General features: G+C 49.1%; 1 protein-coding gene and 1 long non-coding RNA gene across 6 annotated transcripts; one reads left to right on the top strand and one right to left on the bottom strand.

Annotated features, from left to right (window-relative positions):
- Positions 1-1,871: 1,871 nt before the first annotated feature.
- LOC147351855 (uncharacterized) lies at positions 1,872-5,949 on the top strand. Its single transcript, XR_015146908.1, has 3 exons — positions 1,872-1,948; positions 2,171-2,247; positions 3,412-5,949. It is a non-coding gene; the product is annotated as an uncharacterized LOC147351855 (long non-coding RNA).
- A 23,680-nt stretch (positions 5,950-29,629) lies between these two features.
- Positions 29,630-36,145, bottom strand: TMEM92 (transmembrane protein 92). 5 transcript variants are annotated; one of them, XM_086355503.1, is made up of 6 exons: positions 35,947-36,145; positions 34,287-34,485; positions 31,645-31,667; positions 30,820-30,909; positions 30,472-30,658; positions 29,630-30,225 (listed from the first exon to the last, which is right to left on the bottom strand). In XM_086355503.1, the coding sequence occupies exons 1-6, from the start codon at positions 36,048-36,050 to the stop codon at positions 30,112-30,114; spliced, it is 717 nt and encodes a 238-aa protein (XP_086211629.1). In that variant the 5' UTR covers positions 36,051-36,145; the 3' UTR covers positions 29,630-30,111. The 5 variants fall into 5 exon arrangements, with proteins under 5 accessions (XP_086211629.1, XP_086211632.1, XP_086211633.1 ...); XM_086355506.1 differs by having other exon boundaries at positions 34,287-35,610; positions 35,947-36,060; XM_086355507.1 differs by having other exon boundaries at positions 30,472-30,577; positions 34,287-35,610; positions 35,947-36,060.
- Positions 36,146-58,363: the final 22,218 nt, after the last annotated feature.

The raw sequence follows: 58,363 nt of genomic DNA, 5'->3' as shown, positions 1-58,363 counted from the left end.
CCATTTGTCTTCAGTCTACATTCCAAGGCCCCTTCCTCCAGGCAGGCAGCAGGACTCCTGCTGCAGAGGAGGGCAGCCTCGCTCCCTCTCTTTGTCAGCATGCCTATGCCCCTCACAGCCTGCATTGGCACCTTGTCCTTCTGGGGGATGGTCTCCTGCCAGCTGTCACCAGCCCAAGCCACATCAACCTTCCTCACACCTAACATTTTGTTCTAAGAGCCCCATTTCAGTGTTTCCCCAGCCTTGTCCATACATGGCTTGCCAGCCTCCCTGCAAGCCGTTTGGGCCCACACAGTTCTGCTGCTACTAAAATAGCTCTCTTCCAGCAACGCAATGGGGCAGAGAATGTACTTTTATGAGAAAGATCTGCACAGCTACTTCCCTGTATCCCTACGAAACTCTTCCTTTCTGGAATCAAAGTCCTTGATCTCAGGCTCCTCCCCGAGGTACCAGGCATTGAGGTCGCAGTATTGCCTCACATGTGCCCACCTCTGGACCATGGACACTTTTCCTCCATCGTGGTCTGGGAGACTACAAGGCATCCTGGCTCCTCTCATGGGCTCTAGAGTCAGACCATCTGGGTCCTGATCCTGGGACTCCCCAGGTGGAGCTGAATAACCTTGGACAAACTCCAGAACGTCTCTGAGACTCCAGTTCTTATCCTTAAAGTGAGGATGAAACGCACCTACCACCTAAGATTGTAAGGAACATGCAATCACAAGGCCTGGCTCCTGCCGACAACTGGGAGTCAGAGTATAGTCTTTATATTCTGACTTGTCCCTGAAGAGAGTGAGAGACTCCCCTCCCAATGTCACCCTGCTGGGCTGAGGGCTGGGCAAGGCTGAGCTGTACCTGGTGCTGAACTGTTCCAGTTCACAGGCATCTTTCTAAAGGCTGCCCCTTCTCACAGCCAAGGACAGGTCAGCCAGCTGGGGAACCAAGGACTCGACAAGGGCTTCACCGGATGCTGCTGTGTCGTGTGCGTGGTTTGCCCTTCATTCTTGTGGCAGAAGCAGAGAAGCACAGCAGGACCAGAGCTGTGCGGTCTTGTCCTCTATGGAAGCTGAGATCCCCAAGAACATGGCCATACATCTGGGTCAGTAATGCCCTCTTCCTGCTACATCAGTGGATTTTGGACGAGGGAGCAGTGATTGCAGAGGATTTAATGAATGCCACTTCAACATACCCCACCTTGGGCTCTTCACAGATACTGTTCCCTGTATCTGAACCCTCTTCCAGGCACATTTTCACATGTACTGTGCACCCAGATGTACACACACACACACACACACACATACACACACAGAGCCTGCACCTAATCAACTACTACTCCCTCCCTTAATTCTTACTTAAAATGTCACTTCCCCAGGGCCTAACGTAGCATCTGGCTAATGGCAGGTCTGACCTGCTTTCCCTTGATGTGGGTTGGGTGTTAATACTGTTTTGATCCATTAGAGGAGTTGTGAGAATCGTGAGGAAAATGGTAGGGCATGAATGCCAGGCCCAGGACACGCCTGACGCCCCCCTCAGCCACCATATACCTGACTCCACTCACGTGCTTAGCTTCCGTAGCCAGTTTCCATCAGTGTCATCAGCTCCTGTTCCTCCTAGTCTGAATTCCTCAGATTTGGGCCCTTGCTCAGGCACCTGCTCTTACAAAATTCTGGAAGTTTGGTGCATTAGATGACAGAAAAATCCCTGAAAAAGAGACTGACTGATTTGACCACATTAAACTGTAAAACTTCTGAAGGTTAAAGAAACAATAGGCAAAGTTAAAGGCAATCACAACCTGGGAGAAATATCTGTCACTAGTATAAGGCATAAAAGATAACAGATATAAAAGTTCAGCCAATATTTATTGAGGGCTGGCCATTTTCTGGGCACTGGGGAATGGAGTGGCAGCTTGGTCAGTGGCCTGTGTGTGCACTGCACTCTTGCGAGTGTGGTGGTAAGTGGGCCTGGATGGAAGGCGGGTCAGAGGGAACCACATCTGGGGAGAATACCAGGTGGGACAAAGCTTGGCACACAGGAGGAGCTGGGAGAGGGATGGTGGGGCTGGACCACAGACAGCAAGGAGACAAGGCCGGGAGGCGAGGGTGGGGATGTCCGTAGGGCCAGACTACCTGGGCCTTGTAGACCTGTCCTTAATTTTTTTATACTTTATTCTAAGAGCCACAGGAAACTATGGATGGATTTTAAGTAGGGGCCGCAAGGTTGGATTTGCCTTTTCCAAGCTCACTCTAGCTGGTAAGTGGAAGAACGGTTGAGAAGGGGGTAAAGACAGATGTGGGGGGAACTGACAGGACACATGGCTGTCATATGTGGTCAGGAGAGGGACAGTGAGGGCTCAGGGTGGGAGCGGATACAGTCTGAGGGTGACTGTGTCTAACTGCAGCTGGACGTCGATGCCCTGGAAGCCCAAGAGCCAGCATCATCCCTCCAAGCCACTCCCAGACCCTGGCCATCAGAGACACCCTGACATAATCAATATTTGTTGTTTTCAGCTGTTAAGTTTGGGGTAATTTTTAATGCAGCAACGGATAACTAATACACCTATGACTATTGTTTTACTCCATTTTTTCATTTTGCAAATATTCCTTGAGCAGGCACTCTTTCAAAAGAGAAATCATACTGAAGAATCTGAAGCAAAAAGCAAAGATAGTATTTAGAATACAATCTGATTTTTGTAAAAATGTGTATGTGTGTAATGGTAGATGTTTAGAAGGATATTTATACACCACAATGTTTATTTCTTTCCATTTAAAATTTTCCTATATTATCTGAATTTCATTACAGGAGTATGTAAAACCTTTATAAGTAGGGAAAAACCATGTGATTTCCATTTAGGGATATAAAAGCATCTTAATATACCCTCTTAGGAGAGTTGTAAGGCGATGTGTTCAAAGTCATGCTCTGACATACACGCAAGTTGGCTATAGGATCTGTTAAAATGCTGAGCTTGATTCAGTAGGTTTCTATTGGTGCCTGAGATCCTACATTTTTCTATCAAGCTCCAGGTGATACAGAGGCAGCTGGCCCAAGGACTGTATACCCTGAGCAGCCAGACGCTAAAGTAACCCTGGATGTAGAGTTCAGGGCTCAGGGTTCAAATCCTGACTCTGCCCCAAGTTTTAGTTCAGCCTTGGGAAAAACACATCTGGCCTGGTCTTTGTTTTCTCTTTTGAGGAAGCAGGTGGACTAGATCTGTCATTGTTAGGACTCCCTCCCTTAACACTGAGCCCTCTCTGGGTGATGAAATTGGCCTCGAGACTAGCTTTTCAAGCAACAGCATACCACTCTTCACCGGAGATGCACTGCTGGTGTCTGGAGTACACCACCAGGAAGGGTCCCTACTGTTGCCCTCTCCGAGCCTCTGTCCCTTCGTGTCCCTACAGTCCCTCTTTCTTCCAGGTGATGGCAGCAGAGGACAAGGAGTCCCAGAGGGCAGCGGCCGGCAACGGAGGGAGTCAAGTGGACATTTGCCCTCGTCCTCTCGGTTACAAGGAGAACTGTGCCAGTTCTAATTCACGTGTTTTATTTGTTTAAGGTTAGGCTCCAGCTTTTTTTTTTTCCCAGGAAGATATAAAGCATTATTCTAAGTGGAAGAATTCAGGATTAAAAATAGAAGCCCGGCAGAAATCTTACCTGGCACCTGATCTGCACGTCCTTGAAGACCTGCAGAGGAGAGTGTGGACACGTGCTGAGCCGGCCTGAAAGTCAGGCTGGGGCTGGGGGCAGGGGGTTTAATTTTGCATTCTGGCCTCATAATTGTGGGGGTTATCACCCCATTTTACATATGTGGAAGCAGAGTCAGTGAAGTCAGCGTGGGGACCACTGTCCCTCAGCTTATCAAGTGGCAGAACTGAGACCCTTCTCATACAACCCTGTGTGCCCCTTGTGTGTGCATGCTAAGTCACTTCAGTTGTGTCCAACTCTTTGCGACCCCATGGACCATAGCCCACCAGCCTCCTCTGCCCAAGGGATTCTCCAGGCAAGAATACTGGAGTGGGTTGCCATGCCCTGCTCCAGGGGATCTTCCCAATCCAAGGATCGAACCCACATCTCTTGCATCTCCTGCACTGGCAGGGGGATTCTTTACTACTAGCGCGACCTGGGAAGCCCATGCATCTCTTGGGTGACACAATTTTCATTTTCTGGCCCCTTTTCATTTTCTTCCCCCATTTACAGATAGAAGGGTTTGTTTGTTTCCTTGAGGTTAAACCCATCAGAATGTAGTAAAGTGACCTGGGATGACAACGGGCCATGTTGCCTGGGACAGCTGGCCCAGACCCTATGTCACAGATGATGCGTGTGCTAAACCGCATCAAAGGTGAAGGTAGTAGCAAAACTTTGAATTCACTGAGATTGAGAAGCTAGTTCAGTCTTTGCTTTCTTCTCTCTCTCTCTCTTTTTTTTTGGCCTTGCTGTGCAGCATACTTTGGCCACCTGATGTGAAGAGCCGACTCATTTGAAAAGACCCTGATGCTGGGAAAAATTGAGGGCAGGAGGAGAAGGGGATGACAGAGGATGAGATGGTTGGATGGCATCACCGACTTGACGGACATGGGTTTGGGTGAAGTCCGGGAGTTGGTGGTGGACAGGGAGGCCTGGCGTGCTGCGATTCATGGGGTCGCAAAGAGTCGGACACGACTGAGCGACTGAACTGGACTGTGCAGCACACGAGATCTTAGCTCCCCAACCAGGGATCAAACTCGTGCTTCTTGCATTGGGAGTGCAGAGTTCGAACCACTGAACTGCCCGGGAATTCCAGAGTCCTTTTGTTTTTTGACGATTCCCTCCACGCAGGCACCCTGGCCTCGTCAATGTTCCTCCAACACCCAGACCTGCTCCTACCTCGGGGCTTTGGCACCTCTTGTTCCCTCTCCTTAGGTATTTCCTTAATATCAACAAAGCTCACTTCATTGCCTCCTTCAAGTCTTTGCTCAAATAACTCTTCAGGCAGCCACCCTGGCCTCCCGAGTTACAGCTGTATCCAATCTGCCCCCACACCCTTCTCCCTCACCTTGTCTTATTTTTTCCACAGCACTCGTCACTCTCTAGCACGCTATATAATTGGTTATGCCTTATGCTATTTATTTATATGCCTACTACTCTGCTCATTTTTGTTATATGTCTATGGAATTCTCTAGGCCAGAATACTGGAGTGGGTAGCCTTTCCCTTCTCTAGGGTATCTTTCCAACCCAGGGATCGAATCCAGGTCTCCCACATTGCAGGCAGATCCTTTACCAGCTGAGCCACAAGGGAAGCCCTTTATGTTGAGTAATAATTTTCAGTTGAATGTTGAATGAGTTTCCCTGATAGCTATATGTCCAACACATGCTGATCTATGAGGGAACTATTACCCAACGGACAGGTAACTAATATGTGAAATTCATACATGGACATACATGTGATGTACGAGGGGCGTGTGACCCACCATGTCAGGCACGAGACCAAAACGTGACAGAACCTTGAAGGGAACTTGTAATGAACAAATAGACACATGTCAACCAAGCAACAAGAGGTAAAAGACGTGCGATGGCAATGTGAGGGCACAGGCTGAGCGAACTGAAGGGCAGGTGACCGAGCGGGTAGTACAGGAACATGGAAGAGGAGGCTTTTCACAACCCCATACAAATACCACTGCCTGGAACTCTCAGGCCTTCTTCGTTACAAGGCAGAGGTCTCTGCATAAACAGGTGCTCCTTGAAAGCAAACAACTTTTGCTTTCCCTACAAAAAGCAGAATTCCTTCCAGAAATATCCTTGTGCCTGGACTCTCCCCAGAGTTCAGAGATACCTTTTGATTTTTCGTCCTGACCCCCTTTGGCAATCTGGTGAATTCTATGAACCCTCTTCTCAGAATAATGCACAAATGAGCCTTAAATGTATGACATAAAAGACATTGGAATGAAGGACACAAATTGTATTAAAGTGCAATAACTAAAACTGTGATAAAATATGTACTTTTCAATAAAAATACTAAATAATAATAGTCTAATAATGATTCCAATCTTAGTCTTCTGAGTATAAATGATATTTCAAGATACCTGCAATGACTGTAAGGTGATATACAATATCTGACTCTATACTGCTGGTTACCATGGCTTGCTGCCGACGTTCATAATAAAGGAAATGCCAGATTTCAGTTAGAGGTTTGTGAAAATCAAGATGTAACCCTTTTCCCATTTCAGTTCACAGGCTTCCCGAATTCTGTCCAGGAAACTACTGGGGGTCCACAGACCTCACGTTTCAAACCTGCCTTCCAGCCACACTACAGAACTGAACAGTCTATCGTGGCTATAGGAATTCAGCTTTAAGACTCTTTTCCATAAAGGAGGTAAAGTGTACAAAAAAACTGAGTGAAGAAGAACAGCAGAGCATCAGGGCTTGATTTTGGTTGACCTGGAAGGAGTGACAAAGAGAAGATCTCCATCACCAGCCGGGGGTTTTGCCACCTGCTCAAGTGGGGTATGGACACTGCTCACTGCAGGAGGCCAGAGCCAAGTGGGGTGTCCTACCCTTCACGGCCGGGACTGGAAGGGCTCCCAATAGGAGGCAGAGCTGGAGTGACTCCATGAGCCTTGTGGGTCTATCCCAGGCATCCTGGTGGAGCGGGCACCAAATAAGAGCTGAAAAGGAGGAGAAGGCCCGATGAGGAATGTAATCAGTAGCCAGCATGCAGGCTGCATCCAGGGCCTCTGAGGAGCCTGGTGGGAACAGATAGCTTGTTGCCACTGAGAAGTTCTGAAGGACTGCTAAGAACCCTTGAAATTCAACCCATCAGATTCTCACAGCTTATTCTTGGGATTCTAAAGGCTCCCCAGAGCGTTCTTCTGTGACTGAGGCTCTGACTACCCCTGGAGTCCTGAGGCTTCCCAGACAAAGGAGAGTTAACGAATGGATCCATTTCCATTTTAGATATGAGGGGTAGATACACGGAAAACAGATTTGATGATAGTACACTCTGGATTTTCTAGGGTAGTTCTTATCTCAAAGATTCTGTTCCGTTATCAGAATACATGTCCCAGTTTGGGGTATGGGAAGTAGAGTGACCATACACAGGGAGCAGGTTGACATTTTGGAGGCGGGGGACATTTTTTTGCTATTTAGAAACTTTTGCTAAAAGTACAGGGTTTCTGAACTGCATCTGGTGGTCCAGAATCGGGCAGAGTTGACTTATAGAAATGACCTTACTCTGAATTAGAAAAGCACCTTGATGAACATGTTTGTTCATGGAAGATGAGACCTCCAAGGAATGGAATGTCCTGGATAAATGGAGTTAAAATGATTTTCAGAGGGGCTGCAGGTTGGAGTTTGGGAACACAAGGAGAGGAAAAGAGGCCCAGCCTCAGGCAGGGCCCAGGGAAATAACAGGTGCGGTATTCCTGAGGTGGGAGGGCTACACGACTGAGGTCAGGATGATTAGCACACATCGTGTACAAGAGTGAGATGTGACCCCCTGGGCAGGTTCTGCAGAGGGTGGGGCTGGGGCCTGCCTAGAAATTGCCTTTTGTCCTGGGAAGCCACTGATGTACCATTTGACTCTGGGAGACTCAGAGGGTACCAGATGACAATGTGAAGAGCCAGCTCATTAGAAAAGACCCTGATGCTGGGAAAGATTGAAGGCAAGAGGAGAAGGGAACGACAGAGGATGAGATGGTTGGATAGTATCACCGACTTAATGGACACGAGTTTGAGCAAATTCCAGGAGATGGTGAAGGACAGTGAAGCCTGGTATGCTGCAATCCATGGGCTCACAAAGAGTCAGACATGACTGAACAACGACAAGTAACTCTAAGGGTTTCTCAACAAACAGCTTGTTCCCTGCAGCCACTTCTTCCTGAATAATTGCTACTTCTTTCCCTATATGACTGACTCATGGATTATAAAACCTGCTTTCAGTGCAGCAGGTCACTGGGTTCTAATTAATACTGTGGTTCAAGAGCCAAGTTCTTGCTTGGCTACAGACACCATCTTGCTACCCATTTCCATCCAGGCTATTGAGTCATCTGTTTAGCAGTGACCATTCTGTTACCCACATAAATCACATGGCCCAGGAGAACCCCAAACTCCCACAGACCTGCCAAAGCCCATTACCCTTCTCTGTTATCCCAAACCTCCAGGGAAATCCACATACACACAACATTGTCAGAGGTGCTTGGGATGTGGGAAGCAGGAATGAGGGCTGTGACTAGTGTGGGGTGAGAGAACAAGAAGAAATTGTCAACTTCAGGACCTAAAGGAGCTGGCAGGGGGTTGTGCAACTCAACAGAAAGAGCATCTGGGCCTCTCCCTTCAAACCATCCCATTTTATATTAAAGGTAAGGGTGACTTCAAAAGGCTGGAAGGCTTGGCGAACCCATGGGTGGCCAACACTTGGGTGGGTACCTGATCTCCCTTTAGCCTTGGCTAGGAGGAGATCTATTAGCTAGGCTGAATCTGAATCCTGCATGAGTATTCTGCAAAGAGGTGAAGACTCCCTTTTACCCTGTCTTCCCTGTGTGCGAGTTCAGCACAAATAGTGTACTGTTCCTTTAGCTTTCACCTGTAACAAGTCTGACTTTGTTCTTCTCATTCTCAATTTCCTGTGCCAACCCCCAGGTCCCAGGTCTCCAGTTATGTTTTCATGGTCTATTTTTATCTTTTCCTCTCTGTTTTGTGGATAGGAAGAGGTTTGGATATATTTCCCTCCAACTGAGGCCACTAGGAATCTCCCCTGGGTGTTGGAAATGCCACACGGCACCACCACTGCAGCTGCTGTGTAGACACACATGGGAGCTACAGCTGGAAGACCTGAAGTTTAATTCCAGCCTAGCCACGCACTAACCTCTTAGACTTAGGGAAGTCGTAGGTTTTTGTTTTTGTTTTTTTTTTCAGAATTTGTTTCTTCATCTGTAAAGTGAGGGAGTTGGTCTAGCAGGCTACTCTGGGTTCTCTGGGTTGCACATGACAATAAACCAGCTCATACTAGCTTGAACAAAATGTGAGATGTATAGCTATTGGTTGCCAAAGAAGGTAGAGTAGACAGGCAATGGGAAGGCAGCTGGACCTCAGGAACAAATGGAGTCAGGCATCTGATGGCCCTCAGTACTCTGTCTCTTGTCTCCATTTTCCTCTGAGTATTGACCTCTTTTTCACTCAACCAGCTTTTGTAACAGTGAAGAATAAACCTGATTCCAAGTTGGATCTACTCCTTTGGTCCTAACCTTTGTGCTCCGTTGCCTGGGCTTACTCATGCTGGCTGTGTACCTTTTTAAAAGAATGCTGCCTAGAGCCTGAAATGCGCATGAGAGCCCATTCTCAAGGCTTTGACCTTTAAAGGCATAACACTTTCCCATTCATATAGAGGTTAAAAAATTGCAGACAGGAAATAACAATTGTCTTGGTGGTGGTTTATAGAAACAATTGTGATCAGACCTATGTAAACAGCTGCAAGAACAAAGGATTCAGGCACGTAGAAGTCTGCAACCGGCTTCCCTTTAAGTATAAAAGAAGGCTGAATTCTAACTTGGGTAAGAAAGTTCTTTGGGATACTAGTCTACCACTTTCTTGGTCTGCTGGCTTTCCTAATAAAATCCGGATTCCTTGCCCCAACAACTCATCTCTCAATTTATTGACCTGTCCTGTGATGACTAGTATGAGCTTGAACTTGGTCAACAGTTTCTTCACATAGTGACTAACATGGGTCCCAGCGGCTCTAGATTCTCCATCTAACAGCTTTTTTAACTGAACAATCTAGAGATTATAGACAGACTCCCTGAGTCCAAATCCAAAATTCTCATGGAAGGGCTCTCATAGGCCTAAATTGGATCAGTGCCCACCCCTGAACCAGTCAAATGTGGCCAAAGAGGCAGACCGCTGTGAAATACGGCTGCTCCCCAGTCCCACAGTCATTACAGGAGGAGCAGTTTTCTTAGAAACAGTTCCAAGAAAATCTAGGGGACGAAGTATATGGGGAAAATGTGTAGTATAACAAGTTTGGAGTTTAATTGTTAATCGAAGTTCTGCTATTGCCCTGTCAAAATACAAAATAGTCTTCTTGAACTTCTAATCAAAGTTCTTAACATCCTTTGTTCTGAAAAAATGTTGGCAGGAAACTAAAGCAAGTTTTGAATAAATTATTGGTCAAATCTCAGCTAACACAATTGAACATTCTCAACTGGATATTATTAAAATATAATCCTGCTGATAGGATTCTAGGAAGACGATGGAGCAGGAATTAAAAGGAAGGTATCTCCTCACTTAGACAATAATTGCACTGGCAGAATCTGTCTGATATAACTATTTTGGAGCTCTGGAATCTATTAATGGCTTGCTACTTCCAAGGGAAGGCTCAGACAGTAAATTACAGTTAATTTCAGTCAATTTCACCTATTAGCACAGTAGCAGGTGCCCATCCCTCATCCTCAGCCAGGTGGCAGGCAGCTGTGTCCACGTTCCTGGAGCAGTGTGCAAATAGCTTGCAGGAACCGGCGTGGGCCTAAAGGGCCCTGTCTACCAAAAACCAGGAATTTGCGCTTTAACTGCTGATTTCTGCTTCTGACCTTAGAGGTATAAAGATGAGGCCAGCCATTGTTGTTTCTCTCCTTCCTCCCCTCCTGCTAGCCCAAAATCTATCAAAACTAAATCTTGAAGAAACAGAACATCTGAATAGATCCATGACTAGTAAGGGGATTGAATCAATAATCAAAAATCTTCCAACAAAGAAAGCCATGGTCCTTGTGGCTTCACTGGTGAATTCTACCAAATATTTTAAGAAAACCAATACCAATCCTTCTCAAAATTTTCAAAAAAACTGAAGAAAAGGGTAAACTTTCTGTGCTTAAATGACTATTCTATGAAGCCAGAATTACTTGATACCAAAGCCAGACCAAAAAGCCTACAAGAAAACTATAGACCAATATCCTTTTATGGACACTGATGCAAAAATTCTCAACAAAATACTAACAAACCTAACTGAGTGGTATATTACATAAGTTATACATTTTGATCAAGTGGGATTTATTCCTGAAAGCAAGGACACTTCACATATGCAAAGTGATCAATGTAATACACTACACTTGTTGAATGAAAGGAAAAAACAATCATCTTTATTGATACAGAAAAAGAATTTGACAAAAGTCAACACTGTTTCACCATAAAAACACTCATCAAACAAGAGAAGGTAACCACCTCAACATAATGAAAAGCTATATATTAAAAACCCACAGGGAACATCATATTCAATGGCATAAGACTAAAAGCTTCTCCTCTAAGATCAGGAACAAGGCAAGAATGCCTGCTTTTGTCCCTTCTATTCAACATGGTATTGGAAGTTCTAACCAGAGCAATTAGGCAAGAAAAAGAAATAAAAATCACCTGAACTGGAAAGGGAAGAATTAAAATCATCTCTGTTCACAAACGACATGATGTTATATGATTTTTGCTTGTTTGTTAAGTCTCTAAATCATGTCCAACTCTTTGCAACCCCATGGAATGCAGCACGCCAGGCTTCCTTGTCCTTCACAATCTCCCAGACTTTTCTCAAACTCATGTCCATGGAGTTGGTGATGCCATCCAACCATCTCATCCTCTGTCTCTCCCTTCTTCTCCTGCCTTCAATCTTTCCCAGCATGAGAGTCATTTCTAATGAGTTGGTGGCCAAAGTACTGGAGCTTCAGCTTCACCACTAGTCCTTCCAATGAATACTCAGGGTTGATTTCCTTTAGGATTAACTGGTTTGATCTCCTTGCTGTCCAGGGACTCTCAAGAGTCTTTTCCAGCATCACAGTTCAAAAGCACCAAATCTTTGGCTCTCAGACTTCTGTGTGGTCCAATTCTCACATCCGTACATGACTACTGGAAAGACCATAGCTTTGACTATATGGACCATATTTGGCAAGGTGATGTCTCTGCTTTCTTTTTAATAAACTGTCTAGATTTGTCATAGTTTTTCTTCCTTCCAAGGAGCAAGCATCTTTTAATTTTGTGGCTGTAGTCACTGTTCGCAGTGATTTTGTAGCCCAAGAAATTAAAATCTGCTACTGTTTCCACTTTTTCCCCATCTATTTGCCATGAAGTGATGGGACTGGATGCCATGATCTTAGTGTTTTGAATGTTGAGTTTTAAGCCAGCTTTTTTCACTCTCTTCTTTCACCTTCATCAAGAGGCTCTTTAGTTACTGTTTGCTTTCTGTTTGACACCATTAGGGTGGTGTCATTTGCATATCTGAGGTTATTGATATTTTTCCCGACAATCTCGATTCCAGCTTGAGCTTCATCCACCCCAGCATTTTGCATGACATACTCTGCATAGAAATTAACTAAGCAGAATGACAATATATGGCTTTGATGTACTCCTTTCCCAATTTTGAACCAGTTTGTTTTTTGATGTCTGGTTCTAACTGCTACTCCTTAACCTGCATACAGGTTTCTCAGGAGGCAGGTAAGGTGGTCTGGTATTTCTATCTCTTTAAGAATTTTCCATAGTTTGTTGTGATCCACACAGTCAAAGGCTTTAGCGTAGTCAATGAAGCAGAAGTAGATGTTTTTCTGGAATTCCCTTGCTTTTTCTATGATCCAAAAGATGTTGGCAATTTGTTCTCTGGTTCTTCTGCCTTTGCTAAATCTAGCTTGTTCATCTGGAAGTTCTTGGTTCACGAACTGTTGAAGCCTAGCTTGAAGGATCTTGAGCATTATCTTGCTAGCATGTTTAATGAATGCAACTCTACAGCAATTGGAACATCTTTAGCATTGCCTTTCTTTGGGATTGGAATGAAAACTGACATTTTTCAGTCTTGTGGCAATTGCTGAGTTTTCCAAATTTGCTGATTTGATTTATATGTGGAGAACCCCAAATATTCCATCAAAAAAAACCAGTAAAATTAATAAATGAATTTGTTGTTGAAAACAGTGAAAGTCGTTCAGTCACCAGGCTCCTCTGTCTATGGAATTCTCCAGGCAAGCATACTGGACTGGGTAACCATTCCCTTCTCCAGGGGATCTTCTTGACCTAGGGATCAAACCCAGGTCTCCTGCACTGCAGGTGAATTCCTTACTGTCTGAGCCACCAGGGAAAGGCCCATCAGAGTCTGGAGCAGAGAAAGATATTGTAAGAGCCAAGCAAGGAGAATGGGGCAGCTCATGCTCAAAAGACCCAAATTCCCTGATGGTTTTGGGGGAAAAGTTTTTATAGGCAAAATTTAGGGAGAGGTCTGCAGGGTGTGACCTTCCTCTGATCGGTTGGTGGTGAGGTAACAGAGTGGTGTTCCAGAAATCTTCCTTCTGTTTCCAGCCAGTCTGGGGTCCATGTGCTTATACTCTAAACTTATTATCCCCACCTGGGTGGGGGCCTCAGGTCCTAAAGAAGAGCTCGGAGATATGTATCAGATTGTTATGTACATTTCTTGACAGGAAGCTGGGGCCCTGCCACACTGCTGCACTACTGAGTCTCTCTGCTTTCCCTCACTCCTCTAATTAGTAACTGGATATACCATTTGGAACTTCAAAGGAACTCAGGGATGGTCTATAAGATTGAATTCTTCTTCCCCTGAATAAGAAATGGTGTGTGTTGGGGTCTCCAGGAGCAGACAGAAAGGCTTTTGTACCTGGGAGAGCACCATAGGGTCCTGCTCGGTTTCAAACTCAAAGTAGCAAAGTAGCAGGATACAAAGTCAGCACACGAAAATAAGCTGCATTTCTACATACCAACAATGAAAAAAATGAAATCATAAAAATAATCCCACTTACAATAATACCAAAAATATTAAAATACTTAGGAGTTAACCAAAGAGGTGAAAGAGATGTATAATGAAAACTACAAAACATTGCTGAGAGAAATTAAAGAAAATAAGTGGAAACACATGTCATGAAGATTTAATAAAATTAAGATGTCAGTCCTACCCAGAGCAAGCTATAGATTCAATGTAATCCCTTTCAAAACCCCAAAGATTTTTTTTTTCAGAAAAGAAAAACCCATCCTAAGAGATTTACACGGAATCTCAAGAGTCTCCAAATAACCAAACAGTCTTGAAAAACAAAAGTAAAGCTGGAGGACTTGCACTTCCTGGTTTCAAAACTTACTACAAAGCTACAGAGATCAAAGCAGTGTGACACTGGCATAAAAACAGATATATGGAATAGAATAGAGAGTCCAGAAATATACCCTCCCATATATGATCAAATGATTTTTGACAAGGGAATTCAGGCCCTTCAATGGAGGAAAGGGCAATCTTTTAATAAACGGTGCTGAGAAAACTGGATATTTACATACCAAACAGTGAAGTTTGACCCTTACCTAACATCATGTACAAAAATGAACTCAAAATGGATCAAAGACCTAAATGTAAGACCTAAAAATATTTTTTTTAAAGCCATAGGAAAAAACCTTTACAATGTTAAATATGGTAATGATTTCTTGGATATAACACTAAAGATACAGATAACGAAAGAAAAAATAGGCACGCTGGACTTCATGAAACAAAAACTTTATGCATCAAAAGACAACAGCAATAGAGTAATAAGGCAACCCACTGAATGGGAGAAAATATTTTACAATCATGTATCTGATAAGGGATTAATATTCAGAATATATATTATGGGACTCCTAAAGGTGAACAACAAAAAAGCAAAAAAACTTTCTTTTAAATGAGCAAAGGCCTTAAATACATGTTTCTCCAAAGGAGATGTATAAATAAACAGTAAGTGTGTGAAAAGATGCTCAGCATCACTCATCATTAAGAAAATGGAAATCAAAACTCCTGAGAAGTATTAGCTTACTCCCATTACAACAGCTACTATCAAAAAATCAGAAAGTAATTGTTGGTACGGATACATGCTTGGTCACTCAGTCGTGTTCAACTCTTTGCGACGCTTTGGACTGTAGCCCTCCAGGCTTCTCTGTCCATGGGATTTTCAGGCAAGAATACTGGAGTGGCTTGTCATTTCCTTCTCCAGGTGAGGATATGGAGACACTGAAACTCTAGTACACTGTTGGTAGAAATGTCCAGTGGTGGAGCTGCTGTGGAAAACAGTACAGCAGTTCCTTAAAAAACTAAAAACAGCATTGCCATCCGACTCAGCAATTCCACTTGTGGGTATACACCCAAAAGAACTGAAAGTAACGTGTTGAAGACACCATGTGTACACCCATACTCATAGCAGCGTTATTCATGATAGCTAAAATGTGGCAGCAATTCATGTGTCTATAAACAGATGAATGGATAAACAAAATGTGGTATGTACAGATGATGGAATATTACCCACCTTAAAAAGGAAAGAAAATCTGACATATGCTGCAACATGGACGAAACTTGAGGATGCTATGTTAAGTGATATAAGCCAGATCCAAAAGACAAATATTACAGATTCCACTTCTATGAGGTACTTACAAGAGTCAAAATCATAGCAACAGAAAGTGGAATAGTGGTTGCCAGGGGCTAGGGGGAAGGGAGAGAGAATGGAGAGTTATTATTTAATGACAGTTTTATAAGATGAAAGGAGTTCTGGAGATGGGTGGTGGCGATGGTTCCACAAAATCATGAATGAATTTGATACCACTGAGCTGTTCACTTAAAAATGGCTAGGATGGTAAATTCTATGTTGTGTTTTATTTTACCACAACAAAAAAATTGAAAATAAGTTGGAAAAACAAACCAAGACAGCAACAAAACCAACCAAGTGCATAAGCAAGCTGGGTAGAATATCAGAGGTGGAAAACCAAGATTTACTTAGAAAATTCCCTGGTTGTCCAGTGGTTAGGACTCTAGGACTTGATGCTTTCACTGTCCTGGCCCATGTTTTAATTCAGAAGTCAGCAAACTAAGCTTTATGAGCCAAATCCCGCCAGTTGAGTTTTTGTAAATAAATTTTGAAAGTGAAAGTCGCTCAGTTGTATCCAACTCTTTGTGATCCCATGGACTATACAGGTCATGCTCCAGGCCAGGATACTGGAGTGGGTAGCCTTTTCCTTCTCCAGGGCATCTTCCCAACTCAGGGATCAAACCCACCAGGTCTCCTGGATTGCAGGCAGATTCTTTACCAGCTGAGCCACAAGAGAAGACCAAGAATACTGGAGTGGGTAGCCTATCCCTTCTCCAGCGGATCTTCCTGACTCAGGAATCGAACCAGGGTCTCCTGCATTGCAGGCGGATTCTTTACCAACTGAGCTATCAGGGAAGCCCAAATAAAGTTTATGTCTTGTAAAGAAAGTTTATGTCAGCATGTATATTATATATGTGTGTGTGTGCTAAGTCGCTTCAGTCATGTCCGACTCTTTGTGACCCCATGGCCTGTAGCCCATCAGGATCCTCTGTCCATGGGATTCTCCAGGCAAGAATACTGGAGTAGGTTTCCATGCCCTCCTCCAGGGGATCTTCCTGACCCAGGGATCAAACCCACATCTCTAATATCTCCTGCATTGGCAATCGAGTTCTTTACCACTAGTGCCAACTGGGAAGCCCGTGTGTGTGTGTGTGTGTGTGTGTGTATAATATACTTCTGCCCAAAGGAGGTACATCTAGATGAGTAAGTGAAGTGAAGTTGCTCAATTGTGTCCGACTCTTTGCGATCCCATGGACTGTAGCCTATCAGGCTCCTCTGTCCACAGGATTTTCCAGGCAAGAGTGCTGGAGTGGGTTGCCATTTCCTTCTCCAGGGGATCTTCCCAACCCAGGAATCGAACCCAGGTCTCCCACACTGCAGGCAGATGCTTTACCGTCTGAGCCAACTAATGTCTTCTTCCTTTAGCCTCTGTGTCTCTAAGTGAGCAAGAGCCACACACTTGGCTTAAAGTCATGGCCCGGTATGAAGGAGGGAGACGATTTATCCAAATTTGCATTTATCACTGCAATAGAGCATCTACAAATTACCCCCCTTCTGCACCCCAGTTGGGGCTTCCCAGTGGTGCTAGTGATAAAGAATCTGCCTGTCAATGCAGAAGACACAGGAGACATAGATTCCATCCCCTGGTCTGGAAGATCCCCTGCAAGAGGAAATGAAAACCCACTCCAGTATTCTTGTCTGGGAAATGCTATGGACAGAGGAGCCTGGTGTGCTATAGTTCATGGGGTCGCAAAGAGTCAGACATGACTTAGAGACTGAACGACAACAACAACGCCCAAATTATGGCTGTTTAAATAAACTGCAAATTGTAAAAAGCAATAAACTGTGCTTTGTATTGGGCCCTGGATGCCTAAACTGAAGCTGAGTTTGATCAGGTAAACTTTAACAAGGTAAAAAACTCCTGAACCTGGAGGCAGGAAACTTGTTTTGTAGAATCTTTTTGTTTTGAAATCATATATTCATAGGAAACTGCCAAGATTGTACAAAGAGGTCCCAAGTTCCTTTTGCCCAGTTTCCTCCAATGATTGCTTCTTATGTAATGCCCAGTGTTTACTATCTCACATACAGTATCAAAATCAGGAAACTGACATTGGTACAATGTGTGTGTATAATTCTATGTCATTTCATCACTTGTGTAGATTTGTGCAACCACCACCGCAGTCAAGATACAGAACTTCTCTATCACCGCAAAGGTCCCCTCCTGCTGCTGCTGCTGCTAAGTCGCATCAGTCGTGTCCGACTCTGTGCGACCCCATAGATGGCAGCCCACCAGGCTCCTCTGTCCCTGGGATTCTCCAGGCAAGAACACTGGAGTGGGTTGCCATTTCCTTCTCCAATGCATGAAAGTGGAAAGTGAAAGTGAAGTCGCTCAGTCGTGTCTGACTCTTTGCAACCCCATGGACTGCAGCCTACCAGGCTCCTCCATCCATGGGATTCTGGAATGGGGTGCCATTGCCTTCTCCGCCCCTCCTGCTACTCCTTTGTAATCATACCCACTCCCTCCCTCACATCACCTGATTCCTGGTCCTCAATAATGTGTTCTTCATCTCTTGCAGAGACTGAGTTTTAAATTCAGCTTCTGACCCTGCCAGTTGTGTGACCTTGGATAGGTCACTTTTCTTTGATCATCACATAAGGCAAGGTTAGATTAATCAGCAGTTCTCTCAAAATTCCACAGTGTTTATGAAAACAAGGTTTTATGGTAAAACAAACTAGGGACAGTCAGCTTGAACGGAAGGTGGCTTCTTTGCTGTCAATTCTCAGCCCTTAAAATGCTAAGGTGAATCATGAATCGTACAGAGTGAGATGTATATGCAGCATTTTCCAAATTTATTTCAACACAGAATGCCACTCTCTTCTTTTAAAAATACCTTCTAGAACTAGTTTTTTTTTTAGGGATTGTACTTTGAGATATGCTGTTTCTGAGGGTCTCTGAGGTGCTTTCCAGATGAGAATGTCTGGGCTATGACTTCTGTCAAAGTGTTAGTTGCTCAGTCATGTCCGACTCTTTTTCTATGGGATTGGAATGAAATCTGACCTTTTCCATTGCTGAATTTTCCAAATTTGCTGATTTGATGTTATATGTAGAAAATGCCAAAAATTCCACCAAAAAATGTTAAAATTAATAAACAAATTTGTTGTTGAAAAAAGTGAAAGTCGTTCATCAGGCTCCTCTGTCCTTGGAATTCTCCAAGAACACTGGAATGGGTAGCCATGCCTTCATCCAGGGGATCTTCCCTGACCCAGAGACTGAACTGGAATCTCCTGCATTGTAGGCAGATTCCTTACCATCTGAGCCACCAGGACTCCCTTCAGGGGTTGAATTGTCCCCCTGCCAAAGATATCTCCACTGAGAAGCTCAGAATGTGACCTCATGTAGAATAAAGGTCTTTGAGAGGTAATTCAGGTGAGGATTTTGAGATGAGATCATGCTGGATCAGGGTGAACTGTAAATTCCAGTAGGGAAGAACACACACCAACACGGAAGGAAAAGCCGTGTGAAGACGAGGGTAAAGATCGCAGGTCAGCTGTAAGCTAAGGACTGGCAAGGATTGCCCACAGCCCCCAGAAGCCACAGTGGGGCATGAATTCTTCCTCAGAGCCTCCAGAAGAAACTAACCCTGCTAAAACCTTGATTTCAGACTTACGGCTTCCAGAACTGTAAGAGAATTAATTTTCATTGTTTGAAGCCATCCAGGTTGTAGTTATTTGTTCTGACAGCCCCAAGAAATGCAGACAAACTTTGTTAAGAATTTTGGGGCTACTGAGAACTCCCTTGTGATCCAGTGACAATCCTCTTCAATGCAGGGAACTTGGGTTTGATCCCTAGTCAGGGAAAGAAGATCCCACCTGCCTCAGGGCAACTAAGCCCATGTACTTTGGAGCCTCCACACCACAACTAGAAAGGAGCTCAAGTTCTGCAACTAGGACTGTATACAGCCAAAATAATAGTCATAAATTAAATACATACATACTTCAAAAAAAGAATCTTGGGGATATTGAAGCCAAGAGGGGTCTCCTTTAAGTGTCTTGAGCCACCAAGCTCCTTCCCTACTCAGGGCCTTCACACATGCTGGCCCCTCTCCCATGGGCACTCTTTTCCACGCTCTCTCATGCCAGTCACCTGTCTTTCTTCTGGCACCAGCTCAGTGTTGCCTCCTTAGAGGGGCCGTGCCTGACCTCCCCATCTAAAGCAGCTGCCACCCCCTCTTCTCTCACACTGCGTATGTACGTTTTCTTCCCAGCGCTGAGCCCACTGGGTAACCACAGGAGCACCTGTCGGGCTGTTAGATTAGCATCTGTTTTCCATGAGGGCAAAAATGGTGTCTTGTTTGCAGGCCTTTGCCCAGGCCCTGGGGCCATGCCTGACACATGAGCGGTGCTCACCGTGTATTTATTGAAAAAAGAAAGAAAGGGAAGAAGGGAGAGAGAGAAAGAACACCACAACTCCTCGTGGAGTGAGACCCTGGGATCACACAGGTGGCACTGAGAGGCATTTGCAGGACTGGGGCAGCTCCTTCCTAGATGTTTCTCCTGCAGGACCTTTTGGGCATTTCTTCCAAGACGGCCGCCTGTTGCAGGTAAGTCCACCCCCTTCCCAGGCATTGTTTTAGACTGGATGGGACCTGCCCTGAGGAGCTTCGGCACAGAGAAGGGAAACAGACTGTAAACACAGAAGCACATAAATAAGGCAATTTCCAGTACAGGGCCAAGCCGTGAAGAAAATAAAGCTGACTTCTTGCCTGGAGAATCCCAGGGACAGGGGAGCCTGGTGGGCTGCCGTCTCTGGGGTCGCACAGAGTCGGACACGACTGAAGCGACTTAGCAGCAGCAGCAGCAGCAGTGTAAAAGAGAGGCCCTGAGAGGTGGGGGGCTACTCTCTGCGGGTGGTTGGGGGTGCATCTTTAAGGAAGTAACGGTTGCACTGGAACTAGAATGAGGAAAGTTGGTGGCCTTGTGATGTTCTGGAGAAAAGTAAGTACAGAGAGAGGGGTTCCCAGCAGGAAACTAGATCGATTTGGGACAATTGAGGCTCAGAGAAAAGGTCACCAGTGCTGGAATGCTGTGAGCAAGGAGGAGACCAGAGGAGCCACATCCTGCTGTCCACAGCCAGGGGCTGGAGTCTATTCCATGGACAATTCATGCAATCATCAGAGGCCTTTAGGCAAGGGAGTAACTTATTTATCCTTATTTATGCTTTAAAAAAATCTGGCTACAGTAAACAGGATGAATTGCAGAGGGTGAGATGGAGATCAGTTAGGATGTCAGTAGGACTGTCTAGGTTAGACTTGGTGGTGACCTTCCCTAGGCCTGCAATGGAGAAAGGGAGAGAAGGGGCATGGATCTCTTCTGCAGCAGGCTGAGGGGGTAAAGGAAAGAGAGAAATTAGGATAATTCAACCTTCTAAGATGGCAGAGTGGAAGGACCTGCGCTCACCTTCTCCTGTGAGAACACCAAAATCGCAACTAGCTGCTGAACAACCATCAACAGGAGAAGGTTGGATCCCACCAAAAGAGAAGATACCCTATATCAAAGGGCAAATGAGAAGCCCCAAAAAGACGGCAAGAGGGGTGAAATCGCATTTAGAATCAAACCTCATACCTACCAGAGACGCTTGTAGGGTGCAAACAAAACCCTGTGCATACCAGGACCCAGGGAAGGGAGCAGTGACCCACAAGAGACTGAGCCAGACCTGCCTGTGAGTGCTTGAGTGTCTCCTGCAGAGGCATGGGTCAGCAGTGGCCTGCCACAGGGACAGGGGCTCTGGCTGCAGCAGCCCTGGGAGGCATCGTGTGTGGCATAAGTCCTCTGGGAGGAGGTCGCCAATAGCCCCACCACAGAGCTGCCAAGCAGACGACCCACAAACTGAAGAACAATTATATCAAAAAGTTCTGGCACTGTTGCAAAAGTTCTAGGGCCCACAACAGGTTTCCCAACCTGGGGATCCAGAACAAGGACTGAGAACCCCCAGGGAATTTGATTTTGAAAGCCAGTGGGATTTGACTACAAAACTTCCAAAGTACTGGGGGAAAAGACTCTTGGAGGGCACAACAAAACCTTGTGCACACCAGGACCCAGGGAAAGGAGCAGTGACCCACAAGAGACTGAGCCAGACCTGCCTGTGAGGGTCTAGGAGTCGCCGACAGAGGCGTGGGTCAACAGTGGCCTGCCACGGGGTCAGAGGCACTGAATACAACAGTCCTGGGAATTGTGGCATGTTGGCATAAGTCCTTTTGAAGGAGGTGGCCATTACTGCCATTACCCCTACCACAGTTTGGCCTCAGGCCAAACTACAGGGAGGGAACACAGCCCCACCCATCAGCAGAATATTGGATTAAAGATTTACTGAGTATGGCCTTGCTCACCAAAGCAAGACCCACTTTTCCCCACAGCCAGTGTCTCCCATCAGGAAGCTTCCACAAGCCTCTTATTCTCATCCATCAGAGGGCAGACAGAATGAAATCACAATCACAGAAAACTATCCAAACTGATCACTTGGATCACAGCTTTGTCTAACTCAGTGAAACTATGAGCCATGTTGTGTAGGGCCACCCCAGACAGACGGGTCATTGTGGAGAGTTCCGACAAAACATGGTCCATTGGAGAAGGGAATGGCAAACCACTTCAGTATTCTTGCCTTGAGAACCCCATGAACAGTATGAAAAGGCAAAAGGATAGGATACTGAAAGATGAGCCCCCAGGTCGGTAGGCGCTGAATATGCTACTGCAGAAGAGCAGAGAAATGGCTCCAGAAGGAATGAAGAGGCTGTACCAAAGTGAAAACAACATCCAGTTGTAGATGTGTCTGGTGGTGAAAGTAAAGTCCGATGCTGTAAGAACAATATTGCATAGGAACCTGGAACGTTAGGTCCTTGAATCAAGGTAAATTGGAAGTGGTCAAACAGGAGATGGCAAGAACGAACACTGACATTTTAGATGACCATTATATCTACTACCGTGGGCAAGAATCACTTAGAAGAAATGGAGTAGCCCTGATAGTCAACAAAACAGCCCGAAATGCAGTATTTGGTTGCAATCTCAAAAACGACAGAATCATCTCTGTTTCCAAGGCAAACCATTCAATATCAAAGTAGACGGTAATTCAAGTCTGTGCCCCAACCACTAAGGCCAAAGAAGCTGAAGTTGAACAGTTCTACGAAGACCTACAAGACCTTCTAGAACTAACACACACAAAAAAGATATCCTTTTCATCAAAGGGGATTGGAATGCAAAAGTAGGAAGTCAAGAGATACCTGGAGTAACAGGCAAGTTTGGCCTTGGAGTACAAAATGAAGCAGGACAATGGCTAACAGAGTTTTGCCAAGAGAACAAACACGCTCTTACAACAACACAAGAGACAACTCTACACGTGAGCATCACTAGATGGCCAATACAGAAGTCAGATTGATTATATCCTTTGCAACCGAAGATGGAGAAGCTCTATACAGTCAGCAAAAACAAGACCAAGAGATGACTGTGGCTCAAATCATTAACACCTTATTGCAAAATTCAGACTTAAATTGAAGAAAGTAGGGAAAACCACTAGGCCATTGAGGTATGACCTAAATTAAATACCTTACAGTTATACAGTGGAAGTGACAAATAGACTCAAGGGATTAGATTTGATAGAGTGCCTGAAGAACTATGGACAGAGGTTCGTAACATTGTACAGGAGGCAGTGATCAAAACCATCTCCAAGAAAAAGAAATGAAAAAAGGCAAAATGGCTGTCTGAGGAGGCCTTACAAATAGCTGAGAAAAGAAGAGAAGCTAAAGGCAAAGGAGAAAAGGAAAGATAAACCCATCTGAATGCAGTTCCAAAGAATAGCAACGAGAGAGATGAGAAAGTCTTCCTCAGTGATCAATGCAAAGAAATAGAGGAAAACAATAGAATGGGACAGACTAGCAATCTCTTCAAGAAAATTAGAGATACCAAGGGAATATTTCATGCAAAGGTGGTCACAATAAAGGAAAGAAATGATATGGACCTAACAGAAGCAGAAGAAATTAAGAGAGGTGGCAAGAATACACAGAAGAACTATACAAAAAAGATCTTAATGACTGGACAACCACAATGATGTGATTACTCACATAGAGCCAGACATCTAGAGTGCGAAGTCAAGCGGGCCTTAGGAAGCATCACTATGGACAAAGCTAGTGGAGGTGATGGAATTCCAGCTGAGCTATTTCAATCCTAAAAGATTGTGTGTAAGATGCTGTGTAAGTGCTGCACTCAATATGCCAGCAAATTTGGAAAACTCAGCAGTGGCCACAGGACTGGAAAAGGTCAGTTGCATTCCAATCCCAAAGAAAGGCAATGCCAAAGAATGTTCCAATGACCACACAATTGCACTTATTTCACATGCTAGCAACGTAATTCTCAAAATTCTCCAAGCTAGGCTTCAACAGTATGTGAAGCAAGAACTTCCAGATATTCAAACTGGATTTAGAAAAGGCAGAAGAACCAGAGATCAAATTGCCAACATCCATTGGATCATAGAAAAAGCAAGATAATTCCAGAAAAACATCTACTTTTGCTTCATTGACGACAACTTTTGACTGTGTGGATCCCAACAAACTGCGGAAAATTCTTAAAGTGATGGGAATACCAGACCACCTTACCAGCCTCCTGAGAAACCTGTATGCAAGTCAAGAAGCAACAGTTAGAACCAGACATGGAACAACAGACTGGTTCAAATTGGAAAAGAAGTGCGTCAAGGCTTTGTATTGTCACCCTGCTTATTTAGCTTATATGCAGAGTCATGCAAAATGCCAGGCTGGATGAAGCACAAGCTGGAATCAAGATTGTTGGGGGAAATATCAATAACCTCAGATATGCAGATGACACTACCCTTATGGCAGAAAGTGAAGAGGCACTAAAGAGCCTCTTGATGAAGGTTAAAGAGGAGAGTGGAAATGCTGGCTTAAAACTCAACATTCAAAAAATTAAGATCATGGCATCTGATCCCATCACTTCATGGCAAATAGATGGGGGAAAATGGAAACAGTGATAGACTTTATTTTCTTGGGCTCCAAAACCACTGGAGATGGTGACTGCAACCATGAAATTAAAAGACACTTGCTCCTTGGAAGAAAAGTTATGACCAACCTAGACAGCACATTAAAAAGCAGAGACATTACTTTGCCGACTAAAGTCCATATAGTTAAAGCTATGGTTTTTCCAGCAATCATGTATGGATGTGAGAGTTGGACCATAAAGAAGGCTGAGCGCTGAAGAATTGATGTTTTTGAACTGTGGTGTTGGAGAAGACAAACACCCGATGTTGGGAAAGATTGAAGGCAGGATGAGAAGGAGACAACAGAGGATGAGATGGTTGGATGGCATCACCAACTCAATGGACATGAGTTTGAACAAGTTTCAGGAGATGGTAAAGGGCAGGGAAGCCTGGTGTGCTGCAGTCTATGGGGTCGCAGAGTCGGACACCACTGAGTGACTGAACAAGAAGAAGGATAATTCAGTTCTTGGGTTGAACAGCAGGCTGGTGGGTAGTACCACCCCACCTTTTTATGATGGGACAACTTGGGAAGGACTGGATTTGGGGTAGGGTGGAGGGGAGTTAGGACCTAGTTGGACTATGAAATGCATTCAAGTGGAGATGCTGCTGTTGTTCAGTCATGCAGTTGTCTGACTCTTTGTGACCCCATGGACTGCAGCATGCCAGGCTTCCCTGCCCTTCACCATCTCCTGGAGTTTGCCCAAACTCATGTCCATTGAGTCAGTGATGCCATCCAACCATCTCATCCTCTGTCATCCCTTTCCCCTCCTGCCTTTAATCTTTCCTAGTATCAGGGTCTTTTCTAATGAGTCAGCTCTTCGCATCAGGTGGCCAAAGTATTGGAGCTTTAGCTTCAGACTCAGTCCCTCCAATGAATATTCAGAGTTGATTTCCTTTAGGATGGACTGGTTTGATCTCCTTGCACTCCAAGGCACTTTCAAGAGTCTTCTCCAGCAGCACAGTTCAAAAGATCAATTCTTCGGCGCTCAGACTTCCCTAGTAGAGTGGAGATGTTAGGTAGTTAAATATATAAATCTAGATCTCAGAGGAGAAATCTCAGTCAGAGATAAAGATTTGTAATTCATCAGGCAACAGATGAAGATTATGAAGCCACAGCAATGGCTGAGACGCATAACAAGAGTGAGTGAAGGTGAAGACAAGAAGCCCAAAGACAGAACCTTGAGCCAACTGCCATTCAGAGTTGGTGGAGAAGGAAAGTGAAGGAACCTGAAAAGGAGTAGAAGTGAATCATCACTCACCCATTCCCTGGGTCCCATACATGTCATGTGTGCTGTGTCAGAATCCTTTGAGCCTCTTCCTCATAGCAGGGTTAATAATACATGAATCATTTCCTTGGATGAAAACCAAGGAAGATGGCATCAGAGAAATCCAGGGAAAACGCTTCTTCAACGAGGAGGTGGCCAAATGTGCCAAACGCCCAGAGACTGGGTAACTGAGGCTCAAGAATTGACCTTTGACTCTGGCAAGAGGTAGGTGATACGGACAAGAACCATTTCATGTAATGATGGGGACAAAGGACTGGTTGAAGCAAGAGAGATTGAGAACAAGAGGGATGAGAGGATCAAGAGAGGGTTTCTCTAAGAAGGGTCATAGGACACAGTGATGCACAGGTGATCATAATGAAGGTCCAATCATGCGGGACAAACAGCTGACACAGGAGTAGCTACGGGAGCAACGTCCTGAGACACTCCGAGGAGGATAGAATCCACTGGAGGTGTGGAATGCAGTTTCCACTGTAATCAAAGGCGGTGGTGGGAGCAGGGACAGAATTGGGTGGTTCTTGTGTGACTGCATCCATTATTTCCCTCTGAAGTGTGTGGTGCCATCACCACCTGAAATGGAGGTTGCAAGGGTGGGAGATTAGAGTAGAATTAGTCATCTCAAGAGAAAGTAAAGCTTCTATGGTGTTGAGGTTTGTAGTTTTGATTTTGAAGTGAGTCCAATCACACAGGTATACTGGTTCTTGAGCACACGTTGGATCCAGTCAGGATTTGGGATTTTTCCAGGTGAGTACAATGGATACAGAAAAGGACAAAGGAGGGATCCAGGACTCCAAGCTGGGTAAGGGGAGTGAGGATGTAGCTGGTGGTGCTGCAAGGGGCTAAGGCTGATGGCTCAGGGGTCTCAGAGACTCGCTGGTGTGGGGTAATTCAGTACCTGAGCTGGAGGGAATAGGAGGATCAGGAGGTGGGAAGGTTGAAGTGACCAGGGATGACAAGATCAGGTGTGCCCATTTGAAGCTGTGGCCGAGGTGTGGTTGGGAAGAAAGGTGTGGTTGAATCAAGGAGAGCCTCTGAAAACTCTTGGCTTCCCTTGTGGCTCAGCTGGTCAAGAATCCACCTGCAATGCAGGAGACCTGGGTTTGATCTCTGGGTTGGGAAGATCCCCTGGAGAAGGGAAAGGCTACCCACTCCACTATTCTAGCCTGGAGAATTCCATGGGATCGCAAAGAGTCAGACACAATTGAGCGACTTTCACATTCTGAAATCTCTTAGCTTCTCAGCCCCTCCCAACCTGGGAGTCAGAGAGCAACCTCCTAGCAGGACGGGAAGGGATACATCTCTCTATTGTGCAAACAGAGGCTGAGACTTGAAGATGCTGGATGCTGAAGCTAAAATGTCAGAAGCCGGAGCTCTGACTCTGAGTGCTGGGCTGAGGGAGCATTCTTGGTGTCAGCCCTCCTCTTAGCCTCTGCAGCAGCCAAGCCCCTGGCTCCCCCTCCCAGATCCCACCTGCTCCCTGCCTCACAGCCTTTCCTACATTCCCCAGTCCTCTGGGGAATCTCTGCGGACAGAAGGGCAAGTCCACAGCCACAAGTAACACCTTCTCAGAGCTAACCAGGCTACACCCATCACTGAAAAATGTTTGTGGCAGACTTCCATGTTTGTTTGCTCCCTCGCTTGTTCACTTAGTTAATCATTCATTCACACCAAGTGGTTCCACCTTTCAGTTATTTTTCATTACGTTTGAGCTGCTAAACCAGCACAAGGGATGAATATTCAAATCACTGTTAAACTGCTCATCCCCCCAACCCACCAGCCAGACGTCCAGCATGTACTGAGTGCCCATCACAGTCCTGCACCGGTGTGACAAACAGGTATCTTATGTCCTCACGTCTGACAAGTCCCATGTCCGTCACTCACCTATTCCCTGGGCCCCATACATGTGTGTGCTGTGTCAGAATCCTTTGAGCCTCTTCCTCATAGCAGGGTCAATAATACATGAATTGCCATCTATCAAAGTTCACATGATGTGTCTTTATTAACTTTTAAGGTCGCCTATATATTGCATTAAAGAGATCTTTTTAAAATTTGTGAAAGTCATGCTTGCTCCTTGTGGAAAATGTAAACAACGACAAAGTGTACAAAATAAAAAACCTCCCTTAAAATCGACTACTTCCATTCCTCTATCCCACAGTGCAGACCACTGTCAAAAGTGTGGCCAGAGTGGTTTAATTTTTATCCTTCAGTATCTTTTCTATACATTTGCAAAGGGGGAAATATATATATTAATTATATGGTGTAGTATATGTTTACAAGTTGAGGTCATAGACTATTGTTCTGCAACTTGCCTTTTCTCTGTAACAGTAAATGAAAGACATCTTGCCAGGTCGGTTCTTCAGACCCACTTCCTTCTTTTTAAAGGCTGCAGAGCATTCCCAGTATGGAGGGACCTGGTATATTGAACAGGCTCCTATCAGCCGACATTAAAGGTGTTTTCAATTATCCCCAGCTACAATGCTGATGGACATGTCTCTGAACTTTTATATGAGCATTTCTGAAGGATCATTCCTGGAAGTGGAATTGCTGGCTCAAGGGCATTTTAAATTTTAATGGTTACCAGGCATAGTGCCAGACACACAGTAGGGTCTTTGTAAGTATCTGTGTAGTGAATGGCTACTGCTGGATTGCCCTCCAGGAAGAACACGCCATTTCCACTCCCACCAACAGCAGACAGGCACAGTACTGACAATTTCTGCTACTCAAGCCCAGCCAGGCTGGGCTTCAGGATAACCACTTTCCTCTAGGCCACTCTGCTGCTGCTGGGAAGGATTTAAAGCCCCTACGTCACCTTCAATGAAAGGCAGGCATCCTGATAGGGGATGACCTCCTCTTCCAGGTCTGCAAAGCCCATGGCTTAACACCCTCCCACTAGGGCGGGTGTTTACCACAGGGAGGGCAACCATGCGGGACGGGTGCTTTCCATGTTTACACAAAGCACCTCATATCTTTCTTCTGCTCCCCCGATCCACCCCTGAAACGGAAGGGAGACTTCCTGTGACTGGGCTCACTCTAGCACCAGCTCCAGAGCTATGCTGTCTCTAACTGCTCTTCTTCTTCTGGGTCCCTGCCTCCAGCAGGAACAGCCCCTATCCCTAGCATCTTTGAGGCTGGCCATGCCATCTCCCTGCCCCTGGCCCTGGCCCTGTCACCTGACTAGGACCTGGGGCCCCAAGAAAGGCTATTATTGGGAGAGGCCTGCAGAAGGAATCCTTACCAGCACACCAGGGCCAGTTCTACCTCCAACCCCCCCAGGAACACTGGCCAGCACTGCTTCTGTGCCCTCTGCCAGGGAGCAGTGCCAAGGCAGGGTCCTGTGGAGAAGCTCAGACCTGCCCGAGCCCCCAGGATGCTGGCACAGGGGTGTCTCTCACACTGCATGTCCCATGCCAGTCCCCACAGGGATAATGATGCCCCTGTGGAGACTGTCTCCCAGGCTGCAGTGGTGACTGCCTCTCCTCTGAGGGGTTAAGCCTGCAGATGAGGCTGAGGTGGCGGTGCCCAGAACCCCATGGGACTGGAGGAGAAGGGCAGATCTCTCTCCTCTCCTCCCTCCCGAGATTCCAGGGTAGAGCAGATCAAGGTCTCCAAGACCCTGCCCCACAGATGGCCAGCCTCCCTTACTCACCTCCGCGGTGCCCCATCCCCACCCCCATAACGACAGAGTCAGAACTGAGTTCTAAGTTTCCTAAGGGAAAGCAGGAGGACGGGATGAGGAAGCACACGGTGGTCACTCCCCATCTCTAGTCCCCGTCCGGACTCTTTGGCACCCAAAGACCTCAAGGAACCAGAGGTCAAAGCATCTGCCGAGCTCCTCTCCTGGTGGGTGACCTACTGATGTGCTATTCTTCCAGGCTCATCAATGGTGGGATTTTTCAGGCACAGTGACCTCCAATTGCACCCCACCCCCTACACACACACACACACACACCCATGTACCCCAGCAGTGCCTGAGCTCACCTCCCCACAGTCAGAGGCAGATTCTCAGCAACAATCAACTGAAATTTAGTGAGAACATGTGTTGGGGGTGCGGGGAGGACAATGGGGTCTTCTCTACTCAGGTAGAATGGGAGAGAGGTGAAGCAGCCCCATCTGGCAGGGTGCATTGGTGCCCTCCCAAACCTCTCAGAGCTGGACGTCCAGGCCACACTGGCACCCCAGGGTGCAAGCCTCCTCCACTGCTCAGAGGAGTCCATTCCACTGCTGGCACCTCCAACTGTTCACATTTTCCTCCTGGCAGCCTCTAACTTACAATGCGAGGTGAGGGGTAGACATGTCACTCCAGACCAGCCCTTGAGACAAGAGAAGCAGCTGACATGGAACAAGGGTAGAAAAGCAATAAATTAAAGCCAAGAACTGCCAGAGGTGTGGCAGGATGGGCGAGGGTGCTCCAGGGCTCCTGAGAGTCTCCGGTTTGACCCAGGAAGCACTGGGGAGGTGGCTGATGACAGGGTTCCAGGCTGGAGGAGGATCAGAAGGTGGAGTTGTCGATGCCTCTGCAAAACCCGGCATATTCTTCAGGCCTGAAGCTGTAGGGAGGGGGTGGCTCCAAGGGAGGCAGACCCAGGACAGGCTTCAGAATAATCTGGAGGGAAAGGAGGGGACACAGTGACTTCTTAGGGCGGGCCACTGGTCATTGCCACCCATGTGCTGGTGGAGGCATGTTTATCAGGGAGAGGAGTGACCCCCCAATGGTGGCAGAGCCCACCCCAGGGCCCAGAGACATGGCGTAAGGACACTCTTCACTGCCCCAGTGAAGAGTGATCTAAAAATCAGAATAGGGAGGTATAGACAGCTGAGGGACAGAGCAGGGGTTGGGATGGATACCCACCTCACTGTAGGGGGGCGGGGGCTCAGAAATGGGTGCTGTGACCCTCTCTACAGGCGCAATGGGGGGCTGTTCCGGGAGGGCTGTTGGGGCCTCCTGCTCTGACTTTCTGCAGTTGAGATACAAGTGCTTAGTCACGCCATAGATGCACAGGAGGAGTATGATGATCAGGAAGATGATGACAGAAGTCCTGGGGTAACGAACCACCACCATCAGGCCGAGTGTCCAGTCACCACACCGCCCTCCCTCCTTTGACCTAGCCCCACCCTTCACAGCAGGAAGTCCAGTCTAGTCCTGTGTGGGCCAGACCCATCGGAGGACTGTGCCCAGAGCAACTGGCTCAGGGCTCACCTTAAGGGGTGGGAGAAGAAGTCATACTGCTCCAGCTGGTACTCTTGGCAACAGTCGCTCCCACAGCATTTGAATCCCTTAGGGCAGGTTCTGGGAGTGGGGTGGGATAGAGGCTCTTGGTATCAAGGTGGGGGTGGGGGAGGAGGGCAGAAGGATCCTAGCTTCCCTAAAACCCACCATGTGCTCAGGGCACAAGCCACACCTTTGGCAGAGCAGGGTTACAGGTTCCTCTGGGCTTAGTGGGAGGAATCTGGGGCTGGGATCGGGACCTGGGTTTCAGGTTCAGCTCACTACTGGCCTTGTGCACTCCTGCCAAGGTACATTCCTTACTGGGCCCCACTTTCCTCATCTATAAAATGGGTGTAATGAATGTCCTGTTGACCCTACTGGACAGGCGTGGGATTGAGAGTTGCAGTGGTTACAGCATCACTCTAAAGAGGTGCAGGGGGCGAGGGACAGTGGGGAGGGTCCAGGAGCGAACTCTAAAAGTGAATGGCGGGATGATGGACCCCACAGAACAGGAGGCAAGAGAGACTCAGTGTTCCTGAAACATCCAGGGCTGACTCGGTAGAAACACTTTGCCACCCAGAGAGCAACCCCCCTCAGCCCCTCCTCATTATGGGGAGTGACCCCCAAGTGTGAAACTGCCCATGGGTTGGTTGGTGGAAGGAGTGAGGGGGTAAAAGAGTGGACTCCCCCTCTCTGGGTTGGGGGGGGTGGTTTCTGGCTAGAAGGGGAGTGGGTGAGGATGATGAAGGCAGGCAGGGCAGGATTTGGGGTGTCTTCTCTCAACAATGGAAGTTACAGCCCAAACCCCAGACTTACAAGAGACCACATGTGGCTGCAGCCTGTGGAAGAGAAGAGGCAAAGGTTTGGGTCATAAACTGGGGGCCAGGGTTCCTACCCAGATGCCACCCAGATACCTCACAGCCCCGAGGATCAGCATTTTCCCTCAAGCCTGCTTTCCACCTCACTCCACATGTCCCCTGGGTCAACGGTTGCAGCCTTAGCTGCCCGCCTGGTGGCCCCAGCTCCCCGTCCTCTTCTCGTCACACCTCCTACCACATTTGCTCACCCCTAGGTCTGTAAGCTCACACCACTAACCCACCCTTCCAACCCACAGCCATCACAGCCCCCCACCGAAGTCACTCCCGACACCTTGGCAAGTTCCTATCCCACAAATCCGATCACCAGAAACCTTGCAGGAAGCTCCCCTCAGTGCCTCCCTGGGTCCCAGACACCATGACCAACCCACCACCCACTGGGAGCTCCCCGGCTACAGGGGCAGGCCCTTGTCCCTGAGCCTTCAGGGCCCACTGAACTCCCAGTCATCCTTCAGACCCAGGCTGGGCTTTCCTGGCTCTGAGAAATGCTGGACCCTCCTCTCCAGAAACAGCTCCCCCCTCCCTCCCTCTTCCGCACTAGTTCTGTGCCACGTGGAGGCTATCATTATAGAATTTCACCTGATTAACATAAAAATATGTGTATAAGCCCTGCTTGGAGTGCTCTCTCCCCAGGAATCTGAGAGGCTGGCTCCAGCACCTTCTCTGACCATCTTCCTTAAAATTACATCTACTCTCACAAAGCACTTCTTTTCCCCTGACTGTGCTTACTTTCTCTGCATAGCTCCTGTCAACATCTAACACACTACGCATTTCATTTTATCTTGCTAGTTGTTTGTCTCCTCAGTAGAAAACTCCACCAGGGAAGGGATTTTTGTCTGCTGAAAACCAATACTCAGGATTTTGGCAGAATGAATGAAAGAACATTCACTGACAACCTGGTTTCATTTCATCCTGGTTGCTCCCAGGCAGTGAGGGGAGGAAGGGAAGCAGGCGGAGGAACACAGCTAAAGGGGGGTCATCTGTCACCCCACCTCAGCCTCCAGGGGGATAAAAAACCACAGCTCAAGAATAAGAAGCCAACTTTTTTTCATGAGACCACCATATCTCTTTCTTTGGGAGTCGGGGGAGGGTCACACAGCATATAGGGATCTTAGTTCCCTGATGGGGGATTGAACCTGTGCCCCCTGCAGTGGAAGTGGGAAGTCTTAACTACTGGACCGCCAGGGAAGTCCCAAGACCATGATATCTTTATATCTTGAAATAACAGTTCACTTGCTAATGACAACAATAAAGCTCGTAATACCAATGACAGCCGATAACGGTTGGGCTGACCCCCCTTTTCTGTGCTCAGTTCCCTGTACACACCTCCTTCTCTCAAGCCTTGGCCAGTAGGGTCAGGAGCAGGAATGAACCCCTGCAGGTTGGCCCAGAGAAGGTGAGGTGACTGCAGAGTTGGGGACAGCCCAAGGGGTCCAGGCACTCAGCATATCCACGTCCCCTCATCCCAGCTCCTGTGCCTCCCTCTCTCCTGGCCCCCAACTGAGAAAAAGACAGCAGATTTAACGAATTAATCTTGAGCTCCTGTTTGGACGAGCAGGGGATCCTCTCCCAGATTATCTCCCCTTCACCCACTTCTTAAACAGGGGGTGATCTTGACTGAGGTGGTATCAACATTGGGGCGATTCTGGGCAACTTCAACTTAACTTACACGTGGACCGAGGGTATTAACAGCCTGCCCCATGGAGTTGTTGGGAGAAATCAACAAAAGGATGCACAGCCCAGTGTTGGCACAAACCCATTGCAGGTGATGGAGAAGGAGTAACAGGGCTTTTGGGGTGAAGCCGCTCAGCACAGTTAGCGAATGTTGTGGGGAACTGGCCTGGCCCTTCCCTCAGACTCTTATAGAGGTTAAAAATCCATATTCTAGAGCCATGTCAGTTTCCAGGATAATCTCCCATCCCAGAACCAGAAAGACTGCCCTTCCCCCAGGCTGGGGGGAGAGAGGAATGTGAGGATGTTGACACCCTGCCTTACCCTTGGAAATCAGATTTCGAGATCATCCCAGCCTTGGGTCAGGCAGCCAGATCAAATCCTATCACCCGCTAGAATCCTACCCCTACTCCAAAAAGAGGAGAGGGAGCCTCCTTTTCTCCAGGCCACAAGCACAGATACACAGTCCCAGAGAGGGCCAGGACTTCCCCCAAGGTCACCCAGCACTGCAAGAACGGAGCTGGGGAGACAAGCTGGCGAGACGTCCAGATCTCAGTCCAGACCTCAGGTCCCGGCTTTCTGACGCTGAGGGAAGGAGCAAGAAGGGCGAGTCAAGGCTAATTGGGGGTCAAAGACCCCAGTCTCCGAGAGGCGCTAGATGTCAGCGGCGTGCGGGAATAGGTCCTACGACCCAGTACCCCACTAGGTGAAGGAACCCAGACCTTCTCAGGACCTCCCTCCGCGTCTTCTACCTATTACCTCCCCGGCGAAAAAGAGAAAGGAGTTGCTAACTGCCTGTGATCACGAGGAGATCCTGACGATGGAAGGTGGTGATTGGAAGTCAGAAGCAAGTCCCTGACCCACAAGAATAGGGGCCTGAAAGTTCCACAGTTTTACCTCCCAAGCGCTCACCTGTTGGAGGCCGGCCAGCAGGCCGAACAGCAAGAGGCTGGCGACCCAGGTATCAGACATTCTTGCCTGGGGGCCACTGAGCTTCCGAGTGTAGGGGAAGGAGGAGAGAGGCGGGGCCGCGACTTCTCCCACGACTCTCCACCTATAGGGCCCTACCTCGGGATGGGGGCGGAGCTGACGCACCCGGGAAGAGCCCAACCTGGGAAAAGGAGGGGGAGGGGGAGGAGGAAGAAGTCTGGATTGGGAAATGGGAGTTAGAAAAGATTATCTGATTTTAAATATATATATATTTAAAATATTTTAAATATATATAATAAATATATCACTCAGTCGTGTCCGACTCTTTGCGACCCCATGGATTGTGGCCTATCAGGCTCTTCCGTCCATGGGATTTTCCAGGCAAGAGTGCTGGAGTGGACTGCCATTTCCTTCTCCAGGGGATCTTCCCAACCCAGGAATCGAACTCGGGTCTCCCTTATTGCGGGCAGACGCTTTACCGTCTGAGCCACCAGGGAAGCCCTTTATTTATATGTATATATATATATATACACATACACACACATATATATACACATACACACACACACACACACACACATATATATATATATATATATATATAGTGGTGTCAGTTCAAGACTGCTGAGCTACCCTTTCCCAACCCCTAACTGCTCCACCCTCTAAGTGGTCCCAAGCTTGAGATGGAGAGGGGCTGCGGGCCGAGCAAGCTGGACCACTGGAAGTCCCTTCCCACGTGGACTTCTGAGGGGCAGAGGGAGAGCGGAAGCGAAGGCCTTGGAGTGGATTGAGGGGATTGTAACGGAGGGAGGTGCCACTTTTTGTTTTGTTTTGTTTTGCCGAGAAGAGAGGGAGGGGCGGCCTGCTTGATTTCTGGGGAAGGAGAACCAAGAGTAGAGCACTGGTACAGTCCTGCCCCGCCCCCACCCCCCTGGAAATCCAGGGAGGAGGCGTTTGTACATTTCCTCCATTTGACTACAGGGGAAATTGAGGCCCCAGGATTCTTAGACTAGTTCCTGAGTCCGCAGAGCTGAGTCCGCAGAGCCAGGCGAGCCGGGGCGCGGGCGAGCAGGCCCACCCACATTCCTAGAAAGACCCCCCCGCCCCGCCCGCCCGAGGCCGCGCTCCTGGCCTGCAGGGGCTGGATTCCGACCAGCCGGCGCGCCCAGCCCTGAGGCGCGTTGTGCTTTCCGGATCCGGCCGGCAGGTGGCAGCATCGCTCAACGCGGGATTTCCCCCGGAGCCAGGCGAAGCAGGGCGGGGACCTGGGTTGGGTCTCCCCGAACTCTCTCCCCGGGGGACCAGGCTGGAGGGTGGGGTGGGAGACCGTCTCGGTGGGCGATCAGCAGAGGGGAGAGCCAGACTCCCAAACACAGATGAGACGTAAGGAAACCTTGCGGGAGTTGGAGAGATGGAGGCCGGACACTTGGGGTAGGGGCGAAATGGAGATGGTCGTTGGGGTGCTGTTCCTAGACCTGGGGAAACGGGGAGGGATCCTGGAGAGGATCAGTTCTTAGGTGCTTAGAAGTTCCTGCTGTGTCTCAAGTCTGACTTCGCCCCTGAAAACTAGCCCCAACCTAGTAGGAAAGGACAGCCATCCTCCTTTGGCTTTTTCTTTCTTCTCTGCATGCTTTCTCCTTACCTCTGTTTCTCATCCCTCCCAGTCCGGTCATCTGTCTTCTGTTTAACCCCTCCTTGCTTTGCCGTGTTTCTCCCTGTCTCTGTCTCCATGCAGTTTCTCTCCATTCCTACGTGTTCCCTGTTTTCCCATCTCTGTTTCTCCTCTTTGTTAATCTCTGTCTGTCTTCGTGGAGGAGTCTGTTTTTCTGTCTGTTTCCATTTCCCTTATCTCTGGTTTGCTCCCGTGTCTGTGTCTCACTGACTCTCCTGATCTCTCTCGGTGTATCTCTCTCTCCTTGGTTTCTTTCTCTGTCTCTGTTTCTCATTATCTGTTGGCCCCTAAGGACAGAATCTTCCAGTCTCTGATCCAAGCGGAATTGGGATCTGGCCCCAGAGAATGCCTTCTCTATTTGCAGTTCCTGTTGACTGATCTTGGAGAAGGGAATGGAGAGTGGGGGCATGGAGCAGCATGTCTTTCCTCCTCCCGCAGCAGTTGGCTATGGACCTAGCCCGCTCCTCTGCCAAAGGAGACATAGTGCAGAGGGTTCTGGAGCTTTCTCCCCCCAGCACCCATGCTGCTGCTTCCTTAGTGAGTTGTTGCTGACTTGGGCTTCCAGGGCCCTGTTGCTCCAACACCCAAGACCTGAGGTATCTGCCCGGAACCTTCTGCCCCTCTGCCCAGGCCTGGAGCCTGACAGAGGTGTAGCCTTTCGGGTAGAGGAAGATGGGTGAGCTTAGGGAGAAGGGTATCCTAGGGAGTGGAATGAGGATGCTAAAAAGGGCATGCAGGAGCTTCAGGGGTAGACATACGAGGCTGAAAAGGTGAAGGGACCAGGCAGGTTGGCACCCTGAGGAGAAGCAGGAGGAGGGCAGGATGATGGCATTGCTTCCCTCTGGCGTCCACTGACACAGATGTAGGATTGCCAGACAAAATACAGGATGCCAGTTAAATTTGAATTCCAGATAAACAGTGAATAACATTTTAGTATAAATAAATATGTCCCATACAATATTTGGGACATACTTAAACTAAAATTTAGTTGTTATCTGAAATTCTAACTGAGTGTCCTGTATTTTTATTTCTTAAATCCAGCAACCTTACCCACATCCCTGATATGTTGTAGGAGAATATCTACTCTACTCCCTGCCCCGTGTCTCCCCAGTGGGAAAGTGAGGCTCCTGGGCAGAGTCTAGAGGGCCTCTGGAATCTGTTTCTGGATCCCCAGTGTTTTTTCATGACATCAGACTTCCTTTCTATGCTCCTTCCGGCAGATGGGGATGGGCTGAGCAGCCTGGAGGTGGGCGGTCCCAGCTCAGGCCAAGAACACCAGGCCCTGTTGTCAGCATGCATCATGGCTCCAAGGGCCCCAGCATTCCTGGTGGGTGAGGTCGGTTGGGGGTGGAAGCACAGTGGGGCCCCAAACTGAGCAGACAGGGGCCTGGTCTTGTCTAGGGGCAGGAGGGTTGTGGACAATGACAACACCTTCTGTTCAACACTCTGGCAGTGGGTGGGCAGTGCATGTATGTGTGTGCGTGTGTGCTCAGATATACAGGGACATGAGGGCAGGGAGGCCCAGAAGCCTCACGCAGACAGTGGGTCCTTCTAGAGTCCATGCCAGTTTCCATCTGGGGTTTCCCAAGAGCAGCACAGTTGCAGCGTCTTACTACTGGCTCGAGCCTCCCTGGCCCATTTGCTAAAGAAGGAGCTGATTGTGCACCCAACAAGGGCCCAGCTTGAAGGGCCTCAGAGGTCAGCTGGGCTACCCGCTCTCTTCTCAGAGAAGGCAGCTGAAGACCAGAGGGGTGGAAAGGCCAAATCACAGGGGACACTGGGGCTGAGTCAGGACCCAACTACGCAGGCCCTAAGACCCCACACCCAGTGGTGCCTCCGGGGTGGCACACATGTCAGGCCTGGGGAGCCTCTGCTAAGGCTGGAGGAACTCACTGGGAGCTGCAGTGGGAGGCCTCGTGCAGCCTGGCTCAGCCAGGCCCCAGGCAGGCCCTGGGTAAGAGGCAAGAGCCAGACTGAGTTCTGTTCCTCTCACCTCCCTCCCCACCATGCTGTGGTGGACACTGATCCCCATAAATGACATGGCCTTGGGCAGGGATCTTTCTTTCAGAAATACCCAGAATGTTCTGCCCTAACCCAGCTCTTAGAAGAAAAGTTATGACCAACCTAGACAGCATATTAAAAAGCAGGGACTTTGCCAACAAAGGTCCGTCTAGTCAAAGCTATGGTTTTTCCAGTAGTCATGTATGGATGTGAGAATTGGACTATGAAGAAAGCCGAGCGCCAAAGAATTGATGCTTTTGAACTGTGGTGTTGGAGAAGACTCTTGAGAGTCCCTTGGACTGCAAGGAGATCCAACCAGTCCATCCTAAAGGAAATCAGTCCTGAATATTCATTGGAAGGACTGATGCTGAAGCTAAACTCCAATACTTTGGCCACCTGATGTGAAGAACTGACTCATTGGAAAAGACCCTGATGCTGTGAAAAATTGAAGGCGGGATGAGAAGGGGATGACAGAGGATGAGATGGTGGGATGGCATCACTGACTCAATGGACATGAGTTTGAGTAAGCTCCGATAGTTGGTGATGGACAGGGAGGCCTGGTGTGCTGCAGTCCATGGGGTCACAAAGAGTCGGACACAACTGAGCGACTGAACTGAACAGAACTGAACCCAGCTCTGCCTGTAGGGACAGTATTACATTGTGTTAATAAGTGTGCCACTTGTTAGCGTGTGCTGTGTGACTTTAGTCAAGAAACCAAACCTCTGTGCCTTTCTACACTTATCTGTGAAGGGGGTGTGGGGGCGGATAACAGTACCTCCTTTGTCACACAGGGTCACTGTGAAGATGAAATCAGCCACTCAGTGTCTGGCATACAGTAATGGTAAATAAATATTACCTTGATAGGGAATTCCCTGGTGGTCCAGCGGCTACAAGTCTGCACTCCCAATACAGGGGGCCTGGGTTCGATTCCTGGTTGGGGAACTAGATCCCACGTGCCACAACTAAGACCCTATGCAGCCAAATAAATAAAAATAAATATTTTTAAAAATTTTCCTTAATAACAATATGCTACAATAGCTAAGATATGGAAGTAATCTAAGTGTCTATCGATAGATGAATGGATAAGAAGAGGTGGTATTATCAGCTATGAATGAATGAATGAATGAATGAAATAATGAAAGAATGAAATAATGCCATTTGTAACATAATAGATGGACCTAGAGATTATTATACTAAGTCAGACAGAGAAGGATAGATTATATGTGAACTCTAAAAAATGATACAAATGAACTTATTTACAAAACAGAAATAGACTCACAGACAGAAAACAACTTTATGGTTACCAAAGGGATAGTACAGGTTGGGGGCAGAGGAGAGACATAAACAGGAGCCTGGGATACAGGCTACTATGTATAAACTAGGCAAACAAGAACCTACTGTATAGCACAGGGAGCTATACTCAGTATCTTGTAATAACGTGTGATGGAAAAGAATCTGAAAAAGAATATATATGCATCACTTTGCTGTACACTTGGAACTAACATAGCTTGTAAATTAGCTATCAGTCAGTAAGTATGTTAGTTGCTCAGTCGTGTCAGACTCTTTGTGACCCCATGGACTGTAGCCTGCCAGGCTTCTCCATCCACGGAATTCTCCAGGCAAGAATACTGGAGTGGGTAGCCATTACTTCTGCAGGGGATCTTCCTGATGCTGGGATCTAACCAGGGTCTCCTGCACCGCAGGCAGATTCTTTGCTATCTGAGCCACCAGGGAAGCCCTGTAAATTAGCTATCAGTTCAGTTCAGTTCAGTCGCTCAGTTGTGTTGGACTCCTTGTGACCCCATGAACCGCAGCAGGCCGGGTCTCCTTGTCCATCACCAACTCCCGGAGTTCACTCAGACTCACGTCCATCGAGTACTTCAATTTAAAAAACACACAAAATAATAATAAGCAATAAATGTTTCTTTCCTGGTAAAGGGGCCCAGAGCTTTTTGTCTCCGTTTCCTACGGAGACAGAATGAGGTGCTAAGAGATCGAGGGTATTGTTTCCCTCTGAAAATTGTTCTAAGCCCTTCTAGACCGGCCACTGAAGTCTAGCCCCACTTCCCGCTGTTCCCTGCTCACTAGCCCCCTCTGCTGTCCAGTAGGCGCTTTGGGCCCCACCCCAGGGAGGTGGGGTTGACTGCTCCTGGAGGGCCACAGGGGTGTGGCAGTGGTGCTGGATCCAGGAATTTGAGAATTCCCTCTCTTCCTGGTTTGTTTCCCATTTCTGCTCCCACTGAGCATTGCCTGGGCTCCCCTCAGCCTCATGGGGACTGTGCTCTTCCCTGACTGCCCCCATCCCCTGTGGCTCCCCGAGGCCATCAAGGGATGTCCTCAAAGCCTCCAGCCTGACCTCCTCCTTGCCCCTGGTGGGGTATGTCACTCTCTCATTCCTTAACTTCTAGAGGCTCCCACTTCTGCCTAAATAAATCCTACCTCCAGAAGACCTTGGGTCCTTCATAACTAGCCCCATCTGTCCTCCTGGCCTGTCACTCTCCCTGTCCTGCCCACAAGCCCTCCAGCCACATGCCCAGCCCTTTCTGCTCCTCTCCTTTCCTCTGTACCTAGTACACCTGCCCCATGCCTCCCTGAAACCTAACAAATTCTCATCCATCCTTCAAGGCTCAGATCAAATACCACCTCCTCCAGAAAGCCTTCTTGGACTTGAATCCTCCTGCAATGAAGTAATGATCCCCTTCCTGCTTACCCCTCCCCGAGCCTTTCTCTGGGCCTTTCTGACGCACTTGGCCATTCTCCCTTGAAGATGTGTGTACATGTCCTAGTGTTCCCACCAGGCTGCAGGGGCCAGCCCAGTTCTGATTCAGCTTTCATTTCCCATGGTGCTTTGTTCCAAGTAAACACTGGCTCTGTTGTCACTGAGTTGAAGCTGGTTGGGGGCCTCCTAGGGTCAGGGCCCAGATTTCTCCAAGGGGATAGGGAATGAATTACCGGAGTCCTTAATGGGGGGCTCTTGGTTGCCGAGGTTATTCCAGACTGACCAGGTTTCCCATCTCCACAGACTGTGTGGTTTGGGAAATTCACCTCTTCTGCTTTCTGCCCCCTCCCCAAGTATACACATACCCCTTCACCTTGTGTAAGTGAGATGGCTCCCCAGGGATTGAGCAATTCCTACGGGGCCCGCTGCAAGGAATGCGTGGCTCCCTGTCCACCTTCCAGGACACGCAGGATGCTTGCTGGGTTGCCAATAGGAATTCTTGGCAATGAGATCAGGGTCTGAGTCTTCTTCCCAGCATTTCTTTGAAAACTAAAGCCCACTGGCCCGTCACTCATTCTCAGGGTGATGGGTCTGGCTGTGGGAAGATAATGTCTTTAATTGACCCTGGGCTGAGCCACCAACCCGCGTGCCAGGAGGATGGAGAGGGGAGTGCCACCTGACGATTATCGGTGCAGGGAGCTTATTATCCTAATGAGCAGGTTGGAGGAGCTCAACTAATGCTCACCTTCCCAGAGTCTTAGCAGAGACAAAAACTGCATTTGGCAGCCTTTATCCTTCCAAAGTGTAGGTTTCTGGGGCACAGCCAGTGGTGGGAAGGGAAACACCTCCAAGAGGTGGGTGGTGGGAAGTTCAGAGGAAAGAAGGCTAAGCTACTGAGCTTTGGCTGTCTTGGGTGGCAGAGGGAGCATGGCCACTAAGACTCAGATGGGAAGAACTTAACTCAGGTTAAGGGTCTTCAGAGCCCTCCAGCCCTGGTTCCCTGCTTCCGGGGCTCTTTCTCCCCAACGCTACCCCTCCTCCCAACAGCTCTTCTCCCGTCCCCACCCTTGATGCTGTCTCTTAGAGATAAGACCCTGTAGTCAGAGAGAAGAAAGGGGTTGAGGAACCCCTAGGGCCCCCACTTTGTAGCTCTGTGCTTGGCCCCTTGAGAGAGGGTTCTTTCGCACCCTGTTTGTTGCTACCTCTGCTGACATCCAAATGTTACAAGGGATTGTGGTTAGACTTCAGAAGAACTTCCCAATCCCAAACAAGTGGGGGATTCCAGGTGGCCATTAGAAAGGGTAGCCCCTCTGTGAGTTGGGCATTTTGAGGAGACGGCTTCTAAAGGGTCTGGGAACTGAGACTAAAATGCAGAGAAGACACAGCTTAGGACATCCCTGAAACTGATCACCAGTTAGGGACCTGGGAGTTAGGCGAAGAATGAGCGTGAGCAGAGGGGCGGGGAAGCGAGGTGGGCAGAGATCACATTCTTCCGCAAGCCATAGCTCCTTTAAGCAGCCACATCATCTGGCCCCTAGCCGAGCACAGACTTGGCTGGAGTTGTGTGCACACACGCGTGGGTGGGCGCATGTAGTGTGTGTCTGCATGTGTGTTCATACGTGAGTGCACACCACCCAGCCTCTCGTATGGATGCAGCAGCCCCCTCTCAGCACCCCTGGCTTCCTTATCACCAGGCCAGCCTTTAGGGGGCTGCCTCCAGGATCCCCTCACCCCAGTGGCCCTGTTAGCACCTCCTCCCTCCCTTGTTAGCGCCTCACAGCCCCTCTTCCTCCTCAGCCCCTGCTGTCCCCAGAGAGAGGCCGGTGGCTTGCAGCCCAGTTCTCCTCTTCCGACTCTGCTTCAGCTGCTATTTTCTGAAGCTTTGTTCTGCTTTCTAGCCCTGGAACCCCTGCCCTCTTCATCCTCCTTCATCTACGTGGAAAGGTCCTTTCCTGAATAAGCCAGCCTGGGGTGAGGGGTGAAGTTGGTGCCCCTACAATCTAGCACACATTCCTCTTCCAGGCTGAGGCACAAAGCAAGCTCCTCAATCAGCCTCTCCTGCCTAGAGGATAGGAGGTGGCAAGTCTGGGAGGGAACCTGTTTTAGGTGCCAAAGCTGGGTCCTGGTGCCAGCTGTGCCACCCTCACCTGGACACACAACCACCCTCTTTGCAGCTGTGGGATAGGGAGAGAGTTGGTAGGGGAGAGGGATGGGGTAGAAGTGTCTTCTACCCGCTTCTCCAGGATGGCTGTGCCCAGCCTCAGCCTGGGCTGCCGAGTGGGACAGGGTGGTCCTGTGCCTGGAGCCAGGCTGTCAGCCTGCCAGGACTGCAGGTTTCCTCTCCTGAAGGGCCCCTTCCTGGCCAGCTTTGATGTGTCTGCGAGGTTAGTGAAGGATGTTTGGCTTCAGGGCAGGGTGCCAGGATAAACTCCCTCTGCCTGCTGGGCCAAACCACTGCCTGCTCAGCGCCCAGCTCAGTGCCTGCCTCCCCCAGCCCAGGCCCAGCCTACCCCAAACCCGGTGCTGCCCTGCTCACTTGGGGGTGGGCACCGAGTTGCCGTGGTTACTGCTAGTGGGGAGAGGCTCTGAGGCCATTGGATGCCCTGTCTCAGAGGCTGGCACTGGGGTGTCTGCCTGCCTTCTGCCTGCCTGCTAGGTGACCAGGTGCCTGGTGCAGGTGGGGTTGAGGGGCCGGAACCCGGCTGCTGGGAGGGGTGGGCGTGAGTTACAGTACAGGGGAGGGGCGTCCACGTGGCGCTGTCTGCACAGGCTGCAGCTTTTCCAGATGTGCTGCGGCTCCAGATGTAAGGATGACTCAGCCTGGAATGGGAAGGGGTGGGCGGTCCATCGAGGGGGTGTCGCGTAGAGGGAAGTGAGGCCCCCCACTCCTGAGCAACTGCCAGCTGCTGCTCCCCTGCCTCTGGAAACCCCAGCTCCCTGAAGCCTGAAGGCCAGTGGAGTGGTAGCGCAGGAGCTGCCCAAGTGTGCGGCCCTCATTTCCTACTGTGTGCAGATGGGGAGAGGGGAGGTGAGGCCTCAAGGCAAGGGGCCCAGCTAGGGGGTCACCCATGGCCTGGAGGGAGAGAAGCTGAATGCGGGGGCAGTGAGCCTGGAGGGAGGCAGGCAGGGGAGGGGAGGGGGACGGAGATGCGGGCAAGGAGAAGCTCAGGACTAAAGCGTTAGAATCTCTCAGGTTCCCTTGGTGGGGGTGTGGAGCTGGAAGGAGGGTATGGGTGCAGAGGATTTGTGTGTGTGTGTGTGTGTGTGTGCACGCGCGTGTGTGTATGTATGTGTCCTCATTCGGGGGGACATGTGGGGAACTGGTATCTTGTGGTGAACATCTTGTGTGTGACTCCTATAAGCTGTGTTATGAGCTGGGTTGTAGAAGGTTATGTGTGTGGTGGGCACGGTGGACTGTGGGGATATGGTCTCCGTGGTCTGTGTGGTAGAGAAAGAATGTGCAGACAGCATCTGTGTAGTGATTGGTGAGGCGGAGGGGAGATAACGCACATTTAACTGAAGCCACGTGCTGAGGGTGGGTCCCCCAGACCTGGGGAGTCAACAGGTGTCCAGGCACATCCGGCCAGGGCTCCAGAGTTCTGGGGCTTCCTTCATCTCCTCCAGCCTCCCCACTTCGTGGGGGCCTTTTGGGGAGTTTTCAGAAGTCTCAGAGCCTCAGTTTCTCCCGCTGAGCCCAGCCTGCGTGATCTGCTCTTGCAGGGTAGCTGAGAAGCCGCTGAACTGGTGATGGGAGTGGGTGGCTAGCACCCTGTGGGTTACAGCACAAGCACCAGGTGTGTGGTTCAGGCTGGAGGCTGCTCCATGCACCACTCCCCCGGCTCTGCTGAGCTGCTGTCCTGGCCTCCTATTTGGCCTCCAGGAGTGTCTGCTGGCCAGGCCTCTGGGTGCTCCCTGGAGAGCCCCACCTGTGCCAGTCACGCATGCCAGGGTAAACAGGGCACTAAGTGTCTGGGCTGGTGCCGGCCGCAGGCTGGGCACTGCTTCCCTCACTGTGGCTTAGGTTGCCTCCTCCAGCTAAATGACAGGTCTGAGGCTCCAGGCCTCATAAACAGTGTTTTCTGGGCAGGTGGGGTCAGAGAGACCTGGTACACAGACAGATAATCAAGTTTAATAGGGGGACAAGTTGCCACCTCTAGGAGGGCTGTTAGAACTCTGGCCGGGTGTGCCTGGACACCTCTTGCACCTCTGAGGCAGCAGTGGCAAAATTATGCGTTACTTCCCAACACACACACACACACACACACACATGCCCCAGCCCGCTGCTCCACCAGGTCTTCAGCACAGTTCTTGGCACCTACTTCCCTTGTGGACGCAAATATCCCCTCAGAGGTGACTGGGACTCAGTCAGCTCATCTCATGTTGTCCTGTTCCCTCTTTACAATCTGTGAGTGAAGCCCAGAGAGGGTGAGCCCTTTGCACTACATCGCCTGTGTGAGATGTGAACTTGGATGTGAACTTGGATGTGAACTTGGATGTGTACGTGGTCCTCCAGACAGCAGAACCACTCCGCCCAACCCCTGGGTCGTCGTGCCCCCTCCTCTGGGGATCCCAGCTGAAGCCAGCTCCTTTCCTGACTTCCCAGCATCTCCACTTCCTTCCCCCTCCCCTAGCCCCCTTCTTCTCAGCTCCTGTCTCCCAGCTCCTCTGGGCACAGCCCAAGTGAGAAGGGAACACTTACTTCTCTGCCCTCTCTCCTGGCAACTGAGGGGGAGGAGGAGCCTCAGCCCCATGATGCCCCCTGAGGGGGCTGGGTCTCTGCGGGAGGAGAGCAGGCTCCAGGGGGCAGAGGAGAGGGGACATGGAGGCAGCATGGAGGAGCAGGAGGAAAGCCCCCCTTCCGCTGCAGGCCCTTCACCCCTCCTTGGAAGCAGAGGAGAGGGGCTGAGGAGCCAGGGGGTGGTGGGCGGTGGGCAAGAGTCCAGGCCCCTGGGTGCCTGGACACACTCCGGGTAGACATGAGGCTTCCTCCCTTCCTGTGCCTTTCCCTGGCCCTGCACGCACCTCTCTCTCTTCTCTCCTGCCTTTTTCCTCCCCTCCCCTCTCTACTCCTTGAGGGGAGCCGGCCCCAGTGTCTGGAGCCGGTTCCCAGAGTGGACAGTGGCTTTGCTCAGGGAAGTTCTTGTCCTCAGCCCATGGTCTCCCAAGAGCCATGTCCAGCTCCTTGTTTTTTGGCCCAGGCTCTCCCCGAGACCCCCCTCTATGTCTGGGGTCCTCAGAACTGAGCCACTCTTGCCTGTCAGGGGATGTGTATGTGACTGCTCCCCAGGCTGTCAGGGAGTGAGGGCAATGCTGGCCGTGTCTGTCTGTCTGTCTCTCTCTCTCTCTCGTCAGTTTCTCTCTCTCTCTCTCAGTCACTCGCCCCTTCTCTCCCTGGGAAGGCAGCACTCTGGGAGGCTGGAGCCTGGGGTATAGGACAGTCCAGATCTATGCCATTGCTTGGGTAGAATTCTTAGCAGCGCCCCAGAGCACTCTGATTTGGACTACAAATTATGTTCTCATGGCCCCCATCAGGGCTGAAGAACCCCACAGCTTCTCCACCTGTTTCTACCTCCTGGGAGAGCTGTGTAGTCTGCTTGGGCCTTGCCCAAGGATAAGAAGGCCAGAGAGCAAAGCGAGGAGCTGTATAAATAGCCCATTTGGGGGGAGGCCCCCCAGCACTGGGTAGGGCAGATCTGCCTGCTGGAGAGGGAAGAAGGAGAGCTGTGGTTGCCCCCAAGCAGCATGTAATTTAGGATTTATTTTGGGGCATTCTCTCCAGCTCCGGGTGGGGCTGAGGTTAATTTAAGGAGTTGGGGTTGGATGGGGAGGAAGAGAGGGAAGCCCTCCCTCTGGGCCTGGCGGGGAAGAGGGTCCTTTCTGAGAAGCTCACTGTCATCTGTCCCTGGGTCCCTCTGTCCCACAGAGGCCCCGCGAAGTCACTTCTGTACCCTCCTTGTCCAGCAGCCAACGGTTGTTTGCAGTCTCCTCCAAGGCCTGGGGCTTCAGGTCATGGGTCCCAGCGCTCCTCCCACCGGGCACTAGAAGCCCCTAAGGGTTGAGGGAAGTGACGCTGGCCGGGCAGGGCCGCTGCCGGAGGGTCCTTGGGCTGGGGAAGGAGCAGCAGTTCGTTGCTGGGAGGTGTCTGAGCCACATCAGCGCTTCCTCTCAAATATTCCATTCTCTGTCCTCCCCGGGGCTCCCAGCCTGATGGAGGAGATGTGGCTCTGCCCTCAGGAGCCCTGGGTCTCAGGGCAGGCAGGACACAGGCTCTCCTTTCCGAGAGTGACCAGTCATTGTTTTCTTCACAACCTCTATCATGATCTTAATTTTTAGTCTTTATTTGTTTACGAGTTTGTATTTTGTGTTTCTTCTTGAAACTTAAATTCTGTGATGGCAGGTACTTTATCTAGTCCCTCAAAGTATCTTCAACATTTGCCTAGCAGAGTAAGAGCTCAGTAAGTATTTCTCAAGTGAATGAGTGAAACAATAGGAAACAGTGCCTGAATAGAAAGCCCTGGCTCAAGAGGCAGCAGTGGACAAATTCTGAGGTCTTCTCCCTTGGTATTCCAGGCCGTTCACCTTGTAGCCTCCTGCCCCCTCTGTCCCACTCTTTAGGGCCACCAGCCACCTGATCTATTGGCTGCCACCCAGATGTTGAGCCCCCCTTTCTAACCTTCATGCCCTTTCTCACATTCCTTCCTGCTGCAATCCCTCTGGCTCCCACTGTCACTTGACCAAATCCTGCTAGTCTTTCAAGGTCCTAGCCAGAGTCACCTCCTACATGAAGCCTTCCTGGATATCTCTGCTGGATCTAACACAGGTTGTTCTCTGTACCTCTCCTGTCACTGCATGTGTTGGCCAGGGTCATTGCTTCTCTGTGCTTTAGACCTGAGAGCCAGGCTTATCTGGAGCTGTCCTGGAGCCTGGCACCCCATGTGAGCTCAATTGGAAAAGGCAGTGAGCTGCCCCAGGCGCCAGAGGGAGGTGTGTGCTCCTCTCTGCCCCAGCTTCTAAGAGCTCTGGGTAATTCTCTGGTGAGAAGTATATGCGATGGTTGTTGTTCTTGGGGGTAGGGTGTTATTTCAGGAGCCAGGAAGGGCAACCAAAACTTGAGTGGGCTGAGACTGTCGTGAAGTTTCCCTTAGAAGAATGTTGAGCCGCCGTCTGGTCAGAGAGAAAGAGTGAGATGAAGGAAGGCGCATGGGGAAGGGTTGGGGGCCCTGAGGCTGGGGGACGCTGGTGGTCAGAGAGGCAGAAGCCCCTTGGTCCCTAAACTGCACGTGCCTTCTTGGGTCTCATCCAGCCTCGCCTCTGTGACCACTGACGTCTTTAGCCACGTGTCCTTTAGGAAGCCCCTGGGGGCTTGGGCAGCCCCTGATTCTCCTGGTTTCCCTCCTGCCTGTCTGGTTGCTCTTTCTCCAGCTCCTTTGTAGGCTCTGCCTTCTGTGTCTCCCTCAGGTTTGGGCCTGGCCTCTTCTCACACATTTTCTCCAGGGGCCCTCCACAGATCTAGCTCCCTAGACGCCATCCCCCTTGGTTCCCTGCAGGTATTTCACAGTCAACCGGCACGAACCAGCTCTTATCCTTCTGCCAATAGCTTACATCTCTGTCAAGCTGGCCATCTCTTTCCATGCCACTGCCATTAGCTGGGGTCTGGGGACCATCACCTCCCACCTGGACCTCTGTGGCAACCTTCTAGTGGCCACCCCACCTCCACTCTGATCACTCTCCAACCAATCCTCAATACTTGTCTAGAAAGTTTGGTCATGTCGTCCTACACGCCCTTTACCCTCAGCACTCTGGCAGCTCCCCGTCCATGACCCGCACCCTCACAGTGTCTACAGTCCTGTGGCTTCTGCACTTGGCTTCTTCCTAGTACTTACCAGTCGCTTTGCAGGAGCTGTTCCCTCTGCTTGCAACTCCTGGTTGCAACTTCCCTTCCCTCCTGGTTATCACTGACTCTGGGAAGTCTTCCCTGATATTCTTCTCACTGGTCTTGGGTCAGAAGTCTCCTTCCAGGGGCTTCCAGAGCCTTATTTCCCACCGCAGAACTCATCACATTGAATCACACTTCACTTTACTTCTAGAAGCTCCACTAGAATGGAGACCATAACTGCCCACAAGGCCTTGTACCTACTTAGTTCCATAGGTGGAACATTCATTCAGGGGAGACTTACAGGAAGAAGGAGGGAAACACAGGGTGCCCACCCCCCTCACCCCGCAACCGACACTGGGCTGGCCTCTGAAGCCGTGAGCGGGGAGAGGTTCTGGGACATGGGGATGGAGCAGGAGGCCTTGGTTAAGGTTGCTGGGATGCTGGCTCTGGGGTCAGAGTTGAGGCTGCCCCTCACCTGTGCTGATTGCCTTGTGAAAGTTGGCCTCCCGGGAGACACACAGAATCAGCAGAGATTCTGGGGGTGGGAGAAGGATCTGCCCTCCAGGGTGGGCCAAGGCTCCCTGCTGGCACCCACCAGCATTTTCCTTGGCAGCCTGAGGTCCAAACAAACTGGCCGCTAATAGATATGACCAGTATCTCACCCAGTTCATGGCCAGACCCGGGGGAAGATGCTGCTTCAAGTGGAGATCTCCGAGAACCTGTTTCTACCTTGAAAATGCAGACATTTGACTTCTTACCCCATACTATGTCCTTGTTTGTTTTAATATCAAAATAATGCTTTAAATCACTTACCATTGGGGAAAAATTGGACATTCAGCCTGAGTTCGTCTTGCCCTCTTCCTAGGTTTAGAAAGAGTGCAGGACTGGCAGCCACCAGCCTGGGTCTTAGTCCTGCTCTGCATACACGTGTGGTGAGCCAGCAGTGCCTCAGCTTAAGACAGTGGCCACCATTAAATGGAGCAGCGAGTGTGAAGACTTAATGATTCACACATGGAACCTTAGATGCCAGGCTGGCCGCCTCCTCAGGGACTGTAGAAGCAGGAGGGAGCCACAAGCCTGGCTCCACCCAGCTTCCTGGGAGCAGCCTGGGGGTTGGGGGTCCAGGCAGTGGCCGCCCCCTCCCAGGCTAGAGGACAGGGTGAGCTCACCCTCTGGCCCAGGGAGAGCAAGCGGGCAGGAGAATAATTAAAATGCCAGAGGTTAGGATGTGAAGTTACAATGGAAAGAATGAAGGCCCAGCGACGTCGGCTGCTGCTTCTCCCACCCCGCTGTCTCTGCCAAGCCCACATTTGATTTTTATTTCGGGAGCCGCCAGCACAGCACTTGGGAGGGAGTGGAGAAACCTCACTCCTGCTCACCCTGCCACGTCTGGAGCTGGGGCCCCGCTTGGGGGAGGGGGCTCCGGGGACCCAGAGGAAGAGCCTGGAAGCCCAGAGCCCAGGACCAGGCCAGCCTCAAACATCAGGCACAAGGAAAGGGTGGCGTGTGGGGCAGGAGTGGGAGGAGAGGCAGGGATGAAGACCCCCAAAGGATGAAGGACATTCCTTCCTGTTCTCATTGGCCTTTACTCCTTCACTTCACTCATTTGAAGCTGAGGAAGAGAAAGATCATCCAGCCTCTAGGCTGCCCTCTTGCTTTAGTCCTCCACCTTGACTCTGGGGACCTCTGATGTCCGCTGGTGTATACATATACCTGGAAGGGATCCAGTTCCAATCTTTTCCCTCATGACTTGCTGTGTGACCTTGGGGAAGTCACTGTCCCTCTCTGGACCTTGGTCTCATCTGTGAAATGGGAGGTAAATAAGATCAGTGGTTTAAAACTGGGTTCTAAAGAGGTGTCTAGAGGGCTGGGCCCTGCCTTGCCAGGCCACCCTCTCCTGCACGTCTCTTATCTGCCCTTCCGGGGATGCGGGAAGTGGGGGCAGCTGCTGGCCCGTCCCCTAAAGAGCCCTGAGCCCCCTCTTCCTGCCGACAGGAGCCGCCGCTGGGGCCAACTCACATTTTCCTGCTCTCAGCTTTCTCCACCGCCCATAATGCACTCCAGATGGTTTCTCCATCCAAGAGCCGAGGCAGCAGATTCCACAGGGAAAGTGGTTGGGCTCCTCTCTGGACTCCTCTTTCCATCGAGCTGGAGACAGGGGGCTGGGGCCAGGGACTGGGGCGGCTGGAAAAATGGAGTGGGAGCAGTGCTAGCTCTATGAGAAGGTGGATATGGGGAGATCCCCCCAGGCATCTTACAGCTGAACAAGGGGCTGGGGACGGTAGGAGAGACCATGGGCTGTGCTGAGATGGGGGCATGGCGCAGAGCGCGTAGGTGACGCCAGCAAAGCTCTTCCCCTGACTGGGCAGCCCACCAGGGAGCTGCTTGGGGGCTCCGAACCCTGGAGAGGGAGGCTCATCAGCTTTCCTGGTGTTGAGGAAAGGGCATCATTCAATGAGCGAGACACCTGGGTTCAGTCCTGCCTTGGCCACTTCAAGGCTCTGAGACTCTAGACTTCTTGGAGCCTCAGGTTCCTCACCTATACCATGGGGATGGCTAATGCTGGCCTTGGGGTGGTTATGAAGATGATACGGATAACGGACAGAAAGGCTGCCCACATCTTCAGGTGTTCAGGAAACGCTCTGAGCAAAGAGCTCCCTTAGGATAAAGCCCTGTGTGGGGAGAAAGCCTGTCCTCAAACCCCTCCTGCCGCAGCATCTAAGTGGTTCCCTCAGGACTCCAGGAGGGCTTGAAATTACCCCTTGGAGACGGTTCTGTGAACAGCCCTGGGAGAGAGGGTGCTATGGGCCTGAGGCTGAGCCCGAGCCCAGTGCTTGCCTCCTCCCAGGCCCCAGCCCCCTCTGCCTCAGACTCAGGACGTAGCCCTGGGCCTGGAGAGCCACGTTGACGCAGAGGGGGTGAGAAGGGGGGTCAGTTTGTCCCCAGCCAGGCCCCGCCTGCTCCTCGCCTCCCCTGCCAGGACAGCCTCTCAGCCAGGCTCACCCTCTCCGCCTCAGCTGTACCAAGGGGAGTGCTTCGATTTTTCCACCATAAGAGCCAAGAGCAGCGAAATGAGAAAGAAAGCCAGCCTGGGGCTGAAGTCCCCCTGCCTGCCCCCATGGTGCATGGGGGATGGGGGAGAGCGAGGCCCCAGCCCCTTCCCTATGCCCACTGCCACCCTCCACCCAGGACACCAGCCTGCTTTAGGACCCCAGGGGCAAAGGATTTAGCTGGGAAGGGGAGGAGAAGCCCCTCATTTCCCCACACCCACCATGAGCCAGAGAGTCTGTGGCTCCCCACCCCCTGTCCTGGAAAAGAAAGAGCAGAGAGGCTCTGATCTACTGATTTCCCCACGCTGAGCATGGGGTGGGGGAGGCGGGGAGTGGAGTGTCAGAGGGGAAGGGACAGAATCCCTGCTCTTAACTGCTCCCCTTCTAGACCAAGAGAGGAGACCGCTAGGTCCCTCCTGCTTAATAATCCCCTTCCTTACCCAGCCCCTTCCCTCTCATTGAGCTCCTTCTGCCCAGCAAGCTTCCCCTTTCACTGAGCCTCCTGCCACTAAACTCCCTCCTCTCACTGGGTTGCAATCCCCGCACCACATCCCATTCCTTCTTCAGCCAGGCTGCCCCTTCTGTAGTGACCTCATCTCCGGTTACTCCAGGAAACCTCCAGGAACCCGCAGCCCCGCAGAGACGCAGGCGGTGTCCCACCTGCCCTTGCCTACACCTGGTGGTGTCACCTCCAGTCCAAAGCCCACCGTCCCCGGGCTAAAGGCTCCCCCTCCTGCCCCTGCCTGCCACCCCCTGTCCTCCCCGTACTGCCCGCACCTCCCACTGGGCAGCCTCTTTTCCAGCTGCCCACAAATGCACCCTAGTGTCTCTTCCCTCCCTCCACTCCTGAACCCCTGAATCACCTTGACCCTCTCCTCCTTCCGGCTGCACTTCTTATAATAGCTTCTCCCATTCACCCCTCAGCCTGCTCACACTGGCTTCCAACTGAGACCCTGGAGAGGGCCACAAACAGAAACAAGGGCAAAATAGACCAGCCTCACTGCATTGAGATGATTTACCTGCACTTTGGCCTCCAGAAGGAGATGAAATCCTCTGTGGAAGACATAACATCCACCAGAACCAGACCAGGACCTGTCACACTCAAGGTCCACCTTTCAGTAAAATATTGCTTCCTCTTCCTCCTTCTCTTCTTCTTCCGTCCCCACATCCCCCTTCTCCTTTTTTCTCCTTTTTCTTCCCTTCTGTTCCCTACATTTCAAGAACAGTTCAGTCCAGAAGCCTTTAGATGGGCCAAGCAAGGTAGGCATCCCTAGGGCTGGGAGTAGAGAAGGAGGCGGTGGCCCAGCACAGGGTTTAGGATCTCAGTGAAGTAAGGAGAGTGTCTCCAATGGGGAACAGTCAGAGCAGAGAGAGAGAGAGAATCAGTCAAGGCTCAGTCATGCAGGCAGATAGGCAGCCCCGGTGTCAGAGCTCCAACAGAGAAACAAGAGTGTCTAAGCCGGATGGCAGCCTGGTCAAGATAAGCAGGATGTCCTTGTAGGGTGGAGCTCAGTAAGGCAGACTGGACTCCGAAGGGGTGAATAACGTATCTGGCCAGGGCAGGGGCCAGGCACTGGCAAGTGGAGTCACAGTACTGAGAAGGGCATCCCTGGAGGGGTGGGGCAGGGCATCCACTAGGGACCTTGGGAGGGTGTCAGAGCCTGTTGGGGTGAAGAGCACATCCATGTGGGAGGAAGGGGGCTGTGGGTGACCCGAGGCAGGGGCTCAGAGCCCAGGAGGACTGAGCAGGGATCTGGGTGGGGTGGAGAGCAGTGGCAACAGAATATTTGTTACCCACAGTAGGACTGACCCAATAAATGATTTGTTGAGAGAATTAACTAGGTTTCTCACTGTTGGCAAAAAGTGTTATAAATATGGAAAGAGAAAAAAATAGAATGAACCCCATGGTGTTGTCCTGGAATTGGAGGTATGAGTGAGCACTTACGATTTTCAAAATAAATAGACATAGAAATAAATGTTACTGTCCGCATGTGTATGTAGATGTCTACATTGCGCATATATGTGTCAATGCATGTACACTTATGTATTGTCGTTCACTCAGTCATGTCCAATCTCTGCAACCCCATGGACTGCAGCACATCAGGCTTCCCTGTCCTTCACTCTCTCCACATTGCTGTTTTCGCTAAGTCACGTCTGACTCTTTGTGACCCGGTGGACTATAGCCCCACCAGGCTTCTCTGTCCGTGGAATTTCCGAGGCAATAATACTGGAGTAGGTTGCCATTTCCTTCTCCAGGGGAATCTTCATATATATATATATATATATACATATACATATATTTATTTCCCAGCTTCAAGTTATGACCAACCTAGATAGCATATTCAAAAGCAGAGACATTACTTTGCCAACAAAGGTTCGTCTAGTCAAGGCTATGGTTTTTCCTGTGGTCATGTATGGATGTGAGAGTTGGACTGTGAAGAAGGCTGAGCGCTGAAGAATTGATGCTTTTGAACTGTGGTGTTGGAGAAGACTCTTGAGAGTCCCTTGGACTGCAAGGAGATCCAACCAGTCCATCCTGAAGGAGATCAGCCCTGGGATTTCTTTGGAAGGAATGATACTAAAGCTGAGAAACTCCAGTACTTTGGCCACCTCATGCGAAGAGTTGACTCATTGGAAAAGACTCTGATGCTGGGAGGGATTGGGGGCAGAAGGAGAAGGGGACAACAAAGGATGAGATGGCTGGATGGCATCACTGACTCGATGGACGTGAGTCTCAGTGAACTCCAGGAGTTGGTGATGGAGAGGGAGGCCTGGTGTGCTGCGATTCGTGGGGTCGCAAAGAGTCGAACACGACTGAGCGACTGATCTGATCTGATCTGATCTGATCATTCACTGAGAGGTCCTGGAACAGTTATAGCTTGATGACAGTGAGCATGACTAGCACCCACATCTTAACTTCTAAATACCATTGTCCACTAGAAGGAACCAGGGTTCCTTGGAGAAATGGCTAATTACAGAACTTGGGTGGGGAAATTACAAGATAAGCCTGGATCGTCTTATGCCAGAAGGTTAAGAAGTACTCAGAAATGATTAACAGAGTTATCATAAGACCCAGCAATCCCATTCTGAAGTATACTCAACAGAAATGAAGACAGGTCCATGCAAAAACTTGTACCTGGGACCTGCCTGGTGATCCAGTGGTTAAGAATCTGCCTGCCAGTGCAGGGAACATGGGTTCGATCCCTGGTCCAGGAAGATTCCACATGCCGCAGAGCAAGGAGCCCGTGTTCTGCAACAAGAGAAGCCACTGCGATGAGAAGCCCATGCACAGTAATGAAGACCCAGAACAGCCAATACATAAATAAATTTTTAAAAACTTGTACCTGAATGTTAATAGCAATATCATTCACAATAGCCAAAAGATGGAAACAACCCATATGCCCATCAACTGATGAACAGGGTTTTTAAAATGTAGTATATCCATACAAGGGGGACTTCAGGTGGCACAGTGGTAAAGAATCTGCCTGCCAATGCAGGAGATGCAAGAGAGGCTGGTTCAATACCCTGGAGGAGGAAATGGCAACCACCTACAGTATTCTTGCCTGGAGAATCCCATGGACAAAGAGCCTGGGAGGCTACAGTCAGTCCAAGGGATCACAGAGTTGGACAAGACTGAGTGACTGGGCCACACACGCATCTATTCAATGGCATATTAGTCAGCCATAGAAAAGAATGAAATACTTGTACATGCTGCAACTTGGATGAGCCTCCAAAACATTATGCTGAGTTAAAGAAGCCAGTCACAGAGACCACGCATTGTACAACTGCATTCATTGGAAAGTCCAGGACAGGCAAATATACAGACACACAAAGCAGAATACTGGCTGCTAAGGGCTGAAGTGGGGATGGGAGAATGTGGGAATGATAGGCAAAGCTTATAAGGTTTACTTTTTTTTTTTTCAAAAGGTTTACTTTTGAGACGATGAAAATGTTCTAAAATTTACTGTAGTCAATTTTAGAACATATCTGTGAATACACTAAAATTCATTAAATTTTACACTTAAAATGAGTGAATTGTATGGTATGTAAATTATACCTCAATAAAACTGTCATTTTAAGAAGTACTCAAAGAACGATGGAGACATCAAAAGCATACGGAAGCCAGTGGAAGTGACTTCCATTGGCTGGATATGAATAATTTGAGCATCAAAGTAAATTGTATTATACTAATGGATTATAGCTTATTGAATAAAATAGGAATCCATGATCCCATACTGACATTAAAAAAATAAATACATGGAAAGTTTGTGGAGGAATGGGATATTTACATATTCTCAAAGCATGTAACCACAAAATACTTAGTTACAATGGGGAAAAAAGAGAAAAAAGAGTAACTTTACAGGTGGTACAGTGGAGAAGCCTGGCAGACAAAATTTAATCAAATGATCAGAGGGAAGATCAATAATGAGACAAATTAAAATCTTGCGTGACCTGTTAGGATGAAATGAGACAGACACAGCATCACTTCTGTGATATTCTTGCACAAACACATAGCCTGAGTCTAATCATGAGGAAACTTGGGACAAGCCCAGATTGACAGGCAGTCTACAAAACAATTGGCCTATAATCTGCAAAAGTGTCATTAAAGTTAAGAAAGGATTGAAGAAATGTTCCATATTGAAAGAGGCTGGAGACACCTGAGAAACAGTGTTCAGTTCAGTTCAGTCTCTCAGTCGTGTCCGACTCTTTGCGACCCCATGGACCGCAGCACGCCAGGCCTCCCTGTCCGTCACCAACTCCGGAGTTCACCCAAACCTGTGTCCATCAAGTCGGTGATGCCATCCAGCCATCTCATCCTCTGTCATCCCCTTCTCTGCCTGCCCCCAATCCCTCCCAGCATCAGAGTCTTTTCCAATGAGTCAACTCTTCGCATGAGGTGGCCAAAGTATTGGGGTTTCAGCTTCAACATCAGTCCTTCCAATGAACACCCAGGACTGATCTCCTTCAGAATGGACTGCTTGGATCTCCTTGTAGTCCAAGGGACTCTCAAGAGTCTTCTCCAACACCACAGTTCAAAAGCATCAATTCTTCAGCGCTCAGCTTTCTTCACAGTCCAACTCTCACATCTATACATGACCACTGGAAAAACCATAGCCTTGACTAGATGGACCTTTGTTGGCAAAGTAATGTCTCTGCTTTTGAATATGCTGTCTAGGTTGGTCATAACTTTCCTTCCAAGGAGTAAGTGTCTTTTAATTTCATGCAATCACCATCTGCAGTGATTTTGGAGCCCCCCAAAATAATGTCTGACACAGTTTCCACTGTTTCCCCATCTACTTCCCATGAAGTGATAGGACCAGATGCCATGATCTTAGTTTTCTGAATGTTGAGCTTTAAGCCAATTTTTTCACTCTCCTCTTTCACTTTCATCAAGAGGCTTTTGAGTTCCTCTTCACTTTCTGCCATAAGGGTAGTGTCATCTGCGTATCTGAGGTTATTGGTATTTCTCCCGGCAATCTTGATTCCAGCTTGTGCTTCATCCAGCCCAGTGTTTCTCATGATGTACTCTGCATATAAGTTAAATAAGCAGGGTGACAATACACAGCCTTGATGTACTCCATTTCCTATTTGGAACCAGTCTGTTGTTCCACGTCCAGTTCTAACTGTTGCTTCCTGACCTGTATATAGGTTTCTCAAGAGGCAGGTCAGGTGGTCTGCTATTCCCATCTCTTTCAGAATTTTCCACAGTTTATTGTGATCCATACAGTCAAAGGCTTTGGCATAGTCAATGAAGCAGAAATAGATGTTTTTCTGGAACTCTCTTGCTTTTTCCATGATCCAGCAGATGTTGGCAATTTGATCTCTGTGATAGGTTAAAGATTCATATTTTAAACTTTAGAGAATGGGTCAGCAAAAATTTTCTGTAAAAAGTCAAACAGTAAATATTTAGATGTTAAAGGCCACACAGTCTCTGTCACAACTAATAACTCTGCTGTTGTAACATGCAAGTAGCCCTAGACAATGAGTAAATGAGTGAACACGATTGTGCTCCAATACAATTTTTAAAATATTTATTGATTTATTTGGTTGTGCCAGGTTTTAGTTGCCACATGCAGGATCTTTAATTAAGACACAAGAACTCTTAGTTGTGACATGTGGGGTCTAGTTCCCCAACCAGGGATCAAACCCCAGTCCCCTGCATTGGGAGCGTGGTCTTAGCCACTGGACCACCATGAAGTCCCCAATAAAATTTTATTTGTAGACTCTGAAATCTGAATTTCAAACTATTTTCTTATATCACAACATATTCTTCTTTTGAATTTTTTCAACCTGTAAAAAACATAAAAACCATTCTAAACAAAACTGCCAGGCAAATAAATTCCTAATAATTTACATAGATACCTGTGAAGGAGGTGGACATAACTTTTCAGTCCTTAAATGTGGGCCAAGTATAGTGACTTCATTCTAAGGGATGAGAAGGGTAATTTTAGAGAAGCCTGACAAACACTACCCAAACCAGGTGATCAAGGTCAGAGGTCAGTATCAATAGTGATAAGTCATGTCGACTGTATACACCTGTTATATGAGGTGATGAAAATGTCACTTTACCTCTGTGGTCTTCCTTCAAGAAACCTATAACTCCAGTCAAAGCATAAGAAAAAATCAGAAAAATCCTAATGGAGGAGTAGTATAGAAGCTATCTGACTGATACTCTTCAAAACTGTCAAGGTCATTAAAAAAAGTCTGAGGAAGTATGATAGCTCAGAGGAGCCTGAGAAA

Source organism: Bos grunniens, chromosome 19 (genome assembly GCF_055505025.1).
Source record: "Bos grunniens cultivar Pamir isolate PY7600 chromosome 19, Bosgru_T2T1.0, whole genome shotgun sequence".
Lineage (NCBI taxonomy): Eukaryota > Metazoa > Chordata > Mammalia > Artiodactyla > Bovidae > Bos > Bos grunniens.
The sequence above is the reverse complement of the archived record's forward strand: the minus strand, read 5'-3'. Positions and strand labels throughout refer to the sequence as shown.

What these genes read in the sequence shown, in the direction of transcription:
- TMEM92 (XM_086355503.1), bottom strand. Translation starts at nt 36,050, where the DNA reads ATGGAGAGAAACTGCATGGAGACAGAGACAGGGAGAAACACGGCAAAG. An exon ending in TGCTGGCCGGCCTCCAACAG is followed by an intron (nt 31,668 to 34,286) that starts GTGAGCGCTTGG and finishes TCTCTTCCACAG; the next exon opens with GCTGCAGCCACATGTGGTCT. An exon ending in GCAGCCACATGTGGTCTCTT is followed by an intron (nt 30,910 to 31,644) that starts GTAAGTCTGGGG and finishes CCCCACTCCCAG; the next exon opens with AACCTGCCCTAAGGGATTCA.